The sequence below is a fragment of the Astatotilapia calliptera genome, chromosome 18 (assembly GCF_900246225.1).
Source record: "Astatotilapia calliptera chromosome 18, fAstCal1.2, whole genome shotgun sequence".
Taxonomy (NCBI): domain Eukaryota; kingdom Metazoa; phylum Chordata; class Actinopteri; order Cichliformes; family Cichlidae; genus Astatotilapia; species Astatotilapia calliptera.
In genome coordinates this window covers 2,572,809-2,643,227 of record NC_039319.1, presented here as the reverse complement: position 1 = coordinate 2,643,227, position 70,419 = coordinate 2,572,809, and the positions used below count along the sequence as shown (strand labels likewise).

The window sequence follows — 70,419 nt, the reverse complement described above, 5'->3', positions numbered from 1 at the left end:
ACAGCTGATTCAGGAGCAGTTATCGCAGACCAGGAGAGCTGGTGAATCAGTCTCCATCAGCTGTGGAGGAACTGAGTTGTGTAGCAAAAATACTGTGTACTGGTACCAGAAGAAAGAGAGAGAAAAGCTCACAGTGATTCTGACTGTTAACAGGAATAATGGTTATGTTTATTCAGATTTCAACCATCCACAGAAAAATGATTTCTCAGCTGTAAGGAAACAGAATGGCTGTGAGTTGGTAGTTGCAAGAATTAGCTCTGCTCATTCAGCCACCTATTATTGCTCCTGTTTGAAGTCGGGTACCCACAGTGAATAATGATCTCTGCAGCCTGAACAAAAACCAACAGACTAGCAGAAATCAGACACCTGAGCACTTTCCTCATTTCTTTTTCCTTTAAGGGTTTAGAAATTCACTGTAAACAAATACAAGTTTCTGCCAGCTTAATCCTTATTTTCCTTAATTATCCTTAATTTTTTTATTTAAACACATCTTTTTTTATTATGTCATTAATAAATATTGTATACATGTATATTTGCTGTATATACATTTTGCTCTTTATTGCCGTGGCCTTTCCCTTACCGCATGAAGTGCTTCTAGGTGAATGTTGTAGTGATTCAGAAGTGTACAGATATAATTTAACTGAATAATATAAATATATTTGCATTTTTGTTGATATTGCAAAATAAAACTAAACTTTATATAATTACCCCTTTCCAACAAAAAACATTTATTAGTAATCCTATCTTATTATTAAAAAATTTTGTTTAAATGTATTTAAGTGTAATTGCAAAAAGTCAGAGCACTGTTGAGCCAACCATTCCTTTCACATTAAGTAGTCTAAGGAGCTTGGAAAGAAAAGCGTCTGGACTTCTTCAAGTTACTTGAAGACGTTTCACCTCTCATCCGAGAAGCTTCTTCAGTTCTAAGGTCAAATAGTGGAGAGTCCCAGATTTAAACCCAGTGGGAGTGACCCCCCCACAGAGGGACAAAAGGACCCCCTGATGATCCTCTAATCGCCTGAGCCAAGGTGTGAAACTGGGCGTGGGTCCCAATCAGCCAGAGTTTCCGGTGAGTTCATTGTGAAACCTGGCCCCACCTTATCATGCGAATTCCTGAGGTCAGATGGCCCAGGATGTGAGTGGGCGTTAAGGCGTATGGAGAGGGAACTCAAAACTGGATTATAGATGGCAGAGAGTTGGTGTCGTAAACCCCGCCTCTGTTCAAAGATGGTCGCTCACAGTGGACATAGATGCTTCTTTCACTCCTCTTTCAAACCATCTGTCCTCTCTGTCCAAAATGTGAACATTGGCATCCTCGAAAGAGTGACCTTTGACCTTTAGATGCAGATGGACTGCTGAGTCTTGTCCTGTGGAGGTGGCTCTTCTGTGTTGTGCCATGCGCTTGTGAAGTGGCTGTTTGGTCTCTCCAATGTAGAGGTCTGAGCATTCCTCGCTGCACTGTACAGCATACACCACATTGTTAAGTCTGTGTTTTGGCGTTTTATCTTTCGAGTGAACCAGTTTTTGTCTGAGTGTGTTGCTGGGTCTGAAGTAAACTGGGATGTCATGCTTGGAGAAAACTCTCCTGAGTTTTTCTGATACACTGGCTACATAGGGGATGACAATGTTGTTGCGTCTGTCCTTCTGATCCTCTCTCGCTGGTGTCTGATCTTCTTCTCTCCTCCTCCAGTCTATCAATGTGTCTTTTAGATCCCGTTGCTAAAAGGCTGCTCAAGGTCCCACCATTACTTACTGCTTCAATCTTAAATATCGCCAGTCTATCTCTAATAATCAGCTATGTACCACAGGCCTTCAAGCTGGCTGTAGTTAAACCTTTACTCAAAAAGCATCTCTAGACCCAGCAGTCTTAGCTAATTATAGGCCAATCTCCAACCTTCCTTTCATATCAAACATCCTTGAAAGAGTAGTTGTCAAACAGCTAACAGATCATCTGCAGAGGTTTATTGGAAGAGTTTCAGTCAGGTTTCAGAGCTCATCACAGCACAGAAACAGCTTTAGTGAAGGTTACAAATGATCTTCTTATGGCCTCTGACAGTGGCCTCATCTCTGTGCTTGTCCTGCTAGACCTCAGTGCAGCATTCGATACAGTTAAACATCATGTTCTATTTGTCACAGCTGGCGGGGCGAGCCATGTATTGAAGGACCCAAGATGCAGGCACTACTGATGTGAGTGGGCTTTTATTGAGGAGGACGATGTACAACAAAAGGCAAAGGATGGCAAGAACAGAACTGACAAAACCTAACTGGACAAACTAAGAATAAAACAAACCTGAAACCTAGAGACACAAACGGAGACGGAGGGAAACATAGACAGACGCAGGGGAACCACACAGGATGACAGAGGGCGATAACGTAGACAAACCAGCAACAGGCAGGAGAACACACAGGGCTTAAATACTCACAGCAGTAATCAAGGGATGGGAGACGGAGGGGAACACACCTGGGAGAAATCAGATCTGACGAGACACGGGAAACGTAAACGAAACACACTCACATGAGACAGAGACCTTCAGAGTAAAACAGGAAACTCACAGACACGGAGAACCAGACGAGACACTGAACTTAAAAGACAGATTCACGAGCAGACAGTGTGACACCATGGACAGACAGAGGGAACTCAGAGAAGTGGTGCCAGGCAGATGACAAACAACTTGTTCACACCTGCATTTTAACAAGTTAGACAGTGTGTTTGTGTTGGTCACTCACAGCATGCTGATGACAAGGTGTTTAAAATCAGAACTGACAGGCCATTTCATCTTCTCCACTCCACCGCCTACTGGTGTTGGCCAGAGGGGCCGATGGCGCGATATGGCAGCCTCGCTTCTGTCAGTCTGCCCCAGGGCAGCTGTGGCTACAACTGTAGCTGCCTCCACCAGTGTGTGGATGTGAGAGTGAATGAATAGTGGCATTGTAAAGCGCTTTGGGTGCCTTGAAAAGCACTATATAAATGCAATCCATTATTATTATTATTATTATTATTAGTGCTTCCACTTAAAGCTGCTAAGCTATTGGTACAATCAGAATAGTGTTCCCCTCATCATCTCCACACTTTAACCTTTCAATCCAAAATCTGGACTCATCACTGAACATAACATTCGTCCAGATGTTCAGGTTCCAGTGAACATGCTGACACTCTGAATCTTTCCTGTTCTGATGCTCAAGTTCATCAAGGACATATGTAAAACCTGCAGGATACAGGCGCTCGAGACCCGGAGTTCGACACCTGTGCCCCTTAAAAATGAATGCCTAACCCTAAACCTAAACCTACCAATAACTTATTTGCAACCCTGACAATGAAACCACATTCTGAGCCTCAAAAATTCCTTCAAATTTGTGAGGACCGGTATGTGTGTCCTCACAAGTGACTGTTTGTCCTCACAAAGATCGGTAGACAGGAACACACACACACACACACACACACACACACACACACACACACACACACACACACACACACACACACACACACACACACACACACACACTTAGTGATTCTCCTATATATGAAATCCCGGAGATCATCCATATTATTATTTTTCAGGATTTGAGGAAATTGGTGATGATAAATAATAATAACCCACTAATCTGTAATTTAAAAAAAACAAAAACTTTTATGGTTCAGAAAAGGTAAATAAAAACAAAATATAAAAAGTTACTTGTAGTTTATCCAAGAGAAGCACAGTTTCAAGGCAGTTAGCAGCCAAAATAATAAACTCCATGTGACCTTTCCTGGAAGTGAAATATGATACTTTACGCTCATTCACCTCAGCTGACAAACTCAACGGCAGAAAGGTTTTTGTATCAGTGTGTTTCAGTGTGGGAGGATCCGGTGATGAGTCCAACAGCTATCTCATCTTTGGCTCTGGAACAAAGCTCTATGTAACAGGTAAGGCTTAAAATGTATTTCACCTACTTGATTTTACTGTTTTTGTTTGTTTTTTTTACTTAAAAGTTTATATTCTGTGCCCTTAAATGTTTTAAATGTTTGTAAAATAGTTTTAAAAAAGCAGTGCACTTAGTCTAACTTTAAAACGACAATCTAAAAGCTGTCAGAAATGTATTTAAGCTTTTTTATGTAGTGTGCTTTCCATCTTAAAACCCTGCAGACATTTAAAGAAGTGTAAGAAATAATTTAGTAACTTGTTCTCTGGTCTCAAACAGCTCCGCTCTAATGAGACGTAAGACTCTGCTTTCTCTGTCTTTCTCTTATCAAAAGAAAATTAGATTCACAAGGACTGTGGGAGATTTTCTTTCTCTCTTCTTTCTCTTAGTGTTGCACAATGTCTAATGTTAATTAAATCAAATTTAAGATATGATAGGAATTTTGGAAATTATGACAGATTAGAAGCATATCTGATCACAAATCTGTGTCACTGGGTGTTTCTTAATTGTTATTTGTCTCTGTGTTGTGTATCTATCTATCTATATATTATTGAGTAGTTGAATTGTTACATCTAACTTGAAGGTTATGCACCAAAATACAAATGGGCTTTTAAAAATGTTTCTATTTTTTTATCACTTTGCATTTAAAGGTTTTGCTGATGGAACGATGAGCCATATTTAAGCAGCTTGTTTAAAAAATCAAACTGTGAAGAATCCTGTGATTAGAAGGTGGTGTAGTAACATCTGTAAAATGATGTGGCGCAAAAATATTCCACACATACATATAATTACATTTTGGTTCATGGTGTTAATATATTTCTTCAATTTTATATGTTTAACATGACCAAATAAAATAACTGTATGAAGGATGCGACAATTAGGAAGAGCCTGCTGCCGGTGCCGTACCTCAGCCTTCATTAGAGAAGGTTTAAATGATTTATTACTAAATTTTAGACTTAACAGTTAAAGTGAGTTAAGTGCTAGAAAATATCTCTTGGTAGTTGTTGTGTATTGTTTCAATGATTTTTCATCAAAACAGCACAAATGTGAAATTTGCTATTTAGAATGAGAGGAAGTTATCTTTGAATATATTTGATAAGTGATTGTGCAACTATGACAAACATGAAGCAAATATATTCAAAGATAGCAGAGACAGCTGGTTTGCTGAACGGTTGTTTTAAAAAAGTAGATAAAGAAATAAAAAGAATTAATAGTGAGCCGGTGAGCAGGAAAACATACACATGAGCAGAAATTACTTTGCACTTCTAAAGGTGCAGCAGAGCAAGTCAAACATTGTCTTGTGGATTTAAAAGACGTTTCCTTTATCTTTGACGACAAGACTTCATGACCTCAGCTGCAGGGGATTCAGATAAAACCACAAACTAGTCTAATCTGGAAAAAACAGGCCAGTGATTTCCCAGGATACACATATAAACTAATATGTATCTTTATGTCATTGTAGACTAGTAATGCATTTATCATATACTTAGTATTGTGGATTCTTTAGCCATAATTCATAGTAATATTTCACTGTAGCTATTATACCAACACAATCTGTATATTTCCATTTATTCACAGGGAAGTTTGGATAATTATGATTATGAATGACATAATTTTAATTTTCTGTATGCATAGATAAAAATTAAATTCTGTTATTAAGATGCACGTATAAAACTGCAGAAGATTTGTGATAAATCATGGTACATATGTGCAGTACATAAGTGGGTGAACATACTGTGTATGTGTATATGAGTGGTTAATGATTATGGTCCATGCTGACAGTGTGAATGTGTGTCTGTGCTGCTTGTTGCTGTTAAACTTTAGATAAGCCGACAGTGAAGCCGGAGGTGACCGCTTACAAAGCAGCAAACAGTACCAGCCTCGGGGGGAGGAGCGCCCTGGTGTGTCAGGCCTCAGGAATGATTCCTCCTCTGGTCCAGTTCTCCTGGAAAAGAGAGAAGAACGGCCGGCTGGAGGATCTGCCCCCTGCTGAGGTGGAGCAGCTGGAAATCAAAGAGCCAGGACGCATCACTTCCATCACGGTGCTCGATCAGGGTGATATCTACTCATATAAATACCTCTGTGAAGTCAACCATGAGAAAGGCAAAGTGACAGGTCAAAACAAAATAGGTAACTAACACTTCATGACTGAGTGATTCAACATTCAGAGAATATTCAGAGAGCAGAGGAGAAGGTCATTGACATGACTTTGTTAATTCTTTCCTTTTCTTTTACAGAGATTAGAGGACCTTCTCCTCCCCCACCGCCTCCCCCACGCTGGTTTAAAGAGAGGCTGCTGTGTCTGATGTACACAGTGCTGATAGCGAAGAGTCTGGCGTACTTCTGTGGACTCTCTCTGCTCGGGATCACGAGAAAGAAGGGACGTTCAACCAACAGCACACCTGCTAACTGACTGTCTTTAAACAGCTTTTATGTCTCAATCACATTAAAATTAAACTTCCGCTATATTAAACATGATGAATTTATGCTACTGACAAACTTGAAATGTTCACTGTCAGCAATACTTTGCATTTGAGTGACATATTCCTTCAAAATGAATGTGATTTATTGTAGATAATTAGAGTTTTGTACACAGTTGTCCTCATGAGAAAACTTCCTGTCATCTATCGCACACATGAAACAGAAGCTGTTATTAATTTGTAAAAACAAAAAAACTTTGCTTGTGTTTGCAGTTCAACAGCTTGTTGTGTTTTATAGACAGCAACAAACTGTGCCAAGGAAAACACATTGGTACAAGAGCAGCTTTTAGTAATTTTATATAATTCCTATTTTAAATGTTGTTTTATTAATAATACTTTTTTGTTACTGTAAGAAAAAACATATTATTTTTTTATTATTTTCAGCTTTCAGCTGTTACAGAGTTACTTCTGTCCGTTTGACTTATTCTTTTATAGTGTCAAATTTTAATAAATCTATTTCTGCACGAGACTTTCTTCAAGAAAAAATTATTTGAAATATCGCTTTTCATTTTTTATGTCTTCTGTAGCAAAGTAAGCTTACAAAAATAATTATTGTGGAGTAATTCCCTGTGAAAAATATATGAAAAGCTTTATAGTTTGTTGTAAACACCAGTAAAATATTTCTTTAGAATCAGATTTTGATACTTTTGACTTAACCAAATATAATAACTGATTCATAGAGAAATAAAATGGCCAAAAATAAACAGGAAGCTCAAAAAAATTGAGTCTGTAATACTTGTTAATAAAGTTTTTCACATATGGTTTATTTTTGATTCCTATGCAGTTTCTCTGAGTTCGCTTTAATGTGGCAGAAACATTACAACATTTAAAACATCAGTAACAGTGAACAGAAAATTATTAACCCACATCTAACAAAAACAGTTCTGTAAGTACAAAAATATTTTATTTACTGTAAAACAAAAGCAAATTGAGAACTCACTTAAGTTTTTTTTAAGAAAGTTACCGAGTCTTTTCAATTAGATTAACCTTTAGACCAAGGGTGTCAAACATGAGGCCCGGGGGCCAGAATTGGACTTATTTAGACCGACCAGAAAAACATTTTTAATTTTTCCTGTAAAATTTAAATTTACAATTTTAAGTTAAGAAATAACACTGTCAAGTAGTGAAAATATTATACAGAAAATATACCGTCCAAATCTGTGATCTGGTTCAAATAATAAATAATAAATCTTGAATGATGAATTTATAAACAGATTTTACAGACTTAATCTGAAATGTTCAAATAATTCAAGTTTATTTATGCAACGCCGTTTCACAGCAGTGGTCTCGAAACAAAAGGCTGCTGGAGGGAGAAGTCATGACCGAGCACAACACATCCTGAGTCAACAAACCATAAATATGACAGATATCTTAATTTATTTCATGATAATTTAACTTCTAGGTAATTCATATTCTCAGTATTCGACTATATTCAGATTATAGTATGTACGGCGGGCTTGTTGGTTTCGTATCACTTGGTCAAAAACAACTGAAAGTGGGTCATTAATATTGTTTGTTTGAGTGTAACTCTGAGTGGGTGGAGGGGGCTCAGTGGAAGAAAGAGCTCTTGCATGTGAATCTGTTCTCAGTGCATCAGCACTTCCTTCCTCGTGCAGCAGATGGGCTGCGTGGGTTTCGGCGCTGCAGCCGCCACACCGTTAGCTGCGGTTTTTCACTTTAATGATATGTTGACAGTTACACGCACTGGTTAAAGAACGATTCCAGGAACTCGGTCTGATTTCAGCTGCGTCTGCAATGATCAGTGTTTTTAATCAGTGAGAGAAACAACTCACAGATGAGTTCAAAACAACTGTGATGAAATAAAAGAAGAGGTGAAAAACCCACTCAAGAGTTCGTTGGTGACCATTTACAATGAAAAAAAGTGACACATTAAAAAAACCTTACACAATAATAACCATTGTGCACATATACAGCTGCGTATAACAATCAACACATGTCACAATTTATGCAAGATATCACATTTGTCCAACTTTTGTTTTTTAAACTAGTGCAGTCGTTTGTGTTCTTGTTTATTTAATTTAATTAATTAATACATTTTTGTGTTATTGTCTTCATATGGGAGGGTTTAGAAAAAGGCCTCCTGTACATCTGTTCCTGTTATCAGATCAACAGAACATGAAACCCCCGATACAGAATCACAAAAGTCCCGTTGTTGCCTCATTCTTAGAAAAACAAAGACTTCTTCAAGCTGAAGAAAACATTTGTGCGCATTCACCAACAGTCTCTTTGTTTCCGTTCATAAATATTTAAAAACATCTTTTGCACCTTATTTACTGAAACATATTTACTTCTTCTAACATGAAGTGTCGTTAATATGACACATGCAGACAGATACAGGAAATCCTTTATATTATTATTATTATTATTATTATTATTATTATTATTATTATTGTTGTTGTTGTTGTTATTATTATTCGTGTTATTATTATTATTATTATTATTATTATTATTATTATTATAGTAGTAGTAGTAGTGTAATAAGGACATTGTGTTTTTGGTAGCACTAGTGTGTGTGTGTGTGTGTGTGTGTGTGTGTGTGTGTGTGTGTGTGTCATTCTGTCCCTAAACAAAAAAGCTTAACAATTAATTAACAATTAAAACTTATTTTTCAGCTTTGTAGAGTAAAGTCATGTTCAAGGTCAGCTTAATGATTTATAAAATACATAAATAAATAAATAAAAATATTTACATAAAGCCTCATAGCCTACAAGAAACACAAGTGCCGTGTCAGCTTAGTGCCAGAAAGTAAAGTATAAAGGTTTAAAATATCATATTTGACCTCTGACCTTCAAAGTCAATAGATTGATCTGAAGGTCAAAGTTATGATAATGGTATGTAAAGTTATTTAAAACTATGTCTCTTAATGCCATTTTTTGCACTGACAGCATATAGAGAATATATACATATATATATATATGGAGATCCTGAATTTCACATTACTTTATTCCTCTGAGCTCTTCTTCAAGGTCAAATAATGTCAAACTTTCATAAAATGTCTTTCAGCTCTAGAATTAATGCTTAAAATGCTGCTGCCTTTGTGTGTATTGGCAACATTTAGGAAGTAATACGAGCATTCTGCACCTCACATGTGGCCTGCATCCAAATGTCATGTCACATTTGACCTCTGACCTCATGTTTACATTTCCCATCTGCCAGTTATGTCAAGCATTTTAATATATACCAAACAAAAAACAAAAGTAAATGTTGAGTGTGAGGTGTTGTGATCATAATTATTTCATTATTGTTTTAAAATATTTTCAAAATTGTATTTTGAAAAAATTATCACTAAGTATTAATGAACAGGTCTGGTTTTCTCTGACATACAAAACAACTCCAGGTGTCGCTGTTGACCAACTTTTCATCCACAGAATGTAAAAACCTATTCAGTCACAGTTCAGATGATTTAGGTTAAAATTTGTGTTCAAATCTTTTACATGTTTTAGTACATTTGGATCATTCATTTGACTTTTGTCTTCTTCTGATGCAGGAGTTCTGTTTGGAAATGGATATAATTTAAAACTAAAGATGTAAATGTGACAAACAAGTGTTAACATGGTTTCATAAATCACAGATTCTTTGAAGTTTTTTGAATGCATGAAAAAACTCACTCTGGATAATAATGTAACTATAACAATGATAAAATATGAAGCTTTATTTTTTTGTTTTAGAATACATGACCAAATTAAAAATCAAAATAACTAGACAATAAAAATCACATTTATTTTGATCAGTGATCAGTTTATTATAGGAATTTCCATTTGATCCATAACTGTCCATATATACATTACTTTAGAATACAGTGTGCATAAAAATGCAATATAAAAGCAAAATAGAAGCGGAATGAACTACATCATAAACACAACACTGATCAAAGTGATGAATGAGATGAATTGATGAGATGTGATGGTGAGAAAAGGCGAGCAGGAAACAGTCAGTCAGCATGTGTGCAGTTGGTGGACGCTCCCTTGTTTGTGAGCATCATCAGCAGAGAGAGTCCACAGCAGTACACCAGACTCTTCACTATCAGCACTGTGTACAGCATGTAGATCGACTTCACCTCGAACATAGATGGCACATAATCTGCAATGAAAAGAACAAAAAAATAAATGTTTGGAGCTGCAGTGAGAAATGTCAGTCCTCTGCTGCTCTGCTCTCTTTGACAGCATCTCCACATGAAGCTGAATCACTGCTGAACACAGTCACCAAGCCTTCATTACCTTGTTGTGTTTGGAGCTTCCCCCTGTGCTTTATGTAGCAGTCACATTCATAGGTGCTGCTTTCATGGGTCATTAAGATGGGAGAGTAGGGCCTCGACTCTCTGAGCTCTGACTGCTCTCCGTCAGCAGTGGGCAGCTGCTTCAGTCGGCCGTTCCTTGTCTGGTTTCTACATGACAGCTGGACCAGAAAAGGAAAGATGCCTGGGGGGACACACAGCAGGGAGCTGTTCCCGTCCACGTGGACTCTGGGTCCTGTTGGGTAGAAATAGAAGTTTGACAGCAGCAACAAGCAGCACAGACACACATTCACACAGTCAGCAGCAGCTTCCAGCACTGCACTGCATTCAGTCTGATCCTGGAAACTACATGGACTCTGATCACTAAACTACTCATCAGCACAAAGTTCACTACATACACTGGATTCAGCTTCATATCAAACACAGTCATCACCTCATGTCATCATGGCTCACACGAGGAAAACAAAATACTTTTGAAATGTTAAATAACATTACATGTCAGTTTGGACCATTTTTTCCTGTTATTAAATTTGAATAAAATAACTGAAAAGATGAAGGGTGATATTTTGGTGTGGTGGTTAGCACATGAAGTAAAAAAGTTCTGGGTTCAAACCTGATGGTGGTTGCTGTGTGGTCACATGTATACTTGGTGCTTGTGTCGTCCTTTTCTGTCCACTCAGGTTTCCTTCTACATTCAAAAGACAAGTATGTTAGACTGACTTCTAAACTGGCTGTAGGTGTGGGCTCACAGCCTTTTCATAACATACACCACACTTCTCCTTGTCCATTACCAGCCTGGAGCTTCATTCTTTTAATACATGGTGGGGTGGCTGTGGCTCAGGAGGTAGAGCAGGTCACCTACTGATTGGAAGGTTGGTGGTTCGATCCTCCAGTTTGCATGCAGAGTATCCTTGGGCAAGATACTAACCCCGAGTTGCTCTCCGATGCATCCATCGGAGTGTGAATGTGTGTGATTGTAGTTAGAAAGCACTAAGTATAGATAAAGTGATTGGGTGAATGTGGCATGTTGTATAGAGAGCTTTGAGTACTCCGAGGGAGTAGAAAAGTGCTATATACGAATCAGTCCATTTACGATATACTTTATGAAGTCATGTTGTTAGGAGAACAGATGATTGTAAAGAACAAAAACAAAAAAACAAAACTCAGCAGTGTAAATAAACTTTTTTGTGTCTGGATTTTGTTTTACATATTTTATAAACTTGTAAGCAACAGTTATTCTAACAAACACCTATGCCATATATGTTTAAAATGAAAATGAGCATTAAGATTTGTGTGTTAGAATTTGTAATGTTATGTCTTAAGTTAAAAACAATTATGTAAAAGTTGTGTTTAATATAATTTTCCTTTCAGTTTTCATATTTATTAAAATTTCTTCAATAAATTCTTAAAAAATCTTTATGGTGCAGAATCACTGAGAGGATCAAATCCTAAATATTTGTAACATCACTAATATTTGCAGAAATAAAGAATAACTTTAGTTGTTCAGTGAGATTTCAACATGTTTTCAGAGATTATTGAGCTTTTCTTATGTAACAATGGCTGCAGATGAATTCTCTACTAATGATGAAAAACTAACATGTAAAGCCTGAAGCAGCACAAACTGACTTTAAACACATTTTCAGCTTCTACAATAAAACAACTGAAGGAAAATAAATGTTTGTTCTTACCTGTTACAGACAGTTTAGTTCCAGAGCCAAAGATGAAGTAGCTGTATCCTCCCACAGTGAGACAGACTGCTACAAAAACCTGTCTGCTGCTGAAAGTGTCATCTGAGGTGAATGTGTTCAAAAGATTAAACAGGATCATCTCTCAGCTCCATGATTTCAGCTGCTTAACATTCATATCAACATGAATGAAATATATATATATTTAAAAACACGACTCCTTTTTTTAAGCAACGCTAGCGGCAAAATAATAATGAAAGCAAATAACTACATAATAATTTCAGTTATACTAACATCTGCATTGCTGTTGGAGCCTTTATGCTTTAAAATCTTAGATTGAAATTGACTGTTCTAATAAAAGTCTAATATCAAACTCAACTTGTACTACAGGAGCAGGAGGACTGACCCACAGGAAGAAACAATCAACAAGGGGTGATGTACTGAACTAACATAATGTAAATGATTGAAGGAAGATTGTAACGTTGCATGACCCAGTTTGGGCCAAGCTTTAGCTGTTGGACTGATGGTCTCACATCTGTCTCTAGGATACTTTTATACTGAGGAGTTCATTGTTAACTCAGTGACAGCAAGGTGCTCAGGTCCTATACCTGCAAAACAACCTCAAATCAAACTCCACACAGAAAGTCCCCGGCCTGATGGTGGAATTGAACTCAGGACCTTCTTGCTGTGAGGAAACAGTGCTAACCACCGTGCCACCGTGCTGCCTATGACAAAATATAGTAAAGTATAATTCTAATCGATAATATCGCCAGAGAGAGTGTTCGCCCAGGGCGCCAAACGGGCTAGGACCGCCACTGGTCCGAGGATTTGGCCCTGGGAATTTGCAGTTAAAAACTATAGCAAGAACCACCAGAGGAGTAACCACCACCCGAACATCATGGACCCAGAAAAGTGGATTTAGATATTTTTCCTCAGTTTTTCCGCTGCTTTTTTTTGTTTTGGGATTACAAAAAGTGATTATGTGATTATTATTTTTTATTACTTATTATCACTTGGTGTGGATTTTGCTTTGCTCCTGCTAAATTGAATTTATGAATTAATAGCAATTAGCTAAAACCCAACAGGAGTTATTTAATGTATAACCCCAATTCCAACAAAGTTGTGAAGCCGTGTAAAACATAAATGAAAACAGGTTGCAATGATTTCAAAATCTGATAAAATGAAGATATTTTATTCACCACAGAACATAGAGTTTACATTGAGAAAATGTACCATTTCATGACAAATACTGACCTACTTGGAATTTTATGGCAGCAACATGTGTTAAAAAAAACTGGGAAAAGGCACAAAAGAGGGAAAAGAAAGTGGTTAAAAAATGTAGAGGAATATTTTGCAATTAATGAAATTAACTGGCAAAAGGTCAACAACACAACTGAATAAAACATCTTAGATATGTTTTGGATGTTCTGTTGTGAATAAAATATGCGTTTATTAGTTTTGCAAATCATTGATTTTTCATTGCCATCTGAATTGAGCATGTTAACTTTGATTTTATAGAGCAGGAAATTATCCGGTTTTGCTAAATCAGAAAGACTTATCATGAGAAAATGTTGTCACTGTTCTGACAAAATTTTGTCTGAAGCAGTTAGAACAAGTGAATGCTATTGACTGGACCTCATACCACAGGCTATACCCATACAGAACTATACACCAGATCTGTATGGTTTACCGAAGATACATACGCAGGGTGCACCTTTAAGATTGTCTGCATGATCAACTCGGTCACCTATAACATCTCTAAGTTTCTGGCTTCGATCCTCAACACGTTGGCAGCTCTGAACACCACATCCAGAACACCTTCAATTTTGTTGAGAAGGTGAGAGATGTCATTATGGAGGCAGATGAAATAATGGTCTCATATGATGTACTTTGCTATCCTACCCTGGAACACCACCAAGTCATTGGTTCAGATATGTGGATGACACCTGGGTGAAAATCAAATCCCAGGACGTACCACAATTCACGGATCACATTAACTCGGTGGATCGACACATCAAATTCACCAGGGAGGATATGAAAAGTGGCAGGTTAGCCTTCTTAGACTGTGAGATTTCCATCAGTAATAGGGGACATTTAAAAGCTGATGTGTACCGTAAACCTACGGATCAGTATTTAAGGTTTGACTCTCATCATCCACTGGAGCACAAGCTGGGTGTCATCAGGACGCTACAACACAGCGCGAACACCATCCCCACAGACACAGCGGCCAGGGAGGCAGAAGAACATCACATCAAGAAGGCCCTGAGTAAATGTGGTTATCCCAGCTGGACATTTGTCAAAGCTGGGAAGGGGCCTAAAGAAAGGAGAGAAGGACAACTGCTGCCTAAGCGAAAACCTGTAGTGATCCCGTACGTGTCAGGAGTATCGGAACAGTTGAGACGCATTTTTTCGAAACACCGTGTCTCTGTGGCTTTTAAACCCCAAAACACACTGTGCCAAAAATTGGTCCACCCCAAGGATCGGGTCCCCGACACAAACAGAGTAACATAGTGTACGCTGTTAAGTGCAGGAGGATTGCCAGGATTTATACATCGGGGAAACCAAACAATCTCTGGCAAAGAGGATGGAAGAGCCACCTCGTCAGGCCAGGACTCTGCAGTCTATTTACACCTACAGGCCAGTGGACACTCTTTCAATGATGAGGATGTAACATCCTGGACAGGGAGGAACGCTGGTTTGAGGGCGGAGTCAAGGAGGCCATTTACGTGAAAAGGGAAAGACCATCTCTGAATTGAGGAGGGGCCTAAGGGTACATCTGTCACCATCTTACAATGCTGTGATTGCAGCCATTCCCCAACTCTCTGTGAATGGTACTCATGGACATTGATCAGTGGGCTTTGTTCAGAGGTTGTTGATCAATGGTCATGACAATTTGCATATTAATGATCAAGGAACTGACCTCACAGCCCACTGTTCATTCAGTGGGCTGGTTTCAGTTATTGTGCAAATGTCCTGTTTATAAGGTTGGGGAAAGCTGAGACTGCAAGAAGTCACCTGGATGAGTGACGAAACGTTTCTCCCGCTGAAAACGAATCAAACTTTTGGGATACCAGGTTAAGGTGTTATCAATGTTGACATGTCTATATTTTATATCACTAGAAATTTATGATTTGTTGGTGACGAATATCCATCATCAACATTTTTTGGGGCAAAATGATCTTAGTCTTCTTCTTCTTTCTAAATAAAATATGCTTGTGCTACCATTCCTAAAGAGTAAAATTAGCATAGCACAATTGTATACGTATTTAAAATGTAATTGGGATGGCAGGTTGTGGTTTGTGCCTCAGCTATAGGGGAGGGATGGTACAGTGGGGCAGTGTCAGGGAAGGGTGGCTTGCAGTGATGACCAAATTAGGTCTCTCCTATATTTTTTTCAGTAAGGATTAGGGATGGGTATTGATAAGATTTTCACGATTCCGATTCCATTTTCGATTCTGTTTAACGACTCGATTCTTTATCGATTCTTTTTAAAAAAGGAGAACACTAAGGTCGATTAGCTTAGAACTTTGTATTATATCTTCTCTTTGAACAAGATAGAAATTTAGGAGTAACATGGCCTTACAAACCCAGCAGTGAGATCTTAAGAGATCCAGCCTATGGCTCTTCAATGGGGTGTCACAGGGACCCCGGGGAAAAAAATTGCAAATGTAAAATAATAAAATAAATATTCTTCTGTAGCAATAACAAAGTATAACATAAATTATTCTGTAGCAATTACACAAGAATATCCAGTAATGTCCCTGCCTACAATTAAACACATTCACTTATAGAATAGAGCCAACGAGTTGAATCTGTTTTTCAATAGATTCGACACCACAGTGTCTGCTCCCACCCCCACAACCTCACCTGCAGTCAGCCTGGAATCCAGAGCCACACCACTGTGCCAGCCTCTCTCTTCACATGTTGCCTCCTGTGAGATTCCTGACACCCCTCCCCCACCCATCACCTTCACTCAATACCAGGTTGAGATGCAAATGAGGAGACTTCACTCAGGCAAGTCTGCTGGACCAGACGGAGTGAGTCCCCTTGTCCTCAAGGCCTGTGCCCCCCAGCTGTGTGGAGTCTTTCATAAACTGTTTATGCTGAGTCTGAGTCTGCAGAGGGTCCCGGTGATGTGGAAGACATCATGCCTCGTCCCTGTACCAAAGACGCCTCGTCCCAGTGGCCCCCAGGATTACAGGCCCGTGGCACTGACCTCCCACATCATGAAGACCCTGGAAAGGCTCATCCTGGACCAGCTGCGACCCATAGTAAGACCACATCTGGATCCCCTTCAGTTCGCTTATCAGCCTCGTCTCGGAACAGAGGACGCCATCATCTACCTGCTCAATCGTGTCTACACCCATCTGGACCAGCCGGCGAGCACTGTGAGGGTCATGTTTTTTGACTTTTCCAGTGCTTTCAACACCATCAGGCCGACCCTCCTGGGTGATAAGTTAGCAGCGATGCAGGTGGATGCTTCTCTGGTGTCCTGGATTGTTGATTACCTGACAGGAAGACCACAATATGTACGTCTCCCACAGTGTGTGTCTGACAAGGTGATTAGCAACACAGGGGCACCACAGGGGACTGTCCTCTCCCCCTTCCTCTTCACCCTCTACACCACAGACTTCAGCCACTGCACAGAGACCTGCCATCTTCAGAAGTTTTCTGATGACTCTGCGGTGGTTGGATGCATCAGCAGGGATGATGAGACAGAGTACCGGGCTGTGGTCGACTCCTTTGTCACGTGGTGTGAGCAGAATCATCTGCAGCTCAACGTGGCAAAGACCAAGGAACTGATCGTGGACTTCAGGAAGACCAGGAAACACTTGACCCCTGTTTCAATCCAGGGGGTCAGTGTTGACATTGTGGAGGACTATAAATACCTTGGAGTACACATTGACAATAAACTGGACTGGGCTAAAAACACCACAGCACTTTACAGGAAGGGCCAGAGTCGTCTCTATTTTTTGAGGCAGCTGAGGTCCTTCAACATCTGCCAGAAAATGCTGAGGATTTTCTATGAGTCTGTGGTGGCCAGTGCGATCCTCTATGCTGTTGCATGCTGGGGGAGCAGGCTGAGGGTCGCAGATGCCAACAGACTTAATAAACTGATCCGTAAGGCCAGCAATGTTGTGGGGATGGAGCTGGACTCCCTCAAGGTGGTGTCGGAGAGGCGGATGCTGTCCAAGATAAAGACAATGTTGGATAACACCTCCCACCCACTCCATGACATGTTGGTCAGTCACAGGAGCTCGTTCAGTGAGAGACTGAGATTACCGAAAAGCACCACTGAACGACACAGGAAATCATTCCTGCCTGTGGCTCCCTGTACAACGCATCCACTTAACACACTGTTTACTGCAACAGCTACACATGTTTCTTTTCCAAATATTTATTTATAAGTGACTTATTTATGTATGTATGTATATATATGTATATATTGTACTATTCTTAGTTAGCGTATTGTCTGTCTTGTCTTAATGTTGGTTTAAAATGGAGCACTGTAACAAAAAATAATTTCCCCCAGGGATCAATAAAGTATTCTGATTCTGATTCTGATTCTGATTACCGAAAATCGGGGGCATCTGCTGTAGCAAATGGGTGCAAGCCTTTTACCACAAACTTAGTCTCTGCTCGGTAACATTAGTCTATCCTGGCTTGAAAGGAGACGCTACCGGTAGACTGCAGCGAGAACTGCCAGCGAGCGCCAGCCAGACTCTGTCTCTCCCATCATGGTCACCTAAACGCACAGTAATGGCAGATAAGGCAGATCGCGCTAACATAATATGCACTGTTAGCTGATTATTTACCTGCCGCATTAACGGGAGAGGACGTGCAAACGTTACCGCTGCTGCTGGGTTGAGATTCACGAGTCCGGAGCGGAATTAAAAACACGACATTCATTTAAGGTCATCGCGTGTTTTGTGTGCAAATGCTTTTGCATATTCGTAGTGTTTCCTCCCTTAAATGAAATATCTACTTTGCAAGTATTGCAAGTTGCCCTGTTGTCATCCATTCTTGTAAAGTATGACCAAACTTTTTAGCGTTTGAGCCGCCGTGTTTCCTGCCAGGTAAATGACGCTCCGCAACGTGGTGACGTCATTCAGGGCGACTGGAATCGATAAGGGAATCGTTTGCAAAAATGGCAAACGATTCCAAGGAATTGAAACAGTGGGAACCGATTCTCAACAAGAACCGGTTTTCGATACCCATCCCTAGTAAGGATTGTGTGTGAAGAGAGGAGTCTGAGTTGGTGGCAGAGTGGATGGAGCTGCTGAGAGAAGAAGCCCAAAAATAATCATCTGTCAAAGTGTGTGCAATAAAGCATCTTTTGAAGAAAGATGTGGAGATAGGTTAATTGGTTAATCCAAATTGCCACTAGGTGTGAATGTGCGAGTGAATGTGAGTGTGAATGGTTGTCTGTCCCTGTGTGTTGGCCCTGCGACAGACTGGCGACCTGTCCAGGGTGTACCCCGCCTCTCGCCCTATGACAGCTGGGATAGGCTCCAGCGCCCCCCGCGACCCTGAAAAGGATAAGCGGAAGCGAATGGATGGATGGATAGAATAGAATAGAATGCCTTCATTGTCACTATACAGATGTACAATGAGATACAGAGCACCAGGGTGGTAACTGTCTTTGATGATGTTTGTTGCTCTGTTGAGCCGACCACCATCTTCCCCGGTAGGGCACAAGCATCGAAGGCGTTTGGAAAGGGAGGGGGGGTCAGTGTGTGCATATCAGTGTATGTGTGTGTGTCCAGAGTTCAGCTGAGACAGTGTCCTTCACCCCGCCAGGCTAAGTAAACAGTCTTCCAGCCAACCCAGGTGGCCTTGCATGGAATGGGGGGAACAGTCTAAACTCAGTCGTTATCAGGGTGTTTTGTTCAGTTCCATCCTCGAGGCCGCAGCTGGCGCCAAAGGGGTCTCCGCATGAAGTGATGATAGTTTTTACTTTAGTGCGAACAACTCATATGAATTTCAAAGCTGTTCTAACAGTCCAACACTGGTCTCTCAATCTCCCGTTGGAGAGCCATGAGCTTTCTTTTTGCTCAAAGAGCAGGTTCTGAGAACTCACGACCGCAGTGAGCTGCTCCAAGATGTGATCGAATTTGCGCTCAAAGGTGTTGTTCGAGCTAGCCCCTCCAGATGTAATCCAGTTTTTCACTCAGAGGTCTTATTCTGAGTGTTCACGGCAGCCGTGCGTTCTCCAAGATCTTTTCCGTGCTGACTCAATGAGCCCATTTTGAGAAACTCACGCCTCGTCCCATCGTTCCAATCCCAGCGGGCAGCCTTGTGGGGGTTTGAACAGCCAGTTCCGCTTCCTTAATTCTTCGATAAGTCAGGGCCAAGCCAGCTCCGATCAGCAAGAACCCTGTTATCATGGTTCCGAATAGGTAGATATCTTCAGCGTCCTCGATCGACAGTCCCGCCAGGCACATGATCCTCCAGTTCTGGCAGGGAAAGTCCCTCCAGGGCACTCGGGCTCACCCGAGCCCAGACTTCTCGTTGAGAAAGGTGTGTCAATTGCATTCAGAGACCAGTTGATCCAATCCATAATTCCTCTTTTAGGTTTTAGAGAACAGACTGTGAGAGAGTGTTCAGGGAAAAGTAATACAAAAAAAACACAAGACAAGCACACAGAAATAGAGCTGTGCAGGAAGTGGAATTTTATTGTGATGGAAGCAAGACAGCAAAAGTAAGTGGGAAGTCTTTACAATGTTTTTCAAATGTGAAGCACAGTTCTATAATGTTCTGCTGCTGGTTCAGTGAATTTTGGTGGGAGAATAACGAAACCTAAAGTTTTGGGATCTGTGCGACGTCGGCTTTAGGCACCTGTCGGCATGTCTGTGTGTTTTCTGCCGGGTTAATGGGGGAATCCGCACTTTGTTTTTATATGTTTTTACGGAATCAGTTTACCTGCTCTTTAATCAGCTACAACAACAAACAGCTGTTTCAGCTGTTGTTGAAATAGTTTTGTGAGCTCTTAGCTGAGATTCTGACATTGTGTGGAACCACACGTGTCTATATTTAAATAAGAGATCTGGTATTACATCCCGGTAAACCAGATGTTCTCCCCTTTGTCTCTGGTACCAGGGGCATTGGTTAATTATTTATTGCTTTATTACTTTGTTCCCTTTCAATAAAAACATGCCATGGATTTCGATGGGATAGAAGCCAGAAAGAATCAATCCTGCATTGTCCAAAAACTTACAAACCTAAATTCATTAATTTCTAAACCTTTGTGATATCTAGAATTTTTTCTGTGATTTCTTTTAAACCTTTAAATGTAAAAAAGAAAAAAGTGACTCTGAGATGGAGGTGAAACATGTGAAGCTTGGCTGTGGTTTACTGCTCTCTTCCTGTCTCAGACACTGTTTGACATCTGTTCATCTGTTGGTTTTTGTTCAGGCTGCAGGGATCATTTCTCACTGTGGGGACCTGCTTTGTAACAGGAACAGTAGTAGGTGCCTGAATGAGCGAGTTTAACATTGTCTATCTTCAAGCGTACAAAGCCATTCTGTTTATTCACTGCTGAGAAATCATCTTTCTGAGGATGACCGAAATCTGAAGAAACTGCACCATCTCTCCTATTAATACGCAGAATTGCTTTGAATGTTTCATTTTCTTTCTTCTGGTACCAGAACACATAGCTACTACACTGTTCAGTCCCTCCACAGCTGAAGAAAACATTTTCTTCAACTCTCCTGGTCAATGTTAAACCCTCCTGAATCAGCTGTTCTGCTGCCATGGTAACCAGTGCTGTAGAGACACAGACAGATAGATGAAGGTTAGTGTGACAGTGTTTGTTACAGGTTGACTTTGTTGGCTCCTGATTGGCTGGAAACACTCACCTGAACACAGACAGCACAGAACAGCAGCTGGGAGGAAAAGCATTTTGTGCAGTGGTGTTTCCTCTGGTGAACCTGGGGAGAAGTGGCGCTATGATGCAGCTGAGGCCAAACAAGGACGAGCTGTGAGATCAGACGAGGGCCACGTGGTTTCTAACAGGTCCTCAAAGCTCCCATCAGCCCCTGCAGTGGGCACATTAGACACGTTTAAAGGAAGCTATTGCGCCTTTGTGAGTTTGCCTGCTTCTACAGTTAAACTACATGCAGTCTGCCCTAATATGGACACGTTTCGCTATTCGGTGGTTTTAAACTCAGTAAGAGAGTCACTTTTCTTTTTTTTCAACCCTTTAAAACCTGAACCATGAAATAACTGCCTGAAATCTTTAATGGAGTGTTTGTTGAACCTTTAGACAAAATATATATAAAATATATCAAATTTTAATCTGCATATATATGAGTTTCTAATTTGTATCAAATTTGCTACATTAGCCATATTTTGGCAATTTAGTCCTTAAAAATGTGTCATGCTATTTATCATTTTTTGAGGGTAAAAAAAAAAAAGCCACGCTGATGATGTGGAAGTCTCAGAAACTCACAAAGACAGATGTATGAAATATGATATGCTGGGCTTGAAAGTGTTAAAGCTTCAGATTTTTTCTGTTTTATTATTGTATTGCCTTTTTTTCTTTTGACCGGTTAATTGTATTATTATTTTGAAGTGTCTTTATTTTGCACATCTCTCACATCTCTGGGGAAGACACTAACCCTACGTTGCTCTCCAATACATCCATTGGAATGCAAATGTTAGCTAGTAAGCACTTAAAACACAGATGAAAGTGCTTATGTGAATGTATCATGTTGTATGAGCACTTCGAGTGCTCTGGGAGAGTAGAACTGTACTAAATAAGAATCAGTCTACTTTCGTTGTTTTTTTCAGCTTGGAAATGTCTCAAAGATATTTGATTGTTCATAGTTTACTAGTGTTTGAACTTATTGGCCACAGTTTGAAAGAATCAAACTTGTGCACAGACTCTTCTGACATGTCTGAGAACTTTTTGACTGAACTACTAAAATAATGATGTGCTGGTGTTTGTTCTGTTTGTGTTTCTGTCGCTGTGTGTTTTGTGCCGTTTTTTGCCAGACATTCAGTGACTTTGTGTTGCTCTCTTGGTGTCACAACTTACTTGTGTTAGGGTTAGTTTTAGTAAAAAGTTTTTCAATAAGATTTCTTTCAAAGGAAATTTTATTCATGAGTATATCTAACAGTCTTATGTTTTTCTAATAGGGTGGCTGTAGCTCAGGTGGCAGAGCAGGTCAGCCACTAATCAGAAGGTGGTTCGATCCCAGGCTGCCTCCTGGCTGCATGGCAAGATACTAACTCCATGTTTGCCTGCTGGTGGTGGTCAGAAGGCCCGGTGGCACCAGTGTCCGGCAGCCTCGCCTGTGTCAGTGCGCCCCAGGGCAGCTGTGGCTACAATGTAGCTGCCATCACCAGTGTGTGAACGTGTGTAATGCGCTTTGGAGTCCTTAGGGACTAAGTAAAGTGCTATACAAATACAGGTCATTTACCATGCAGGCCATTTAATAATATTTTAATATTTTCTCTCACCTGAAAAAAATAACAATCCAAATGCATTCCACTAACTATAAGTAATGAAAATCTAAAATAACAAAATGTGTGTATTGTAGTATTGTCATTGACATTATAAAAATCATTTACCACTCAGTTAATGGTTAATTGCAACTAAATGCCAGTGTTAAGAAGAATAAACACACTACATTGTTCTTTTATTGGCTCTAATATATACAACAATCATAACCTATTACAATTATTTATACAGTAGGTAGCAGTTATATACATTTTGGTTTGGTATTATTCATCATGAACGTCTTTTTCTCTAAATATGTGATTGTTAAAAATGATAAGAATGGTGTTCACCAGGTTCAAGACATTTTAAATATTAAATAAACTAATAAAAATTAAATGCTCCATATTCTCTATGATGTCATATTTCTTCTTCATCTTGTGTTTCATTTCCAACTGTAATAAAATGGGAGCTGAGCAGACTGCAGGGGCTTCATGGTCTCTCCTTTGATTCCATTAAAGTTCATTTGTCAGCTGTGAGTTGAGGATTTGAGCTGTTTCTCTCACAGGTGAAGAACACAGATCCTTCCTGGAATCATTCTTGAAGCAGAGTTCCTGCTTGTAACTGTCATTGTGTTATTAAAGTGAAAGCCACAGCTAACGGTGTGGAGGCTGCAGAGCAGAAACCCACACAGCCCGTCTGCTGCAGGAGAGCAAGTTTGGATACAGTCAGTTTGTGCTTCACTCACACGGGTTGTTGTTGATCACACAATGAAAGTAGAATCAAACTCTTCATCTTCAAATCTTTATTGTTCACACAAACACAACTACACTGTTTGACATTTGAAAATCAAACAAAAACTTGTGATAAAAATATTCCTGATGGTTTTTGTTACTACAATAAAAGTCACAATAAGCACAAAAAGAATTCTAACTCAGAGCAACAATACATGTAAAGATGTATTTATTTCAGACGATCTTCTAACTGTTGAAGAAAAAGGCAAAATAAGCTCAACACATCATAACTAACATTTGTGATCAAAGTGATGAATGAGATGAATTGATGAGATGTGATGGTGAGAAAAGGCGAGCAGGAAACAGTCAGTCAGCATGTGTGCAGTTGGTGGACGCTCCCTTGTTTGTGAGCATCATCAGCAGAGAGAGTCCACAGCAGTACACCAGACTCTTCACTATCAGCACTGTGTACAGCAGGCAGAGCAGCTTCACCCTGCACTGAGACTGGAAGGACACTGAAGGACAGACAGACACAAAGAGACAGACAGACAGTCGGGTTATTCCTCTCAGATCAAGGAGAAAAAGTCCAAATAGAAACAGTCACAGCTTCTTCTTCAAGTGGATGAATTGATGTAGTGTTTGTGTCCACTTGGGGGCAGAAGAACTCCACAAGCAGCTAACAAACTGATCTCTGACATATTATGGTCTGTCTGCTGTTTGGTGCTGAGCAGCTAGTGTACAGTGGCTTTATCAGAGCTTGTTGGATGAAGATTTGATCAATTAGTGCAACTTTAAGAGCCTAAACTTGTTCCAGCTGCCTCATTGGACATTGGAGCTGTCCATGCAGAGAGGCAGCAGGTGATCTTACAGTCAGCTGGCTGCAGAGCTGGCAGGTCTGCTGGCTCTCTCTCTGGAGGACAGGAGGCTGCTGGAGCTGGAAGCTCTGAAACAGAAAAGGAGTCAAATGTTTGGAGCTGCAGTGAGAAATGTCAGTCCTCTGCTGCTCTGCTCTCTTTGACAGCATCTCCACATGAAGCTGAATCACTGCTGAACACAGTCACCAAGCCTTCATTACCTTGTTGTGTTCGGGCCTCCACTGTGTTGTTGCTGACATTTTTGATGTAGCATTTGCATGTATATGTGCTGCTCTCTTCTTCATGGATCAGCTCCAGCTGCTTTCCAACGTCTGTGGGCAGCTCCTCCGGATCATCTTTCTTCTGTGTATTACAAGTCAGCTGAACCAAAGATGGAAACATGAACGGGGGCACACAGAGCAGGGAGCTGTCCCCATCGACGTGGAGTCTATGTGGCGCTGAAATATTGTTGAAGCAACAAGCAGCACAGACACACATTCACACAGTCAGCAGCAGCTTCCAGCACTGCACTGCATTCAGTCTGATCCTGGAAACTACATGGACTCTGATCACTAAACTACTCATCAGCACAAAGTTCACTACATACACTGGATTCAGCTTCATATCAAACACAGTCATCACCTCATGTCATCATGGCTCACATGAGGAACACTCAGCATGATTTTAAAGTCAAATTAAATTCATTTCAGTTTAATTCGTCATGTGTTTGCTTTTTATTGTTTTATAGAAATTTAGTTCAGTCCAATTTTAAAATATTTACATTTGTCTTTATACAAGTGAAAATGTATTTTTCTTATTAGTCCTTAGACACGAGTTCTAACAGAGATCCTCTTCTGTCCAAAAATAAATTCATCTTTTTTCATATTGTTTTGTACTATTAATAAAATTAAATATCATTTCACAAAATTCAATTCAGCAGATAAAATTTCCATTCTTCTTGTCTTTGATATATTTTACCATAAAGACCATATTTGTCTTTCAGACTAATTTATTCTTAAATATTTTTGTGTAAAAATTGGAAAAGTAACGCAGTGATTATTTTAATTTATGTTTTTATTCAAATAAAAAACTGTAGCAACTATTTTAAAACACTAAAACTGAAATGTTGAATAAAACGTTTTCAATAATATGAGATATACTTCATGATATTTTTAGTCATAAAATACAAATTATTTGACAAAATATATTTAATAAAAATTTGTCTTGAAAAGTATTTTAGAAAATTTAAGTATTATTAACTTTTTATTGTCACGTACAAATCCACACACACGACTTAATCTCAGAAATAAATATCGGGGCAGGGATTGCTCAGTAGGTAGAGTTGTTGCCCCATGATCGGAAGGTCGGGGGTTCGACTCCACTGAATGGTTACCCCTAGCAAAGTACCCTCCCTACACACTGCTCCCTGGGTGCTGCCCACTGCTTCACTTGGTGAATGGGTTAAATGCAGAGGAGCAACTTCCCTATGGGTACTAACAGACACACATTATTAAAAAAAAAAAAAAAAAAAAATTGGAGTTTAACAATGTCATATTCATCCTAAATGTATCTGTAATATCATTGTTTTCTAATCAGTATCTGTTTTTATAATTCTATTTACCTTTTTGAAGCAGCTACATGAATGTTTGACTATTAAAAAATATTTGTTCCTCAACATAAAGCAAATATTTCCTGAAACCATATTTGTTGTTAATCTATATTAATTTAATTTTAACATCAAATATGATCTTGTGTTAAAAACCAGCAGAATCACTGAGAGGATCAAATCCTAAATATTTGTAACATCACTAATATTTGCAGAAATAAAGAATAACTTTAGTTGTTCAGTGAGATTTCAACATGTTTTCAGAGATTATTGAGCTTTTCTTATGTAACAATGGCTGCAGATGAATTCTCTACTAATGATGAAAAACTAACATGTAAAGCCTGAAGCAGCACAAACTGACTTTAAACACATTTTCAGCTTCTACAATAAAACAACTGAAGGAAAATAAATGTTTGTTCTTACCTGTTACAGACAGTTTAGTTCCAGAGCCAAAGATGTAGTAGTATCTTCCTCCCACAGTGAGACAGACTGCTACAAAAACCTGTCTGCTGTTGAACGTGTCAGCTGAGGTGAATGAGTCCAAATGAGGAAGCAGGATCATATTTCAGCTCCATGATGTGTTTCTCTAATGTTCATATCAACATGACTGTCTCTTCTTCTCTTTTCTTTTAGCCACACTAGCAGCACGGCTCTGATGTTAATGTCAGTCTGTTGGTCAGTCCACTACTTTAGTCCACATGGACTGGATCTGGACTAAAGACATTAAACTTTGTACAGATATTCTTAGTCTCTAGAGGATCGACTTCATTAAATGACTTTGTCGATTCTGACTTTTTAATCAGACAGTTTGGATTTTGGATTTTCATGGTTCCCTGGGTTTCCTGGTCCAACTTCCCTAGCTCAGCATGGTTTGTGGTTCTCCAGCAGTTCTTCCTGCTCAGTGTCAAATGTTCACTTACTCCTGGGCATCATTTAGTGTTAATGGTACTTGTAATAAATGTAACCTCTGAAAATAATCCTATAGCTAGCCAGGCTCCTTTAACCACTGCAGCCCAAAGTAACACAGCTCCTGTCAGCTGAGCCGGAGCAGCAGGGGTGACTGTACCACTGTGAGGACGAGGTGTTGTGTGAAACAGAAGCCCCAGGTTTACCACGAAACCATTCGTGTTTTAAGTCTATTTTTCACACAGCTACAACACAGCTGTTGTTGGCTCTATTCTTAGAAACATGAAGCTGCAGCATCTGGGGAACAGAGTCAAAGTCATTCCAGGGAACAGAGCGAGCTGCACTGAGGAGCAGCAGTGGCAGGAATCTTTACTTCTGATCTATTAATAACCCACAGACAAAGTTATCATTTATTTGAAAGTCTTATTCTTAGCCCTGCACACCCTAACCGAAAAAAACCCTGTTTTATTTGTTGTTTATTGTCAGTCTGGCTCTTACTCTGAGTTTGATTTGTCCGATTTAGTGATCAGTTCAGATAAAATAATTAGTACCTGACTTTAACATTCATGTGGAAAAATGAAAACAAAAACATGAACTCTGTTTTCATTCTTTATTAAACTAAATTGGCTTCAGCTGGGTTCTTTATCAGTTGAGATTGCAGCAGTTATTCTGTCTGCTCTCAGTTTTCAAACACTCATCTCCTCAATAATTTGCTTGGAGGTAAGCGCTCTCAAACTCACCGAGTCTGTTGCAGGCTCTCATCGTGTGGATACAGTCTTTTTATATTCAGCAGTGGGGAGCTCAGTTTCTACAGTCATGTAGGCACCAGCCTGATAATGAAATTGTTAATTGCCCCTTGAGGATAAATAAAGTCTTTCTGATTCTGAATGAAGACACACATAGTGTGTCATGAAATTGAACACAGCTTACAGTTGTTTTCTCATCTTCACACTCAGTCTTTGTACAAGAAAGTTACAATTACATGTCCAAATGTCCAACCTCCAAAAAAGCAGCACCTTCAGAAAGCCTGTAGAACTCTTGTTCAAGACCACTCTGAGTCTTGTGAAATGCACTTCACACACGTACACACAGGCACAGTTGTTTGTCGCCAGACGTTTATTTCTAGTTTTCATTTGTTATGACCGTGCACAGTCTGACAGCTCCGGTCTCAGCTGATTTCCAGCTCCCCCTCCGCTCCTCTCCCGTCTCACTATAAAAGGGGAAGGAAACCATCATCAGTCCGAACGCCATCAGCTGTTCTCACCGGCGTCTGCAGCACCGCCCCGTTGAGCTCACTGCACCACTCCTCCCCTGCAGCCACGCCCGGGACCACACCTCCGCCACAGTCTTTCTCCTGGAGAAGAAAAACAATCAGGTGGGTGCTCAAGACTTTTGGACAGTACTGTGTATTTTACAGCAAACAGCATAGATAGAGACTGGATACAAGAGAAACAGGGGGAAGGGACACAGGGAAACAGTTACATGGTATTAATTTCTCATAGTTTATTAGATAAAAGACCATACATACATAAGACAGATGTGTGACAGAAAGGCAAACAGAGACAACTGCAGATTGAAACATAGTGTTTGTGCTGCCTCTCTTTTATTGTTTTAAATATGCTGTAAGCCTCCTGCAGCGTCTTTAAGTTTCTGCCTTCCTTCCCGACTCAAGAATTATTAAAAAATTGTAAGAATATAAATATAATATATGAATATATTATTTAAACACCTCAGTACACGTAAAACTGTATTACTGCAAAGTAAAAAAAAATTGTGCAGAAAAATGTTCCCCATCAGCATCAAATGAATTAAAATTACTGCTGAATATGTTTAGGGTAGAGCTCATTTTAAATACTTTATATTCTGTTTAATGTCCAACATCATATTCTATAAATCACGTTTGTAGTGGCTGCCCTGTGAGGACCACATGTATGACCTGAGCTCAGAAACACAGGCCTACATCTGGATTAAAAGTCTGCAGCAGTATGTGACCTGGTTAACTGTCAGTGTCTACAGGGAGGATTCAAATATGAATGATCAATGAAGGTCAGTCTTGACAAAGCAGCGAGTTAAAGTTATTGCAATCAGACATTGTAACAGTTGCAGTTGTGTGGTGTTTCGTTAATATAGCACCAAAGGTCTCTTTGAGCTTCCTGCTCAAAAAGCATTTTTATCAGCCGCATTTGGAGCAGCCTTGGAACTGGGAAAGCCTTCGTCGCCTGGCTGTGACGGAATCGGCCGTCAAATGCGGCCTCTGGAGGATGCGGCCTAGGAATTGGGACACAGCTGTGGTGTCTGTCTACGTGTCTTTAGCTGGGTCCAAAATGGTGGTTGTTGACAAAAGTGGCTCAGATGCTTCTAGTTAGCTCTCCATTATCAGTAGCTATGCTGGCTATCGGCTAACAGTGAAAACTGCGGAAGGGACGGAAAGCCAATTTGTGTTTTAGCGCATTTGCCCTGCTGTGCGTTTTTGTGGTCTTCCTTTGTGGCTGGTTCACTGACTTTTGGTTGAAGCATGATGAAACTTAGTGTTTTGGAGTCTGTGAGGTCTCTGTGAGCTAACGAGCCATTGTTTACCTGGTTACATGAAGTCTGGCAAATTCTGGGCTCAGTTGTCTGTGTTTAGCGGACTTATGTGCATTTACGCAACTGCTCTTTTAATCATTGCTTGTTTTTGCTGTGTTTGGTGGCTGTAGAAATGGTTTAAATGAGCATTTAGCTGAGATTCTAAGGTTTTGTGGATACTACACATGCTGACATTTGCAAGAAAGGCTTGATGCCATGGAGGGTTGCATGACTCTTGACCTTTAACTGGTTAAGACAGCCTAAGTTAATGTTTGTGATGTCACAAGTATGTGCCACTGCCCTCTGTAGAGTGCGGGGGAATTGTGCTTGCACTTGGACGCATGGACTGAGATGGACTTTATATTTTTACCTCCTTAACTCAAAGTAACATTACGGGTTGTATGAACACTGCTCACTTCATGTATGATAAGACAGCAACTGTTCAACCAGGCCTTGTGAGGTTGGTGAAGATCACGTTTCTTGTTCTTGTTGTGAAGTTGTATTGTCATGTCTGCCTCTCATGTTTCCTGTTTTATTTTGAAGATCTGTGTCCTATGTCAGTGTAGTCGGCTTTGCTTGTTATTTCAGATTAGTGTCATGTGTTTCCATTTCCCCTAATCACCCCTGTGTGTTTCTGTTCGGTCCTTGTCAGGTTATCTGTTGTTCTCGGCATGTTCTCCACGTCATGTTTCTAAGTTTCATGTCAGGGTTTTTCATGTTGTTTGTTTAGTTCACCCACTTTAGGTTAATGTTAGTTTTGCTTCAGTTTGCCTTGCCCTTTGTTTGTACCTTTTTTTTTTTTAATCAGCCTCATTAAACAGCTCGCTTTTTGTTAATACAAAGTTTTGGTTCCACGTTCCTTTTGTGTCTGCATTTCAGATCCTCTCCTCACATTCATACAGTCGGCCTCAGCCAGACTGTGACAACTGTTTTATTAGACCGGACATGTTCAGAGCTGTTGTCCCTTCTCCATTATCATCAGATTTTTCCTTTGCTTATGCACTAAAGGAGTTATTATGATGCTGTATCACTTAAGCTTGTTAACTTGTTAATATTAGTTGTGTTTTCAAAAAAGTGCAGATTATTATTTTTTTCATGCACGACAATTAGAGGTCACTTAAGCCAATAGAATCACGGTAACATCACCACATTTACACCAGTTCCACCAAATCAGAAGTTGCATGCTGCAAATCCACTTATCCTTATCAGGGTCATGGGGGGCGCTGGAGCGTACCCCAGCTGTCATAGGGCGAGAGGCATGGTACTCCCTGGACCAGTCGCCAGTCTGTCACAGGGCTAACACACAGAGACAACCATTCGCACCTATGGGCAATTTAGATTGATCAATTAAGCTATCCCCACTAACAGCATGTGTTTGTATTGTGGTAGGAAGTCGGAGTACATGAACATGCAAACTCCACACAGAAAGACCCCGGCCTGATGGTGGAATTGAACTCAGGACCTTTAGCAACAGTGCTAACCACCCTGCCACCATGCTGGAAATACAAATGACCCTAAATTGAAGGCACATGCCGTCGTCCAGTCACGTGTCTGTAACTGGGTAGAAAATGGCAATTGTTGGCTCTGAAGTATTGTTTATCAAAACATGAAGTTTATTAAGCATGAAGATTATGTTTAGCCTTCTTTTGCAGCTGGTTCAGTGCATTTTGGTCAGAGCACGACACAACTTGCAGTTTTAGAATCAGTTAGATCTCTGCTATTAGAAAATGTGTTGTTTGCTTGGTTACATGAAATCGAGAGTATACGGGGTTCGGTTGTTTGTGTGTACGTACATTTTGTGAAGTGACATAATTGTTCTTTTAATTGTTTTTTTGTTTTTGATGTGTTTGGTGGCTGTAGGAAAGCTTTATATTTTCTTTGAGCTGAGATTTAGAGGTTTATATGGATACCACACATGATATTATTTATATTTACATAACATACCGGACCTCACGGTGAAATAAATGATTCAGTTTGGTTTTCAGACTCTTCTAATTGTGTCTGTTCAATTCAGTTCAATTTTACTTATACAGCGAAACAACAGTCGCCTCAAGGTGCTTTACATTCTAAGGTTGACCCTACAATAATACATACAGAGGAAAACCCAACAATCATATGACCCCCTATGAGCAAGTACTTTGGTGACAGTGGGAAGGAAAAACTCCCTTTTAACAGGAAGAAACCTCCGGCAGAACCAGGCTCAGGGAGGGGCGGGGCCATCTGCTGCGACCGGTTGGGGTGAGAGAAGGAAGACAGGATAAAGACATGCTGTGGAAGAGAGACAGAGGTTAATAACAGATATGATTCAATGCAGAGAGGTCTGTTAACACATAGTGAGTGAGAAAGGTGACTGGAAAGGAAAAACTCAATGCATCATGGGAATCCCCCGGCAGCCTACATCTATTGCAGCATAACTAAGGGAGGATTCAGGGTCACCTGATCCAGCCCTAACTATATGCTTTAGCAAAAAGGAAAGTTTTAAGCCTGATCTTGAAAGTAGAGATAGTGTCTGTCTCCTGAATCCAAACTGGAAGCTGGTTCCACAGAAGAGGGGCCTGAAAACTGAAGGCTCTGCCTCCCATTCTACTTTTAAATACTCTAGGAACAACAAGTAGGCCTGCAGAGCGAGAGCGAAGTGCTCTAATAGGGTGATATGGTACTACAAGGTCATTAAGATAAGATGGGGCCTGATTATTTAAGACCTTGTATGTGAGGAGCAGGATTTTGAATTCAATTCTGGATTTAACAGGAAGCCAATGAAGGGAAGCCAAAACAGGAGAAATCTGCTCTCTCTTTCTAGTCCCTGTCAGGACTCTTGCTGCAGCATTTTGGATCAGCTGAAGGCTTTTCAGCGAGTTTTTTGGACATCCTGATAATAATGAATTACAGTCGTCCAGCCTGGAAGTAATAAATGCATGAACTAGTTTTTCAGCGTCACTCTAAGACAGGATATTTCTAACTTTAGAGATGTTGCACAAATGGAAGAAAGCAGTCTTACATATTTGTTTAATATGTGCGTTGAAGGACATGTCCTGGTCAAAAATGACTCCAAGGTTCCTCACAGTGTTACTGGAGGCCAAGGTAATGCCATCCAGGGTAAGAATCTGGTTAGATGCTGTGGTCGCAAATTTTGAAGACATCCAGATAACCTTCTCCCACCAACGATGTGGAGATCCAACCCTTTTAGATCCAATTAAATTCAAGACACTCAAAAAGATTCTCTGGAAAAGAGCAGAATTCTTGGAACAGAGTTTAATACACTGAATCATATGAACAGCAGGAAAAATACATACAGACATTTAGCAAGAAAATTACAAAGCAGAAAGCAAGCAAAGCAAAATCCCGGGGTGTACAGCCTTAAGCCCAGACAGTAGAGCAACACAGAGACGGACAGAGAGAAACAGCAGAGGGGAAAAAAGTGCTGGGGTGTCCTCTGGTCCCCTAATATATAGGGACCAGTATCCCCGCCCCCTGCTGCTGGGTAACTTTCCCTCCCGTCCTCCAGCCAAACACAGCTGCAGGGGTCAGGTAGCGGCCAAGGACTCCGGCTACCCTTTGGCTTATCACAACAGGTCATGACACGGTGTCTGTGAAGGTTCTCAGTCATCCAGGTCATCGTAGTCTAAGGAGCTTGGAAAGAAAAGCGTCTGGACTTCTTTAAGTTTCTTGAAGACGTTTCACCTCTCATCCGAGAAGCTTAGCACCTCGGAAGAGGTGAAAGGTCACATTGACTGCCCTGTTACTGTACCACCTTAATAAAACATGGTGAAGCAAAATGTCTTGTGCTTAAGACTCTACATGAAAGTTAAAATATATATGTTCAGTGCACACAGATATATATAGTGTATATAGTTACATAGTTATACATATCATACAAAAATCTACCACATCACCATATTTCTAAGATTTTCAGGGCCAAGTACAATAACCTCAGTTTTATCTGAATTTAGAAGTAGAAAGTTAGAGTTAATAATGAAGTTAGTCAACTGTTTTCAGAGCCTCCCTTTCAGCTGCTCGTCAGTGGCTTGACTGAACCTCATTCCCTCCTTTCCTTTTTTTTTTTCCTTTTTGTTTTTTGGTGATTCTTCATCCCAGTTAAAAAATTCAGACAAATCTTGACATTTGATCGGCTCTAGTTTTCTACAGTCTTCAATGCAAGACAGACACTTTTCTCAGGCCTGTGAAGAAAGCAGTGAAGTTTGTGGCTCAAAAGCTGAGGAGCTGATCTGTGGATGTACTTAAAGACAAAGATGATGAAAGTTGATGAAATAAAAGTTTACAGTTTTAGAATAAGAAACAAAATAAGAAACGAGATGGACTTCATTCATCGTGAAAAACTGTCACCCTCAGCTGTGGTTTCTTTTCAGAATTAAATTACAACAGTTGAGGTGGAAAAGTTTTCCATTATTCATTTGGACATGCTGATCTAATGAAGATGAAGCTGAGGGAAATTGAATTTCTGACAGCAGTAAATAAAAATGGTCCCTGAGCTCAGTATGTTTGTGACTCTGAGATGGAGGTGAAACATGTGAAGCTGGGCTGTGGTTTACTGCTCTCTTCCTGTCACAGACACTGTTTGACATCTGTTCATCTGTTGGTTTTTGTTCAGGCTGCAGGGATCATTTCTCACTGTGGGGATCAGAAACCCAACAGGAGCAGTAGTAGGTGGCTGAATGATCACGTCTGATGTTGTTTAGTGTCAGAACACCTGTATACTGCAGATATTTGAATGTTTCTCTTTCTTTCTTCTGGTACCAGTATACAGAGCCACTACATCGTGGATTCCCACACCTGAAGGAGACACTTTCTCCAATTTTCTTGGTCAGTGTAGAACCACCCTGATTTGACTCTGCTGCCATGGTAACCAGTGCTGTAGAGACACAGACAGATAGATGAAGGTTAGTGTGACAGTGTTTGTTACAGGTTGACTTTGTTGGCTCCTGATTGGCTGGAAACACTCACCTGAACACAGACAGCACAGAGCAGCAGCTGGGAGGAAAAGCATTTTGTGCAGTGGTGTTTCCTCTGGTGAACCTGGGGAGAAGTGGCGCTCTGATGCAGCTGAGGCCAAACAAGGACGAGCTGTGAGATCAGACGAGGGCCACGTGGTTTCTAACAGGTCCTCAAAGCTCCCATCAGCCCCTGCGGCCCACAGATAAGACTGCTGCTGCTGATTGACAGCTCAGCTGAAGCTGCTGTGGTTTCATCGTCTTCATTTCAATCTGACAGCAGATCCAAAAATCTGGGTCACATGATGCACAAACACTCAGAAACATTCATGTTGCTGTGAATTTACTAACACACACTGTTATCTGTGGTTTAACAGCTGTGATGAAAACTCTGAACGTACAAACTAAATATAACGAAACTATAAAGAAAAATACAAACATAAAAAATAATATTCTGTAAAAATCATTTAAAAGTTCATAAATTATAAACAAAGGACTTTAAAAGAATAAAATCTCATGAAACATAATTTATAGTCAAATTCTTTTTTGTTTTTTTTTGTTTTTAAGGTTTTAGCTTCTGTGAAGCACTTTGAGATTTTTATCTTGAAAGGTGCTCTATAAATAAAGTTTTACTTACTTACTTACATGTGGTTCGGTTGTGTGTTTAAAATATGTTTATCTTTGTGAATCAAAATGAATAAATAATATTCACAGCATCTCATTTTTAATTGTTCTGTTTTGTTGACGACAGTTTTAAGAATCATTAAAATGATGATCATCAATTCTAATATCTATAAACAGTAATAAAAACAGGGCTGTGTTTCACGTCAGCTTCATTTATTTGTAGCCATGGTTAGATTTCATCTGCAGCAGGCAGTCATCCACCTTTACACACACATTTACACAACAGTACAAAAGTACTTTTTGATTCCTGAAAGAGAAATAAGACAAATGTTGCCTTTGTATCATCTCTGATATGGAAGGGATCATTTGAAGATGTGAGTGAAGGACACAAATATTTGGATCTGGTGTTGTTCTACATTTTAGGACTAAAAGACAGAAGGAAGAAAGTGAAAGTGACTGTGCGAGGCGTTGAAGTCATGAAGTCAAGTGGAGGCCGCTGACTGCTGTTACTTTCTGCTGTACAGGTTCAACAGGGACTCACAGTCAGCCTGCTAGAACATTTGGATGAAGAGAAAAAGGAGGAAAAAGACTTTGAGGGACAAATCCAATAAGATCAGCATGTTTTGAATGTGGGAATACAACAGTTTCCTCCACCATGACACACACTGGAGCCTCTTTTTGCTCACAGCTTCACTGTTTGTCTCAAAGTTCAGTTTGGAGGCCAAAATTGTTGCAACACATTTGTAAGTTTGCACTAATTTCACTGTGTGACCCTTAATGGATGTAATGAAAGAATCAGTCAGTGAAATATGAAGCTGTGCTGTAAGTTTGGAGGAGAAAAGTGTCTGAGTGAACACATGAATACAGAGCACTGACTGACACGTACACACTCCTTTAATGAGTCGCACACATTTTTGTGACTTCATGAAATGTCAAAAATGACACAACACACAACAAGCTGCGAGCACATTATTGTGTGTTTGCTGTTTGTGTGCTTTGTTTGCTGTTATGATAGCAGGCATACAGCCATGTTCTCAATGTCTCAGCTATCATTGATTATTGCTGCTCTTCCTCTTCTATTAGGCACTTCAACTCAATGAATGACACACAGAAAGATTTCATGACTGTGTTCTTCACAATAAGGAGAATATGTTATCTGCATCTGAATGACTCATGTTGCCTTGTTTCTACTTTGTTTGCATATTTCTGCTTGTTGGAAAGGATTTTCTGAATCATTCAGTAGTTTTTGTAATAATAACGACATTTAGCAAGACTTCAAAATGATTCTCCAACATTTGCTGTTCAGACTTGATCTGTTCTTACGTGTGTGATATCCAGAATGAAAAACTCAGCTCAGGTAATAAAATGGGAGCTGAGCAGACTGCAGGGGCTTCATGGTCTCTCCTTTGATTCCATTAAAGTTCATTTGTCAGCTGTGAGTTGAGGATTTGAGCTGTTTCTCTCACAGGTGAAGAACACAGATCCTTCCTGGAATCATTCTTGAAGCAGAGTTCCTGCTTGTAACTGTCATTGTGTTATTAAAGTGAAAGCCACAGCTAACGGTGTGGAGGCTGCAGAGCAGAAACCCACACAGCCCGTCTGCTGCAGGAGAGCAAGTTTGGATACAGTCAGTTTGTGCTTCACTCACACGGGTTGTTGTTGATCACACAATGAAAGTAGAATCAAACTCTTCATCTTCAAATCTTTATTGTTCACACAAACACAACTACACTGTTTGACATTTGAAAATCAAACAAAAACATGTGATAAAAATATTCCTGATGGTTTTTGTTACTACAATAAAAGTCACAATAAGCACAAAAAGAATTCTAACTCAGAGCAACAATACATGTAAAGATGTATTTATTTCAGACGATCTTCTAACTGTTGAAGAAAAAGGCAAAATAAGCTCAACACATCATAACTAACATTTGTGATCAAAGTGATGAATGAGATGAATTGATGAGATGTGATGGTGAGAAAAGGCGAGCAGGAAACAGTCAGTCAGCATGTGTGCAGTTGGTGGACGCTCCCTTGTTTGTGAGCATCATCAGCAGAGAGAGTCCACAGCAGTACACCAGACTCTTCACTATCAGCACTGTGTACAGCAGGCAGAGCAGCTTCACCCTGCACTGAGACTGGAAGGACACTGAAGGACAGACAGACACAAAGAGACAGACAGACAGTCGGGTTATTCCTCTCAGATCAAGGAGAAAAAGTCCAAATAGAAACAGTCACAGCTTCTTCTTCAAGTGGATGAATTGATGTAGTGTTTGTGTCCACTTGGGGGCAGAAGAACTCCACAAGCAGCTAACAAACTGATCTCTGACATATTATGGTCTGTCTGCTGTTTGGTGCTGAGCAGCTAGTGTACAGTGGCTTTATCAGAGCTTGTTGGATGAAGATTTGATCAATTAGTGCAACTTTAAGAGCCTAAACTTGTTCCAGCTGCCTCATTGGACATTGGAGCTGTCCATGCAGAGAGGCAGCAGGTGATCTTACAGTCAGCTGGCTGCAGAGCTGGCAGGTCTGCTGGCTCTCTCTCTGGAGGACAGGAGGCTGCTGGAGCTGGAAGCTCTGAAACAGAAAAGGAGTCAAATGTTTGGAGCTGCAGTGAGAAATGTCAGTCCTCTGCTGCTCTGCTCTCTTTGACAGCATCTCCACATGAAGCTGAATCACTGCTGAACACAGTCACCAAGCCTTCATTACCTTGTTGTGTTCGGGCCTCCACTGTGCCCCCCTCGTGCTTCACCCAGCAGGTACATTTATATGTGCTTTTCTCCTGCTGGTGGATCAGTAAGATGGAGGTGTTGCGTCCTGACTCTCTGAGCTCCAGCTGCTCTCCATCAGCAGGGGGCAGCTCCTCCAGCCGGCCGTTCTTCTTCTGTCTTTTACACGACAGCTGGACCAGGTGAGGAAACATGGCTGGGGGCACACACAGCAGGGAGCTGTTCCCCTCCACGTGGACTCTGGGTCCTGCTGTTTGAAAAACACAGAGATTATGTTCTGTTGTTTCCTCTTCTTAGCTTCATAAGAAATATTTGAAAACATAATGGTGACATGGTGATGTGGTGGTTTGCGCTGTAGCCTCAAAGGGAGAAGGTTGTGGGGTCAGACCTGCTGGTCGGGTGGGGCTCTGCTGTGTGTTTGCAGGAACTCTCGGTGCCTGTGTCGTTCTTTTCTGGGTGCTCTGATTTCCATCTACAATCCAAATACAAGTTTTTTCAGTTAACTGGTGATTCTGAATTGTGTGAACCACTGGTCCTGTTTGTGTTTGGACTCACAGTGTGTCAGTGATGTTCCCTCTATTATCCACTGCCAGCTTGAACAAGCTCTCTCCTTTTAGGACTTTTATGGGTAATTTCATAATAATGACAAAGACATTTAACATATATTTTTTTATTATTTAAAACTTTAATAAAAAAATTTCAGAGCTCACAGCGTTGAGATAACATCTTAAATATTTAATATTACACACTTTAATTTAATAAAATTAACACCGAAATAGAATGTCAGTGTTTTCTTTTCACAAGTATTTTCATAGTTTTTATGTATGAAATGAAATATTTTTATAATTATGGTTTTTTTTCAAATGTGTAAAGTGTGAAGCAAATATGACTTGATGTAACAGATTTGAAAATATTGATTCAAGTATACGGAAATGTTCGCCGTCTGATGCTGTTCTTGAGAACGAACATTTACCTCATGATATTTTTCCTAAATGTATTTAATTTTGTCAAATATGATTTAAATAAATTTAAACAGTCCATCAGGATTGAAACACTTAAGTTTGCACCGTTATATGTAAAGTTAGAATGTTTTTTATTTTCTATAAAATTTTAATTTTATTTATTTTTTAATTTTATTTAAAATATATTCTTAAATAATACATTAATTTAACCGTTAAAAGTATTTATTATTTTGCTCTTGAACACACATAAATATGTTTATTAAATCATTACTTGCTAAATAAACATGATTCTTTTTATTGTTATTTTTTAACAGAATCAGTTTTAACTCACATATTCATATATTCTTTAGAAAAAAGACTTTCTGAACAAACACATTTCTCAATGTTTTTATTTACATTTAACCAAAGCTGACATTTCTATGTACATTTTAATACCAAACATATTATTTTTAACATCAAATATGATCTTGTGTTAAAAACCAGCAGAATCACTGAGAGGATCAAATCCTAAATATTTGTAACATCACTAATATTTGCAGAAATAAAGAATAACTTTAGTTGTTCAGTGAGATTTCAACATGTTTTCAGAGATGATTGAGCTTTTCTTATGTAACAATGGCTGCAGATGAATTCTCTACTAATGATGAAAAACTAACATGTAAAGCCTGAAGCAGCACAAACTGACTTTAAACACATTTTCAGCTTCTACAATAAAACAACTGAAGGAAAATAAATGTTTGTTCTTACCTGTTACAGACAGTTTAGTTCCAGAGCCAAAGATGAGGTAGTATCTTCCTCTCACAGTGAGACAGACTGCTACAAAAACCTGTCTGCTGCTGAACGTGTCAGCTGAGGTGAATGAGTCCAAATGAGGAAGCAGGATCATATTTCAGCTCCATGATGTGTTTCTCTAATGTTCATATCAACATGACTGTCTCTTCTTCTCTTTTCTTTTAGCCACACTAGCAGCACGGCTCTGATGTTAATGTCAGTCTGTTGGTCAGTCCACTACTTTAGTCCACATGGACTGGATCTGGACTAAACACATTAAACTTTGTACAGATATTCTTAGTCTCTAGAGGATCGACTTCATTAAATGACTTTGTCGATTCTGACTTTTTAATCAGACAGTTTGGATTTTGGATTTTCATGGTTCCCTGGGTTTCCTGGTCCAACTTCCCTAGCTCAGCATGGTTTGTGGTTCTCCAGCAGTTCTTCCTGCTCAGTGTCAAATGCTCACTTACTCCTGGGTATCATTTAGTGTTAATGGTACTTGTAATAAATGTAACCTCTGAAAATAATCCTATAGCTAGCCAGGCTCCTTTAACCACTGCAGCCCAAAGTAACACAGCTCCTGTCAGCTGAGCCGGAGCAGCAGGGGTGACTGTACCACTGTGAGGACGAGGTGTTGTGTGAAACAGAAGCCCCAGGTTTACCACTAAACCATTCGTGTTTTAAGTCTATTTTTCACACAGCTACAACACAGCTGTTGTTGGCTCTATTCTTAGAAACATGAAGCTGCAGCATCTGGGGAACAGAGTCAAAGTCATTCCAGGGAACAGAGCGAGCTGCACTGAGGAGCAGCAGTGGCAGGAATCTTTACTTCTGATCTATTAATAACCCACAGACAAAGTTATCATTTATTTGAAAGTCTTATTCTTAGTCCTGCACACCCTAACCGAAAAAAAAAACTGTTTTATTTGTTGTTTATTGTCAGTCTGGTTCTTACTCTGAGTTTGATTTGTCCGATTTAGTGATCAGTTCAGATAAAATAATTAGTACCTGACTTTAACATCCATGTGGAAAAATGAAAACAAAAACATGAACTCTGTTTTCATTCTTTATTAAACTAAATTGGCTTCAGCTGGGTTCTTTATCAGTTGAGATTGCAGCAGTTATTCTGTCTGCTCTCAGTTTTCAAACACTCATCTCCTCAATAATTTGCTTGGAGGTAAGCGCTCTCAAACTCAGTGAGTCTGTTGCAGGCTCTCATCGTGTGGATACAGTCTTTTTATATTCAGCAGTGGGGAGCTCAGTTTCTACAGTCATGTAGGCACCAGCCTGTCCACATGTATGACCTGAGCTCAGAAACACAGGCCTACATCTGGATTTAAAAAAAACATTTAAAACATTTGAATAACAGAAAAATCATCTGAATTAAAAGTCTGCAGCAGTATGTGACCTGGTTAACTGTCAGTGTCTACAGGGAGGATTCAAATATGAATGATCAATGAAGTTCAGTCTTGACAAAGCAGCGAGTTAAAGTTGTTTCAATCAGACATTGTAACAGTTGCAGTTGTGTGGTGTTTCGTTAATATAGCACCAAAGGTCTCTTTGGGCTTCCTGCTCAAAAAGCATTTTTATCAGCCACAAATGTATGGAGTGCCAGGACTGCCATAATGAATTAATTAAATACACCATTAAATAATTAATTAAATGTGGCAATAATTAATTAAAATTGGAATTAATTAATTAAATAAATAGTTATGACACATGTAATTAATTAATTATTGACACATTTAATTAATTATTTATGTATTTCACATTTTAATTAATTATTGACACATTTAATTAATTATTTATGTATTTCACATTTTAATTAATTATTGACACATTTAATTAATTATTGACACATGTAATTAATTATTTATGTATTTCACATTTTAATTAATTATTGACACATTTAATTAATTATTGACACATGTAATTAATTATTTTTTTTTTTAATTCATATTTTTATTAAGGTTTCAAAAGCAGGCATTCACAGTATGTACATCATGTAAGCATTCTTCATACTTAGGTTATCTGCCTTAAATACTGAAATAGTATTTTAATTTACATCCAAGTCATAAGGGAAGAATACTTACAACGATAGAAGTAATTGAAACCATCACATAATCCGAAAATCAAAAAACAAAAAACAAAACTAACAAACCTAAGAAAAGAGAAAAAACAAACAAAAAAAAAAACAAAACAAAAAAAAGAAACAAAAAACAAAAAAACAAAAACAAAAACAAAAACAAAAAAAAACACAGATGTGTTGGTATGGGGTGATCCTATAAATATATATACATACATCATAATTATTGGTTTGTAATAGTAAAATCTGGCCTATGAGGCGTGATATATTTAACCCAGTTTTCCCAATATGATGTAAATTTCTCCAGCTTGTGGTTAACAGAAGCTGTTATCTTTTCCATGTTATAAATTTCCATTGTGATTTCCATCCATGTACTTATGTTTGGGCTCTCTGGGGATAACCATTTTCTGGTGATATTCTTTTTACAGGCCACCAATAAAATATTTATTAAATGTTGATCATATTTAGGCCATTCCTGAGGTATATATCCAAAGAACATAGTCTTACTCTCGAGAGATATTTCACGTTTAAAGATATCCTGTAAGGCATTATGTATTTCTCTCCAATAATCCCTCAAGATTGAGCAGTCCCAGAAAATATGGTAATGATTTGCACTTTGATTTCCACAGTTCCTCCAACAAGCAGGGGGGTTATCATCATAATGAGACTTCTGAGAAGGTGTTATAAAGTATCTGATTAGGCACTTCCAGCCAAATTCCCTCCACTTTTGTGAGCTAGTACACATCCACTGATATCTCCATATTGCCGTCCATTCTTCCTCTAATATTTTTATCCCTCCTTCCTTCTCCCATTTTGTTCTAATATATGAAGTCGAATGTGGTTTCAAATCCATTAGACCCTTATAGAGACATGATACAATTCTATCAATAGTTTCTGAGTTATAGCTTTTTATAAACAGTTCCATCAAGCGTGTGTTTATCATTGTTACGTTTCTCATCTTCGTGTCGGCATAGTGCCTTAACTGCAGATATCGATAGAAGTCTTCTTTTTCTAATGAAAATGTTTTTCTAAGCATGTCAAAGCTGAACAATTTTCCATCCTTCATTATACTGCACAGGGCTGTTATGCCCTTACCTGTCCAGTCCTTGAATCTAGAATCCAGTTCATTAGGTTTGAACTCTGAGTCGTAAGCACACCATTTAAGAACTGGGCCCTGTTTCAGGAAGCCGGTTTAGTGGAAAAACTGAGTAAGTATACCCTGAGTTAACGAAAACTCTGGGTTTTCGGTTTCACAAAGCGAGTTCAGCTGCAGCCTGAGTGAGTCACTATGACGACACACGCCGTGAAGCTAACCTGCCCCCTAGCAGGTTTACCACAACTAACCCTGACTGTCTCCGCCCCTTTGTCGGAAACCTGACAGTAGGAAGTCTCAGACATGGCGTGTCCCTTCCTTGAAGAGCCGGTAGATATCGAAGCCCAAATTCTCCGCAGAGCTCTCCGCCGGGAGAGAGTGATTCGAGCGCGTCTGGACATCTTACCTGATGATTTCCTGTGCGAACGTTACCGTTTCTCAGCACAATCTATAATTTATTTGGATAACATCCTCAGGCCATATATTACGCATGTGACACATCGCGGACATGCTCTCAGTTCTGTACATATTATTTGTATTGCACTTCGGTTTCTTGCAAACGGGAGCTTTCTGTATAATATTGGTGACGCTGAGCACGTTTCCAAGGCTACCGTCTGTCGGGCAGTCAGGAATGTTACAGTTGCACTGAAACGTCTCCTGTACTCATTTGTGGTGTTCCCCGGTCATAGACCCACAAGATTTATCAAAGAGGGATGCCACAAAATTGCAGGTATCAGGATGAACAAAACTTAATTTATGATGTGGTGATACTTGAACTACTACTTAAATTTTACATTTATTTTCAGGGTTCCCAGGCGTGATTGGCTGTATAGATGGTACTCACATTCCAATTATTGCTCCTTCAGTAAATGAAGGAGACTATGTGAACAGGAAGTCTTTCCACAGCATTAATGTACAGGTACATAGTTCCCTGTAGCATTTCAAACTAACAAATTATTTCATTATAGTAATGGATGCTAATTTGTGTTCTCTGCACTGTGAAGATCATATGTGATGCTGCCAACATTATCACAAATGTGGAAGCCAAGTGGCCAGGCTCTGTCCATGACTCACAAATATTCCGTGAATGTACACTGAGCACAAAATTTGGACATGGTGAGTTGAAAATACTTTAAAATATATAAAGACCAATTGCTTCAGGGACATTTGAACTGAAGTGTATCCTTCTGTCTTAGGAGAGTTCACTGGCTACTTGCTTGGTGATAGGGGGTATCCATGTTTACCCTATTTGCTTACCCCTTACCCTGACCCTGAACCGGGCCCACAGCAGCGATATAATCTGGCTAATTGCAGGACAAGAGCCAGAGTTGAAATGACTATCGGAATGCTTAAGGCCCGGTTCCAGTGCCTGCAAAGACTCAGGGTCACCCCAGAAAGGGCATGTGACATTATTGTGGCATGTGTGATTCTTCACAACATTGCCACAATTAGAGGAGAACACTGTCCTTCTGAACCAAACATCAGCAGTGATCCAAACCATGAACATCCTGACCCTCCCACGGACATACAAGATGGAAGAGCAGTCAGAGACACCATATGTCACAATCATTTCTTTTGACCCATCACCTCAACATGTTGAAAGAAGAATAAACAGATTTTTTGTTCAACTGGCTTTATTGGTCGCCTGTGTTTCCTGTACACAAAGTATTAAAAGATGTAAACCTCATAAAGTGTCTCTGTTGCTTCCTCCTCTGTAACAGCTGTCAATGTTTCTTCATTATTTTCCTGTAGTAAAGAAATAAACAACATTGCTGTTCTACTGTAAACTCATATAATCTGTGGAGTATTACTCACAACTGCATGTTGGTCTGGCTCAACAGGAGGCTGCACCAGATGCAGTACACCATCACCATCAACTGATAGAATATGAGGTTTATACAGGTCACTTATAACTTACAAGGGACCAAATGGCAATTAACAAACATACCAAGCACCTTACACTTCATTGTCATTATGCTCTCAAAGACAACCAAGACTGAGGCAAGGCAAAATCAGTAGGAAAATAACTTCACTAAAAAATAATTCATTATGGTAAAGAGTTTATCAAATGAATGAGTAGCACTGCGAAGGTGACTGTGAAGAAAGGATGTATGCACATCATGTATTATTTTGAATTTACCCCCTATGTAGGCACTTGTGTCTTGCGGGGTTATTGACTCAGAGGATGTCCCCGCAGAGATGCCTTCGGCCACAGGGCGCCCACTGTTTTGGCTGAGGGCCAACTGCTCAGCCTCTGTGAGTGGTGGTGGTGGAGGACCCCCATCTGTTTTTCGGGCCTCCGCTTCTTTTCTGTTGGCTATAACGGGTCACATTTGAGCATACAGAGTAAGCAAATATGTACTTGTAATGTGCTCAGATAATTTCAATAAGTGCTTACAGACAGAAAATTAATGTAGCCTCTAACTGCAATTGATTTACATGGGACAAACAGACCAAGCACTATGGCTCATAATACAATTACACCTTACCTGTTTGGACTATATTTTTATATTTCATTTTTACTTGCTGCCAGGAACGTTTGGGGCCTGTTGGGTTGCACCTGCGCTCACATCACGTCACAAAATAAAATGTATAAAATAACAAATAAAATAACATATGATAAAATAACGTGTTAAATGGGTGGAAATCCCTCGATCAATGTTTAAATTAACACTCACGCATTGACTCTGTCGGCTATGTTTTGCCATGCATGCTCACTTTCTTTTGCAGCTGTCGCTGTGTTACTTTTTTCCGCGGAATTTGCATGTTATCGGCATATGCTGCCATCAGAATTTCGGCCTCAAGCGCTGTAAAATACATTGACCGCGCCTTCTTTCCCTCCGTCTCCATGGTGACTCGCTTAATCTGTGCTCCGCTTATCAGGGCTTTATGTATCCTCGTCCGCGCGCTTCACTTGGGGTTAAAGCAACTCCGCCTTGATTGAACTAATTGTTATCAGCCTTTCTGAAACCGAATATTCCGAGTTGGACAGTTCGGGGTTACTCAACCGTGAGTGTCGTTTTTCACTCTGAGTTTTCCAAACCGGCTTCCTGAAACAGGGCCCTGTAATATTGGTCTCGAGTTTATATTCCTTTATAATAGTTCTCCATGTTTTAAGGGTCCTTTTCACCCACATGTTATCAGTATTTTTTATATAGGTTTGTAAGTTATTGTCAGCTAGAGTTGCCTGAATAGGTATAGACAGCATTTGTTCCTCAATGGTTTTCCATTGGGCAGTGTATGATTGGTTACACCAGCATATTATTGCTCTCATCTGCGCTGCAAAATAATAATATCTGAGGTCAGGGAGGCCCCATCCTCCCTTTTGCTTAGCCAGCTGTAGTGTTTTAAGGCGAACCCTTGGTCTTTTACCTTGCCATATATATCTAGATAACATTTTATCCCACTCATTAAATTGACTTTGGTTAATCTCTATTGGTAGGGTTTGAAATAGATACAAAAATCTTGGCAATACATTCATTTTAATAGAATCAATTCTTGAATTAAAACTAAAGAAAGGAATTAAATTCCATCTTACTATATCTTCCTTTATTTTTTTGTATAAGGGTAGGTAGTTCTGTTCGAATAGTTTTGTAAGGTCTTTCGGTAAATTTATGCCTAAATATTTAAAACACTCCGTTTGCCATACCAGAGAGTAGCTACATTTTATTTCTTCTGGTGGGCTGTAGTTATATGAGAGTAGCTGGGTTTTACCTATATTAATTTTATAGCCTGATAGTTGGCCGTATTGTTCAAATGACTGCATCAGCTTGGGTAAAAAATATGTTGGGTGTCCAAGGTAAATCAAAATGTCATCCGCGTAGCAAGCCAGTTTATATTGTGTCCCTTTGATAAAAATTCCCTTAATGTCCTTATTTTGCCTGATGGATTGAGCTAGTGGTTCCAAGTATAGTGCAAAAAGTAACGGTGACCATGCACAGCCCTGTCTAGTGCCCCTTTTTAGGGTAAAACTGTTGGATAGGCATCCATTAATTTTGATCCTGGCTGTAGGATTATCATATAATGCTTGTATCGTTTTAATAATCATATCATGAAAGCCAAATTTATATTGTACCCTGTAGAGGAACTTCCAATTGACAGAGTCAAAGGCTTTTTCAGCGTCTACACTCATCACAATTGCTTTGATTTTGTGTTTTTGTATATGGTCCATAATGTGTAGTGTCTTTCGTATATTGTCCTGTGTTTGGCGTTGATGTATGAAACCTGTTTGATCATTACATATCAGTGTTGGTAGGAACTCTTCTAGCCGTTTGGCCATGATAGATGTGAAAAGTTTATAGTCCACGTTAAGAACAGAGATTGGCCTGAAAGATCCACATTCCATTTTATCTTTGCCTTCTTTTGGTATAACTGAAATAATTGCCTCCTTCCAACTGGGGGGCATTTGTGCCTTTTTCAAAACCCAATTCAATGTAGGCAGTAAGACAGGTATCAGTTCCTTTTTAAATTCTTTATACCACTCTGCCGTGTAACCATCTGGTCCTGGTGATTTACTTAATTTAAGCCTATTAATTGCAGCTTTTAATTCTTCCTCAGTTATATTCATTGTCATTGCTTGATTTTGTTCTTCATCTAGAGTGGGTAAGTCTAGAGAGTTCAGAAAGCTATCCATCTGAGCTTCAGTCCCGCCCGGGGCTTCAGAGTATAGGGTTTTATAAAATCTTTCAAAGGCTTCCTGTATTTCATTTAATTTATTTTTTATCACTTTTGTACTTGGGTCCCTAATTTTATAAATTGTATTTTCCGCTATCTTTTTTTTCAATTTCCACGCCAATATTTTGGTAGATTTAATGCCACTTTCATATTGTCTCTGTTTCAAAAACATTAAATCTTTCTTGATTTCTTGTGTGGCTATATTGTTAATTTCGTTCCTAATGTTTTTGATGTCCCTTAATATATCCTGTGTTAAGTCCCTTTTATGTCTTCTTTCTAATTCCTTTAGTTTCTTACTCAACTCTTCTAATTTTCTATTCTTATCTTTTTTCCTAAATGAAGCTATTGCTATAATTTTCCCTCTTAGTACCGCCTTCAGAGTATCCCATAGTATGGGAGGTGGTACTTCTCCGGTATCATTGAACTCTAAAAAGAGACTAATTTCTGATTTAATTTGTGCCTTGAAAGGTGAATCATTCAATAGACTTGAGTTCAATTTCCATGTATTATTTTTTAATCCTACCTCCTCAAAAAGTGCATTCACTTTGATATATGGAGATTTCATATCGTATGTTTTCTTGCTAGACGAGTCTAATTTTGGCTGCAGGTGTATATTTAAATCCCCTCCACAGATCAAAAGGCCTTCTGTTTCTGTTACCATAATATTAATAATCCTTTGGAAGAAGCTAATATCACTCTTTGGTGGGGCATAAACATTTAAGAGGGTGATCAAATTCCCATCTATTTTCCCTTTTACTAGAATAAATCTGCCCTCTTTATCACCCATTTCAGATACTTTTTCAAAGTTTAATTTGCTTGAAATAAGGATTGCAACTCCTCTCCTATGTCCTGATTTGTATGAAGAAAAAAACAGATTAGTAAAACCCATTCTCTTTAATTTTACGTGCTCCTTATCTGTCATGTGGGTCTCCTGTAAGTAGACTATATGGGCTTGTTCTGCTTTCACTTTAGTTAGGATTTTAGTACGTTTAATTGGATTTAACAGCCCATTAACATTGAAAGATATAAATTTTACTTTATCACTAGCCATATGTAATCAGCGTATGTCCATAAAGCAAGTAAAATTAAACTTATCAGATCTACTCCCTAAACAGACAAACATATCAAACATAAACATCAAATACAGAGAAAAAAAACAAACAAAAAACTGTGATTCCAAGGCTGGGGTCTCTAAGAAATGACCCTGTGTAGAGCTAGAGAAAACGTCTAGCTGTGGAGGAAAGCCTCTCCCATATATGGGCTGAGGGCCCCCATCATGGCACTTGAGGCGGCAGAAAACAAAGTCGTTGTTCATTTCACAAAAAGTGTGTCCTTATGTGTCTCTCGCTTATATCTGTGTAGTCTCATCCAATTGGGGTAAAGATATTCTCACAAAACATCTTGAAATATATTTAACACCACGTATTTTTACCTCATTTTAACGTCCGACAGTACTTATAGCTCCTCTGGCGAGGGCATGATCTGTCTTCTGAAGGTTCGCAGTCTCGCCCTGATATCTTTCTCTCGCTCGTCGTCTGTCCCTCGCTGAGTTGGACCTCTCGTGGTTTCCCAGGCGGTACGGGACAGCTGCTCGACCAGACTCTCCTTCGGTGTAGTCACATTAACTGGAAGTCCTCTGTCCTTCATGTCTGTAGTCGCCTCCTCCGCCGTCTGATACAGAACTATTCCATCCTCATAAAACACTCGTAGTTTTGCCGGGAACGGAGTATGGAAGCGGATGTTCCGGTGACGTCACCATCCCGAATGGCAGGCTAAAGCAATAGCTCCCTCGCGAAAATAGTTATTTCGTCCCTTCAGAACATCAAATACTAGACCTACAAATAATACTCGAATAGATGAGAGGGGCAAGAATGGGGAAGACGCGTGCAAACAAAGAAACCACCGCAGCAGAAACTGCAGATGCAGAAAATTTGAGGAGCAGCTCTCTTACGAAGGGACAAGAAGGCGAAGCTAATGCTAACCCAGCTCTCTCAAGTGCCGACGTAAGTTTGACAAAAATCCTGGAGGAGATTCAGGACTTCCGAAAAGACATAAAAGAACAATTAACTGATATTAAATCAGAGATTACCAGCGTTAATCAAAAAATAACAGAGGCAGAGGTACGAATTGAAAAAGTGGAAGACCGTGTTCAAAACTTGGAACAGACTCTGAATAAGATGATAAAAGTCATGCATCAACAAGAAAATAAGCTACTTGACTATGAAGGAAGATCCCGACGAAAAAATTTAAGGATCTATAATGTCCCGGAAGGAGCCGAGGGCTCGTCTATGGTGGACTTTGTGGAAAAACTACTGCGGGACACTCTGGAGATAAACCCTAACGAGGAGTTTGGCATCGAGAGAGCACATCGGGCGCTGGCTTTAAGACCCGCCGGAGACAGGCAAGATAAAACGCGATCAATAATAGTCAAATTTCTCCGCTATAGGGTTAAAGAAGAGATCCTACGTAGAGCTTGGGAAAAGAAGAAAGTTTTTCTGAATGGGAAATTGATATTCTTTGACCATGACTACCCTCCAGTAGTACTGCAGAAGAGAAAGGAGTACGTAGAGGCGAAGCGGGTGTTAAAGTAATTAATTATTTAATGATATATTTATTTATTTCATTTTGGCAGTCCTGACGCCTGGCTCTCTTCATGAAATAATTTTATCTGTCAGCCTCACCCATCAAACTCAGGGGGCGGGGTTAACGCTGCCCATGCAGCTTCTCTAACATTTGATTGGTTGCCGTGCAAAGTAAGTCAAAACAGGTCGATCCTAGATAATCGATTGCTTGTGTAGACTTGGAGCAGCCAGGTATCCCAGAATGCATTCCAAATCACAGGCAGCAATGGTGGTGGTGTAGTTTTAAAATACCCCGTTTTTCTGTCACCAGCTACACTTTTAACAGTGTTTTAGCTGCGAATGTCGCGACGTATGTCTGGTCAGGTTGTCAACATAGAACATGTTTGCAAAAGTGCTCAGATGTTTTCAGAGATTTCACTAGCTCTGCTAACAGTCAGCATGCAGAGTGCACCGAGGGGGTTACGTTAACCGGTTTGTTTACATATTCCACTCTCCGTGTTCCACATGTTGCATTCGCAGATTCTCATTTTCACCGAACGATCGTCTCTTTCCGCCTGGTCTTGTGTCTCTGTGCTTCTGTAACATAAAGAACGAGCTGACATTTTTCTCACGAAACCAGCGATCAGCTCAACAGACCCTCAGTTTACCTGCATGCATCCTCCTCCTCATCTGTCAGCTGTTTAACCCCTGCTGCTAATTCAAGAAACACGCCTAGTTACCTGGTGATAGTCACAGTTTAACTGGGCAGCCGGTGCTCGATATAACGCAATGTCAGCGCATTTTTCTGCACAAGATAAGTAAATATAGTGTTTTCCCCGAGCGCAGAGCTGCTGGAGCTTGTTTCCTTACAGAGCACTTTATAGGCGAAGCAGCTTCATCAGCGGCTGATGTCCAATCACCGGCACACAGCTTTGAAACCTCAGCTGAGTTTTAGCTCTCAGTGGTTAAACGCTGGACTTCATTCACTCAGGTTCTGTCTGTCGGGTCACGTTTACTTCGCTGTTTTATTTACAACTGAGCAAATCGGTTTGGCTGAGGTTAAAGTTACGTTTCATAACTGCATAGTTTCACAGACGTTTAATGGTTCACTGGCACATGTGTTAGACTGAACTATCATCTAAATATCATCTGTTTTTTAATAGTTATTCAACTGTATTCTAAGCACCAGCTGTCTGTTAGAATGTGATTTTTTTTTTTTTTTTTCTCTCTCTGTTGGCAGAGGTATAAAAATGCGCAGGAAAATCTGACGTGCATGGCGAACTTCACCGACGATATTTAGGGAGGAATAAACACACATCAAACATAAATGAACCATTTGCCTGCCTCCATAATTGAGAGTATTTTCTCTTCTTATGTCAACACTCTCTCTTTTTTTTTTTTTTTCTTTCTTTTTTTTTTTTTTTTGCTTTTTCGGTCATGTTATGTTTACCTGTCAAAGGCTTGTTACAAACTATGAAACACATTGTGCAGACTTCTGGATGTTAGAAGAAAACTAATACCGCTCATGAAGGAGACTAAAGGCAGGAAGGTGTCCATTAAAACTAAACATGTTAATAGGACCTCCCTATTTATATCATAGTTTATGATATAGCACGTGTATTTCAGTAATAGCCTGCTGATTTCAGGTGAACAGTCGCTCACGTAGGCGTTATCTGTGATACTCCTTAACTATAATTTATCCAAGTTAACTTCAGTTAACCATTCAGACGGTTCTTTTGCAATGAAAAACATAAACACCCATGCTGGTGTAGGTTTCCTCAGTGCCAGCTGTTAACATTATAGCTGCTTATGCAGTAACCATGGCAACCACGGACTCTGAGCGGCTGGATCGATGGAGGTCAGACAACAATTTTACATGTATGATCTTAAAACAGGACACAGCCACTATACGTGCTGGCCTCATATCAAATGTGAAGGCAGACTGAGTCTATGTTTGACGTTTTTTATATGTAATCTTCCTTTTCAAACATTTAAACAGCAGCGAGTCTGCAGCTGAGGGAATACAAACTCAGGTTTGCTCGTTTCTTGGATTCATTTGGTGATTTATTAAATGTATAACTGTTATTCTAATCTGCTGCTGAGTCTCTTACACTTTTCTTTATGCTGTATATTTTCACATCTCTGGAATAGTTGGCAGTTAGATAGTCAGCTGGGAAACTTTGTGTTAACTCATGGAGCTGAGGATATCGTGGATATGCTGACCTCGCTGCGTGGTGCACAGGGCCGTTTACCCTCATGATTAATATTCGCAATAAAAATATTAGCCGAACATCATGAAGTCTGTATGTGTTTCATAGTGTCGAACAACCTTTGTACAGTTAAAGCCAGCAGTTACTACATGACAGAAACACCAACGTTATCTCTTTTATGTGTTTATACACAGGTCACGCTGATTACTGAACAAAAACCCAAAGATCAGATGTTAAACAGATTTATTTGCTCTCTCTCCTCCTTAAACATGTTTTTAATGTTAGTTATAATTCAGAATTGGCGACTGAAACACGTAGGACACATAAGAACATCAGGAAATAAAACACCGATAAATATAACCTCAGTAAAAGAAGTCAGCGGGGGTTACTACAGCTGTGTACCGGGGCCTGCGCTTTGTCGGTGGGATTGCTTGCGAGGCGAGCGGTCTATCCCACGCTTTGCCGTGAGACTGGGACGACATCTCCGACATCATCGAAGCACTTTTGCAAAGAGGCTGTATCTTGACAAACCGACCAGACACATGAAGATTAAACCACTACATTCTCGGCTAAAAAATATTAAAACGGTATTTGGTGACACACAAACAGGGTTTTTCAAAGCTCAGTTCTGTTAGTTTCCACATGCCGGTTGTTGTGTGCTAGAAACAATGGCCACCAGGCCTAAGCAATGGTTTTGACTCGATCAGCGTTAACCCCGCCCCCTGAGTTTGATGGGTGAGGCTGACAGATAAAATTATTTCATGATGAGAGCCAGGCGCCAGGACTGCCAAAATGAAATAAATAAATATATCATTAAATAATTAATTAAATGTGTCAATAATTAATTAAAATGTGAAATACATAAATAATTAATTAAATGTGTCAATAATTAATTAATTACATGTGTCATAATTATTTATTTAATTAATTAATTCCAATTTTAATTAATTATTGCCACATTTAATTAATTATTTAATGGTGTATTTAATTAATGCATTATGGCAGTCCTGGCACTCCATACATTTGGAGCAGCCTTCGAACTGGGAAAGCCTTCGTCGCCTGGCTGTGACGGAATCGGCCTTCAAATGCGGCCTCTGGAGGATGCGGCCTAGGAATTGGGACACAGCTGTGGTGTCTGTCTACGTGTCTTTAGCTGGGTCCAAAATGGTGGTTGTTGACAAAAGTGGCTCAGATGCTTCTAGTTAGCTCTCCATTATCAGTAGCTATGCTGGCTATCGGCTAACAGTGAAAACTGCGGAAGGGACGGTAAGCCAGTTTCTGTTTTAGCGCATTTGCCCTGCTGTGCGTTTTTGTGGTCTTCCTTTGTGGCTGGTTCACTGACTTGGTTGAAGCATGATGGAACTTGGTGTTTTGGAATCTGTGAGGTCTCTGTGAGCTAACGAGCCATTGTTTACCTGGTTACATGAAGTCTGGCAAATTCTGGGCTCGGTTGTCTGTGTTTATCGGACTTATGTGCATTTACGCAACTGCTCTTTTAATCATTGCTTGTTTTTGCTGTGTTTGGTGGCTGTAGAAATGGTTTAAATGAGCATTTAGCTGAGATTCTAAGGTTTTGTGGATACTACACATGCTGACATTTGCAAGAAAGGCTTGATGCCATGGAGGGTTGCATGACTCTTGACCTTTAACTGGTTAAGACAGCCTAAGTTAATGTTTGTGATGTCACAAGTATGTGCCACTGCCCTCTGTAGAGTGTGGGAGAATTGTGCTTGCACTTGGACGCATGGACTGAGATGGACTTTATATTTTTACCTCCTTAACTCAAAGTAACATTACGGGTTGTATGAACACTGCTCACTTCATGTATGATAAGACAGCAACTGTTCAACCAGGCCTTGTGAGGTTGGTGAAGATCATGTTTCTTGTCGTCTTGTTCTTGTTGTGAAGTTGTATTGTAATGTCTGCCTCTCATGTTTCCTGTTTTACTTTGAAGATCTGTGTCCTATGTCAGTGTAGTCGGCTTTGCTTGTTATTTCAGATTAGTGTCAGCTGTTTCCCCATGTGTTTCCATTTCCCCTAATCACCCCTGTGTGTTTCTGTTCGGTCCTTGTCAGGTCATCTGTTGTTCTCGGCATGTTCTCCACGTCATGTTCTCCACGTCATCTTTCTAAGTTTCATGTCAGGGTTTTTCATGTTGTTTGTTTAGTTCACCCAGTTTAGGTTAATGTTAGTTTTGCTTCAGTTTGCCTTGCCCTTTGTTTGTACCTTTTTTTTAATCAGCCTCATTAAACAGCTCGCTTTTTGTTAATACAAAGTTTTGCTTCCACGTTCCTTTTGTGTCTGCATTTCAGATCCTCTCCTCACATTCATACAGTCTGCCTCAGCCAGACTGTGACAACTGTTTTATTAGACCGGACATGTTCAGAGCTGTTGTCCCTTCTCCATTATGATCAGATTTTTCCTTTGCTTATGTAATAAAGGAGTTATTATGATGCTTGTTGTGTGCCCACCTTATTACTAAATTGGGCAGAGCACTCTGAATTGAATCAGGACATAAAGCACGGTCTTTATCTTGCTTTATTGAATACTGTCCATCTGACAACTAGCCACTTAGCGGGGCCTCCCTCGGACAACAACATCCGGTTCAAAAGTCATCACATTAAGACATAGCCATATATCAATACATGACAATGCTGTATCACTTAAGCTTGTTAACTTGTTAATATTAGTTGTGTTTTCAACAAAGTGCAGATTATTATTTTTTCATGCACGACAATTAGAGGTCACTTAAGCCAATAGAATCACGGTAACATCACCACATTTACACCAGTTCCACCAAATCAGAAGTTGCATGCTGCAAATCCACTTATCCTTATCAGGGTCATGGGGGGCGCTGGAGCGTACCCCAGCTGTCATAGGGCGAGAGGCATGGTACTCCCTGGACCAGTCGCCAGTCTGTCACAGGGCTAACACACAGAGACAACCATTCGCACCTATGGGCAATTTAGATTGATCAATTAAGCTATCCCCACTAACTGCATGTGTTTGTATTGTGGTAGGAAGTCGGAGTACATGAACATGCAAACTCCACACAGAAAGACCCCGGCCTGATGGTGGAATTGAACTCAGGACCTTTAGCAACAGTGCTAACCACCCTGCCACCATGCTGGAAATACAAATGACCCTAAATTGAAGGCACATGCCGTTATCCAGTCACGTGTCTGTAACTGGGTAGAAAATGGCAATTGTTGGCTCTGAAGTATTGTTTATCAAAACATGAAGTTTATTAAGCATGAAGATTATGTTTAGCTGTCTTTTGCAGCTGGTTCAGTGCATTTTGGTCAGAGCACAACAAAACCTGCAGTTTTAGAATCAGTTGGATCTCTGCTCTTAGAAAATGTGTTGTTTGCTTGGTTACATGAAATCGAGAGTATACGGGGTTCGGTTGTTTGTGTGTACGTACATTTTGTGAAGTGACATAATTGTTATTTTAATTGTTTTTTTGTTTTTGATGTGTTTGGTGGCTGTAGGAAAGCTTTATATTTTCTTTGAGCTGAGATTTAGAGGTTTATATGGATACCACACATGATATTATGCATATTTACATAACATACCGGACCTCACGGTGAAACAAATGCACCCCCACCCCCACCCTTTTCCCCCTGTAACTGAGGCGTTGGGGCTCAAGAGGTTCCTCCAATATTAAGCCCTCCACCATGCCATACTCTCTATTAAATCAGATTAGTCTAAATTAATAACCTCAGACCTTTACAGGATCTTCTGTGCTGTGAGATTTGGTCTGGACAAAAGCACAATCATAGCTTATGATTCAGTTTGGTTTTCAGATTCTTCTAATTGTGTCTGTTCAATTCAGTTCATTTCATTTATACAGCGAAACAACAGTCGCCTCAAGGTGCTTTACATTCTAAGGTAGACCCTACAATAATACATACAGAGGAAAACCCAACAGTCATATGACCCCCTATCATCATCATCAACTTTATTTATAAAGCACTTTAAAACAACCACAGCTGACACAAAGTGCTGTACATTGGAACTGTAAAATAAAATTACATGAGATATAAATAAAAACCAAATAAAAGAGTGAAATCATTAATTAAATAACTACTTCAATTAAAAGAGAAACTAAGTCTCACTGAGGTTAAAAGCCAAGGAATAAAAGTGGGTTTTAAGACGCGATTTAAAAGTGGACAGTGAAGGCGCCTCTCTAACATGCATGGGCAAATTATTCCATAATTTAGGAGCCACCATAGAGAAGGCCCTGTCCCCTCTGAGCTTCCTCCTGGATCTCGGTACCTCCAGGAGCAGCTGGTCAGCTGACCTGAGAGACCGACAGGGTGTGTGGGGATGAAGAAGCTCAGAGAGGTAAGGCGGGGCAAGACTGTGAAGGCATTTAAAAACAAACATGAGGATTTTAAAATGAACTCTAAAAGACACAGGCAGCCAGTGCAGAGAGGCTAGCACAGGGGTTATATGCTCTCTTTTTCGAGTTCCTGTTAGGAGTCGTGCAGCCGCATTTTGAACCAGCTACAGACGTGAGAGCAACGACTGACTGACCCCCACATAAAGTGAGTTACAGTCCAGGCGGGAAGAAATAAAAGCATGGATCACTGCTTCAAGGTGCTGCCTCGAAAGAAAAGATTTTACTCTTGCCAGCCGCCTTAAATGATAAAAACTGGACTTCACCACTGCTCTGATTTGGTTGTCCAATTTAAAATCACTGTCCAACTTAAAACCAAGGTCAGTAACAACAGGTTTAAAATTAACTTCCAGGGATCCCAAATCTACAGAGGACGACTCAGAGGTACCACTGGGTCCAAACACCAACACTTCTGTTTTCTTTTCATTAAAATTTAAAAAGTTTAGAGCCAACCAAGCTTTAATGTCATCTAGACATGTCAAGAGAGGTTTTATGGAGATGCCATCCTTGTGCTTTAGTGAAAAATAAATTTGGCAGTCATCGGCATAACAATGAAATGAGATCCCATGCCTTCTAAAGATACAGTAAAAAGAGTAGTGGCCCTAAAATTGAGCCCTGTGGGACGCCGCATGACAGAGGAGCTGAAGACGATTCGTAACCGAGAAGGCTGACAGAGAAAGTTCTGTCTGACAAATAAGACCTAAACCAATTAAGTGCAGTGCCACCAATACCCACGACATCACTTAATCGAGAAGTTAGAATATTGTGGTCTACGGTGTCAAAGTTAGCAGTTAGGTCAAGCAAGACAAGAACAACATGGCTACCAGAATCACATGCCAGAAGGATGTCATTAAAAACCCTTAATAATGAGCAAGCACTTTGGCGAATGTGGGAAGGAAAAACTCCCTTTTTTTTTTTTTTTTTTTTGCCTGTCCCATTTGGTTCTTTAGCCGTCAGAATTGTTGTCTGAAGACCAACAAGGATACCCAATGGATTTATTTTGCCAAATGGATCATCGTGGCATTGCCGTATTGGTCCATTTGATCGACCTTTGTTTTTATTATTTATTATATTTTATTTTCAGATGTTACAGACGGGACAGACATGAGTGAGGGATAGGAAAGGGAGAAAGAAAGAGGAAGGAAAAGAAAAACAGAAGGGGAGAGGGACAGTGAGAAAGGGGGGGGGGGGGGGGAAATCTCCTGGATCACCTGTTGAGAGAGAGAGAGAGAGAAGAGAAAACAAGCAAAAAAAACCCAAAGCAACATACTAAACACAACACCATCGCATTAATCTAGCTGAGTGTAAACAGCAGTAAATACTAAATATTCAATGTTGTTGTGCAGCACGCAGGACAGACAGCGCACAATGTGCTTTGAAGTAGCAGCCAAGAAAGGTGTAATTTAAGTCTATGAGCAGTGAACATCCGTGTGCACACCTGTGTGGATCAGCGCGCTTGTATTCAAATGGTTTCCACATGTAATGGTCTGCAAGAGGATGTAGCGAGCCATAGCCCCGTCCCCCAGGCCATGAAGCAGGCATGGAGGAGATCCAGGCCCCAGACATCCAGAGGCCTCAGAGTGCGAGAGCCCAAGGAGGACCACCGGAGGGGCATCCGTGCCACCCTCATGGGAAGGGCTGAGGATCCCCAGATGAGGCGTCACCCAGTAGCCACCGAGCAGAAGCTAGAGGGGGCTGCACCGGCGTGCCCGCCGGCCCTGCCGGCAGCCAGCTGTGCCAGAGTGAACTGAGCCGCAGGCCCAGAGGCCGGAGGCCCGAGGGCCCCCCGTGCCCTGGAAGAGGACTGACCAAGCAACAGGTGCCAGGCCCCGCCAGGTAGCCACCGGGAGTGAGCTGGTACATACCTGAGCGCCCAGCCCCGGACACCAAGAACCACCAATGCACCGACCCCTGAGGGCATCAGTCACCGGCAGGGAGTGTGGTGAGGGGAGATAGGCCTCCACACTTTGGAGGGCCTGGGAGTTCCCAGACAGGTGGAGTCTAAGACCTGACCTGACATATAGACACAGACAAACAGGCACACACAGACACAAACATGCATTCCCACCCTCATGCACACATATACAAACACTCAGCACTCACCCAACTCCCTTTTCTCATCCGAGAAGCTTAGCTTCCGAAAAGCTTAGTACCTCGGAAGAGCTGAAACGTCTTCAAGCAACTTAAAGAAGCCCAGACGCTTTTCTTTTCAAGCTGCTTCGTCATGACACGGTCAAACATCACACATTAAACCTAATTACTAAATCTTACACAGCAAGTGGCGCAATCTTATAATATATAATCTTATAACTACATAGGTTACATGCTTTCTCATATATAAAAGCACTTCAGTGTAGGTTCAAAGTATGTGTGTGTGACTCTACATGAAAGTTAAAATATATATGTTCAGTGCACACAGATATATAGTGTATATAGTTACATAGTTGTACATATGATACAAAAATCTACCACATTACCATATTTCTAAGATTTTCAGGGCCAAGTACAATAACCTCAGTTTTATCTGAATTTAGAAGTAGAAAGTTAGAGTTAATAATGAAGTTATCAACTGTTTTCAGAGCCTCCCTTTCAGCTGCTCGTCAGTGGCTTGACTGAACCTCATTCCCTCCTTTACTCTTTTTTTTGGTGATTCTTCATCCCAGTTAAAAAATTCAGACAAATCTTGACATTTGATCGGCTCTAGTGTTCTACAGTCTTCAATGCAAGACAGACACTTTTCTCAGGCCTGTGAAGAAAGCAGTGAAGTTTGTGGCTCAAAAGCTGAGGAGCTGATCTGTGGATGTACTTAAAGACAAAGATGATGAAAGTTGATGAAATAAAAGTTTACAGTTTTAGAATAAGAAACAAAATAAGAAACAAGAGATGGACTTCATTCATCGTGAAAAACTGTCACCCTCAGCTGTGGTTTCTCTTCAGAATTAAATTACAACAGTTGAGGTGGAAAAGTTTTCCATTATTCATTTGGACATGCTGATCTAATGAAGATGAAGCTGAGGGAAACTGAATTTCTGACAGCAGTAAATAAAAATGGTCCCTGAGCTCAGTATGTTTGTGACTCTGAGATGGAGGTGAAACATGTGAAGCTGGGCTGTGGTTTACTGCTCTCTTCCTGTCACAGACACTGTTTGACATCTGTTCATCTGTTGGTTTTTGTTCAGGCTGCAGGGATCATTTCTCACTGTGGGGAGCAGACTTATAACAGGAGCAGTAGTAGGTGGCTGAATGATCGCGTTTAACTTTCTGTGCCTTCAACTCGCAGCGATTACGATTAATCTCAACTGAGAAATCGCTTTTCTGAGGATGATTGTAATAATCTGAGCTGATATCATTATTTCTTTTATCAATAGCAAGAATAATTTTAAAAGTTTTAGCATGATTCCTCTGGATCCAAAATATCCAGCTATAACACTTATTAATCCCTCCACAGTTGAAGAAAGCACTTTCTGCAACTTTCTTGGTATGTGCTAAACCATCTTGAATCAGCTGTTCTGCTGCCATGGTAACCAGTGCTGTAGAGACACAGACAGATAGATGAAGGTTAGTGTGACAGTGTTTGTTACAGGTTGACTTTGTTGGCTCCTGATTGGCTGGAAACACTCACCTGAACACAGACAGCACAGAGCAGCAGCTGGGAGGAAAAGCATTTTGTGCAGTGGTGTTTCCTCTGGTGAACCTGGGGAGAAGTGGCGCTCTGATGCAGCTGAGGCCAAACAAGGACGAGCTGTGAGATCAGACGAGGGCCACGTGGTTTCTAACAGGTCCTCAAAGCTCCCATCAGCCCCTGCGGCCCACAGATAAGACTGCTGCTGCTGATTGACAGCTCAGCTGAAGCTGCTGTGGTTTCATCGTCTTCATTTCAATCTGACAGCAGATCCAAAAATCTGGGTCACATGATGCACAAACACTCAGAAACATTCATGTTGCTGTGAATTTACTAACACACACTGTTATCTGTGGTTTAACAGCTGTGATGAAAACACTAAATATACAAACTAAATATAACGAAACTATAAATAAATAGAAAAATCTAAAAATAAATAACATGGTTAAATATTTTAAAAGTTCATAAATTGCACTCAAAGTAGTTAAAAAAAGAAAATCATATGTAACAACATTTACAGTGAAAATCTTATTTGAAACAAACACATGTGGTTCTGTTGTGTGTTTAAATATGTGCACACTGTGGTTCTGTTGTGTGTTTAAATATGTGCACACTGTGGTTCTGTTGTGTGTTTAAATATGTGCACACTGTGGTTCTGTTGTGTGTTTAAATATGTGCACACTGTGGTTCTTTCCCACATCTTCTAATGTGTTTTGTTCCAAGTTGGTTTCAGACTGAAGGATTCATTAAAGCCTTTTTAAGAATCATTCAAATGATGATCATCAATTCTAATATCTATAAACAGTAATAAAAACAGGGCTGTGTTTCACGTTAGCTTCATTTATTTGTAGCCATGGTTAGATTTCATCTGCAGCAGGCAGTCATCCACCTTTACACACACATTTACACAACAGTACAAAAGTACTTTTTGATTCCTGAAAGAGAAATAAGACAAATGTTGCCTTTGTATCATCTCTGATATGGAAGGGATCATTTGAAGATGTGAGTGAAGGACACAAATATTTGGATCTGGTGTTGTTCTACATTTTAGGACTAAAAGACAGAAGGAAGAAAGTGAAAGTGACTGTGCGAGGCGTTGAAGTCATGAAGTCAAGTGGAGGCCGCTGACTGCTGTTACTTTCTGCTGTACAGGTTCAACAGGGACTCACAGTCAGCCTGCTAGAACATTTGGATGAAGAGAAAAAGGAGGAAAAAGACTTTGAGGGACAAATCCAATAAGATCAGCATGTTTTGAATGTGGGAATACAACAGTTTCCTCCACCATGACACACACTGGAGCCTCTTTTTGCTCACAGCTTCACTGTTTGTCTCAAAGTTCAGTTTGGAGGCCAAAATTGTTGCAACACATTTGTAAGTTTGCACTAATTTCACTGTGTGACCCTTAATGGATGTAATGAAAGAATCAGTCAGTGAAATATGAAGCTGTGCTGTAAGTTTGGAGGAGAAAAGTGTCTGAGTGACTTTAATGAGGTGAACACATGAATACAGAGCACTGACTGACACGTACACACTCCTTTAATGAGTCGCACACATTTTTGTGACTTCATGAAATGTCAAAAATGACACAACACACAACAAGCTGCGAGCACATTATTGTGTGTTTGCTGTTTGTGTGCTTTGTTTGCTGTTATGATAGCAGGCATACAGCCATGTTCTCAATGTCTCAGCTATCATTGATTATTGCTGCTCTTCCTCTTCTATTAGGCACTTCAACTCAATGAATGACACACAGAAAGATTTCATGACTGTGTTCTTCACAATAAGGAGAATATGTTATCTGCATCTGAATGACTCATGTTGCCTTGTTTCTACTTTGTTTGCATATTTCTGCTTGTTGGAAAGGATTTTCTGAATCATTCAGTAGTTTTTGTAATAATAACGACATTTAGCAAGACTTCAAAATGATTCTCCAACATTTGCTGTTCAGACTTGATCTGTTCTTACGTGTGTGATATCCAGAATGAAAAACTCAGCTCAGGTAATAAAATGGGAGCTGAGCAGACTGCAGGGGCTTCATGGTCTCTCCTTTGATTCCATTAAAGTTCATTTGTCAGCTGTGAGTTGAGGATTTGAGCTGTTTCTCTCACAGGTGAAGAACACAGATCCTTCCTGGAATCATTCTTGAAGCAGAGTTCCTGCTTGTAACTGTCATTGTGTTATTAAAGTGAAAGCCACAGCTAACGGTGTGGAGGCTGCAGAGCAGAAACCCACACAGCCCGTCTGCTGCAGGAGAGCAAGTTTGGATACAGTCAGTTTGTGCTTCACTCACACGGGTTGTTGTTGATCACACAATGAAAGTAGAATCAAACTCTTCATCTTCAAATCTTTATTGTTCACACAAACACAACTACACTGTTTGACATTTGAAAATCAAACAAAAACATGTGATAAAAATATTCCTGATGGTTTTTGTTACTACAATAAAAGTCACAATAAGCACAAAAAGAATTCTAACTCAGAGCAACAATACATGTAAAGATGTATTTATTTCAGACGATCTTCTAACTGTTGAAGAAAAAGGCAAAATAAGCTCAACACATCATAACTAACATTTGTGATCAAAGTGATGAATGAGATGAATTGATGAGATGTGATGGTGAGAAAAGGCGAGCAGGAAACAGTCAGTCAGCATGTGTGCAGTTGGTGGACGCTCCCTTGTTTGTGAGCATCATCAGCAGAGAGAGTCCACAGCAGTACACCAGACTCTTCACTATCAGCACTGTGTACAGCAGGCAGAGCAGCTTCACCCTGCACTGAGACTGGAAGGACACTGAAGGACAGACAGACACAAAGAGACAGACAGACAGTCGGGTTATTCCTCTCAGATCAAGGAGAAAAAGTCCAAATAGAAACAGTCACAGCTTCTTCTTCAAGTGGATGAATTGATGTAGTGTTTGTGTCCACTTGGGGGCAGAAGAACTCCACAAGCAGCTAACAAACTGATCTCTGACATATTATGGTCTGTCTGCTGTTTGGTGCTGAGCAGCTAGTGTACAGTGGCTTTATCAGAGCTTGTTGGATGAAGATTTGATCAATTAGTGCAACTTTAAGAGCCTAAACTTGTTCCAGCTGCCTCATTGGACATTGGAGCTGTCCATGCAGAGAGGCAGCAGGTGATCTTACAGTCAGCTGGCTGCAGAGCTGGCAGGTCTGCTGGCTCTCTCTCTGGAGGACAGGAGGCTGCTGGAGCTGGAAGCTCTGAAACAGAAAAGGAGTCAAATGTTTGGAGCTGCAGTGAGAAATGTCAGTCCTCTGCTGCTCTGCTCTCTTTGACAGCATCTCCACATGAAGCTGAATCACTGCTGAACACAGTCACCAAGCCTTCATTACCTTGTTGTGTTCGGGCCTCCACTGTGCCCCCCTCGTGCTTCACCCAGCAGGTACATTTATATGTGCTTTTCTCCTGCTGATGGATCAGTAAGATGGAGGTGTTGCGTCCCGACTCTCTGAGCTCCAGCTGCTCTCCATCAGCAGGGGGCAGCTCCTCCAGCCGGCCGTTCTTCTTCTGTCTTTTACACGACAGCTGGACCAGGTGAGGAAACATGGCTGGGGGCACACACAGCAGGGAGCTGTTCCCCTCCACGTGGACTCTGGGTCCTGCTGGTTGAAAAACACAGAGATTATGTTCTGTTGTTTCCTCTTCTTAGCTTCATAAGAAATATTTGAAAACATAATGGTGACATGGTGATGTGGTGGTTTGCGCTGTAGCCTCAAAGGGAGAAGGTTGTGGGGTCAGACCTGCTGGTCGGGTGGGGCTCTGCTGTGTGTTTGCAGGAACTCTCGGTGCCTGTGTCGTTCTTTTCTGGGTGCTCTGATTTCCATCTACAATCCAAAGACATGTTTGTTCATTTAACAGGTGATTCTGAATTGTGTGAACCACTGGTCCTGTTTGTGTTTGGACTCACAGTGTGTCAGTGATGTTCCCTCTTTTGTCCTTTACCTTCATGAATAAACTCTAACCCTTTGTGACCTTTATGGTTAGTGTAACAATAACAATGACATTTAACAGCATATAACTTTAATTAAGATTTTAGTACTCACAGTGTGGGAATCACATGTTAAATATTTAATATTATAAACTTTAATCTAATAAAATGAACACACAAATAGAATCTCAATATTAATCTACTCATCAGGATAGAAACACTTCAGTTGGCATTATTATATCTAAAATTAAAAGGTTTTTCATTGCATTTTTTGTTAATTGTAATTTTATGTATGTTTTGTTTTATTTAAAAATATTATGAAATAATACACTAATTTAATTATTAAAATATGTATTACTTTCTTCTTGAACAAATGTAAATATTGCTATTAAATCATTACTTGCTAACTAAAGATTATGTATGTTAATTATTTTTATTATAAGTCTTTAACAGTGTCAGTTTTAACAAAGATATTTATATATTCTTAAAAAAGCGGCTTTCTGAACGAACACATTTGGTCAAGGTCAAGCGTATTTAGAAAGCACATTTCCAAACAGTCCATGCTGCACAAAGGGTTTAACAATGTAATGTCTCATTTCTCAATTTTGTTATGTAAATTTAACCAAAGCTCAGATTTCTTTGTACATTTTAATACCACAATTATCAATTTTAACATCGTTACCCTTTTAATTCAATGTACATTTTAGGGTCATATGATAAATGTGAAAAATACATATCTGAGTTTAACAAAGTCATTTTTTCCTACATTTTTTTTTACATCAAATTGCTTCTGAATTTTCTAATCAGTATCTCATTTAGAAATTTTATTTACTAAAAGATACTTTTTGAAGTAGACACATAAATATTTGACAATTAAAAATAAGTTTTCTACATCAACGTAAAGTTAAAATCTCCTAACAATACATTTATAAATCAATATTACTTTATTTTAACATCAGATATGATCTTGTGTTGAAAACCAGCAGAATCACTGAAAGGATCAAATCCTAAATATTTGTAACATCACTAATATTTGCAGAAATAAAGAATAACTTTAGTTGTTCAGTGAGATTTCAACATGTTTTCAGAGATTATTGAGCTTTTCTTATGTAACAATGGCTGCAGATGAATTCTCTACTAATGATGAAAAACTAACATGTAAAGCCTGAAGCAGCACAAACTGACTTTAAACACATTTTCAGCTTCTACAATAAAACAACTGAAGGAAAATAAATGTTTGTTCTTACCTGTTACAGACAGTTTAGTTCCAGAGCCAAAGATGTGGTAGTCGTAGTTGTACCACCATCCTCCCACAGTGAGACAGACTAATACAAAAACCTGTCTGCTGTTGAACGTGTCAGCTGAGGTGAATGAGTCCAAATGAGGAAGCAGGATCATATTTCAGCTCCATGATGTGTTTCTCTAATGTTCATATCAACATGACTGTCTCTTCTTCTCTTTTCTTTTAGCCACACTAGCAGCACGGCTCTGATGTTAATGTCAGTCTGTTGGTCAGTCCACTACTTTAGTCCACATGGACTGGATCTGGACTAAAGACATTAAACTTTGTACAGATATTCTTAGTTTCTAGAGGATCGACTTCATTAAATGACTTTGTCGATTCTGACTTTTTAATCAGACAGTTTGGATTTTGGATTTTCATGGTTCCCTGGGTTTCCTGGTCCAACTTCCCTAGCTCAGCATGGTTTGTGGTTCTCCAGCAGTTCTTCCTGCTCAGTGTCAAATGCTCACTTACTCCTGGGCATCATTTAGTGTTAATGGTACTTGTAATAAATGTAACCTCTGAAAATAATCCTATAGCTAGCCAGGCTCCTTTAACCACTGCAGCCCAAAGTAACACAGCTCCTGTCAGCTGAGCCGGAGCAGCAGGGGTGACTGTACCACTGTGAGGACGAGGTGTTGTGTGAAACAGAAGCCCCAGGTTTACCACGAAACCATTCGTGTTTTAAGTCTATTTTTCACACAGCTACAACACAGCTGTTGTTGGCTCTATTCTTAGAAACATGAAGCTGCAGCATCTGGGGAACAGAGTCAAATTCATTCCAGGGAACAGAGCGAGCTGCACTGAGGAGCAGCAGTGGCAGGAATCTTTACTTCTGATCTATTAATAACCCACAGACAAAGTTATCATTTATTTGAAAGTCTTATTCTTAGCCCTGCACACCATAACTGAAAAAAACAAAACTGTTTTATTTGTTGTTTATTGTCAGTCTGGCTCTTACTCTGAGTTTGATTTGTCCAATTTAGTGATCAGTTCAGATAAAATAATTAGTACCTGACTTTAACATTCATGTGGAAAAATGAAAACAAAAACATGAACTCTGTTTTCAAGTCTTTATTAAACTAAATTGGCTTCAGCTGGGTTCTTTATCAGTTGAGATTGCAGCAGTTATTCTGTCTGCTCTCACTTTTCAAACACTCATCTCCTCAATAATTTGCTTGGAGGTAAGCGCTCTCAAACTCACCGAGTCTGTTGCAGGCTCTCATCGTGTGGATACAGTCTTTTTATATTCAGCAGTGGGGAGCTCAGTTTCTACAGTCATGTAGGCACCAGCCTGATAATGAAATTGTTAATTGCCCCTTGAGGATAAATAAAGTCTCTGATTCTGAATGAAGACACACATAGTGTGTCATGAAATTGAACACAGCTCACAGTTGTTTTCTCATCTTCACACTCAGTCTTTGTACAAGAAAGTTACAATTACATGTCCAAATGTCCAACCTCCAAAAAAGCAGCACCTTCAGAAAGCCTGTAGAACTCTTGTTCAAGACCACTCTGAGTCTTGTGAAATGCACTTCACACATGTACACACAGGCACAGTTGTTTGTCGCCAGACGTTTATTTCTAGTTTTCATTTGTTATGACCGTGCACAGTCTGACAGCTCCGGTCTCAGCTGATTTCCAGCTCCCCCTCCGCTCCTCTCCCTTCTCACTATAAAAGGGGAAGGAAACCATCATCAGTCCGAACGCCATCAGCTGTTCTCACCGGCGTCTGCAGCACCGCCCCGTTGAGCTCACTGCACCACTCCTCCCCTGCAGCCGCGCCCGGGACCACACCTCTGCCACAGTCTTTCTCCTGGAAAAGAAAAACAATCAGGTGGGTGCTCAAGACTTTTGGACAGTACTGTGTATTTTACAGCAAACAGCATAGATAGAGACTGGATACAAGAGAAACAGGGGGAAGGGACACAGGGAAACAGTTACATGGTATTAATTTCTCATAGTTTATTAGATAAAAGACCATACATACATAAGACAGATGTGTGACAGAAAGGCAAACAGAGACAACTGCAGATTGAAACATAGTGTTTGTGCTGCCTCTCTTTTATTGTTTTAAATATGCTGTAAGCCTCCTGCAGCGTCTTTAAGTTTCTGCCTTCCTTCCCGACTGAAGAATTATTAAAGAATTGTAAGAATATAAATATAATATATTATTTAAACACCTCAGTACACATAAAACTGTATTACTGCAAAGTAAAAAACAATTGTGCAGAAAAATGTTCCCCATCAGCATCAAATGAATTAAAATTACTGCTGAATATGTTTAGGGTAGAGCTCATTTTAAATACTTTATATTCTGTTTAATGTCCAACATCATATTCTATAAATCACGTTTGTAGTGGCTGCCCTGTGAGGACCACATGTATGACCTGAGCTCAGAAACACAGGCCTACATCTGGATTAAAAGTCTGCAGCAGTATGTGACCTGGTTAACTGTCAGTGTCTACAGGGAGGATTCAAATATGAATGATCAATGAAGGTCAGTCTTGACAAAGCAGCGAGTTAAAGTTATTGCAATCAGACATTGTAACAGTTGCAGTTGTGTGGTGTTTCGTTAATATAGCACCAAAGGCCTCTTTGAGCTTCCTGCTCAAAAAGCATTTTTATCAGCCGCATTTGGAGCAGCCTTGGAACTGGGAAAGCCTTCGTCGGCTGGCTGTGACGGAATCGGCCTTCAAATGCGGCCTCTGGAGGATGCGGCCTAGGAATTGGGACACAGCTGTGGTGTCTGTCTACGTGTCTTTAGCTGGGTCCAAAATGGTGGTTGTTGACAAAAGTGGCTCAGATGCTTCTAGTTAGCTCTCCATTATCAGTAGCTATGCTGGCTATCGGCTAACAGTGAAAACTGCGGAAGGGACGGAAAGCCAGTTTCTGTTTTAGCGCATTTGCCCTGCTGTGCGTTTTTGTGGTCTTCCTTTGTGGCTGGTTCACTGACTTTTGGTTGAAGCATGATGGAACTTGGTGTTTTGGAATCTGTGAGGTCTCTGTGAGCTAACGAGCCATTGTTTACCTGGTTACATGAAGTCTGGCAAATTCTGGGCTCGGTTGTCTGTGTTTAGCGGACTTATGTGCATTTACGCAGCTGCTCTTTTAATCATTGCTTGTTTTTGCTGTGTTTGGTGGCTGTAGAAATGGTTTAAATGAGCTTTTAGCTGAGATTCTAAGGTTTTGTGGATACTACACATGCTGACATTTGCAAGAAAGGCTTGATGCCATGGAGGGTTGCATGACTCTTGACCTTTAACTGGTTAAGACAGCCTAAGTTAATGTTTGTGATGTCACAAGTATGTGCCACTGCCCTCTGTAGAGTGCGGGGGAATTGTGCTTGCACTTGGACGCATGGACTGAGATGGACTTTATATTTTTACCTCCTTAACTCAAAGTAACATTACGGGTTGTATGAACACTGCTCACTTCATGTATGATAAGACAGCAACTGTTCAACCAGGCCTTGTGAGGTTGATGAAGATCATGTTTCTTGTTCTTGTTGTGAAGTTGTATTGTCATGTCTGCCTCTCATGTTTCCTGTTTTACTTTGAAGATCTGTGTCCTATGTCAGTGTAGTCGGCTTTGCTTGTTATTTCAGATTAGTGTCAGCTGTTTCCCCATGTGTTTCCATTTCCCCTAATCACCCCTGTGTGTTTCTGTTCGGTCCTTGTCAGGTCATCTGTTGTTCTCATCATGTTCTCCACGTCATGTTTCTAAGTTTCATGTCAGGGTTTTTCATGTTGTTTGTTTAGTTCACCCAGTTTAGGTTAATGTTAGTTTTGCTTCAGTTTGCCTTGCCCTTTGTTTGTACCTTTTTTTTTTTTAACCAGCCTCATTTAACAGCTCGCTTTTTGTTAATACGAAGTTTTGGTTCCACGTTCCTTTTGTGTCTGCATTTCAGATCCTCTCCTCACATTCATACAGTCGGCCTCAGCCAGACTGTGACAACTGTTTTATTAGACCGGACATGTTCAGAGCTGTTGTCCCTTTTCCATTATCATCAGATTTTTCCTTTGCTTATGCACTAAAGGAGTTATTATGATGCTGTATCACTTAAGCTTGTTAACTTGTTAATATTAGTTGTGTTTTCAAAAAAGTGCAGATTATTATTTTTTTCATGCACGACAATTAGAGGTCACTTAAGCCAATAGAATCACGGTAACATCACCACCTTTACACCAGTTCCACCAAATCAGAAGTTGCATGCTGCAAATCCACTTATCCTTGTAAGGGTCATGGGGGGCGCTGGAGCGTACCCCAGCTGTCATAGGGCGAGAGGCATGGTACTCCCTGGACCAGTCGCCAGTCTGTCACAGGGCTAACACACAGAGACAACCATTCGCACCTATGGGCAATTTAGATTGATCAATTAAGCTATCCCCACTAACTGCATGTGTTTGTATTGTGGTAGGAAGTCGGAGTACATGAACATGCAAACTCCACACAGAAAGACCCCGGCCTGATGGTGGAATTGAACTCAGGACCTTTAGCAACAGTGCTAACCACCCTGCCACCATGCTGGAAATACAAATGACCCTAAATTGAAGGCACATGCCGTCGTCCAGTCACGTGTCTGTAACTGGGTAGAAAATGGCAATTGTTGGCTCTGAAGTATTGTTTATCAAAACATGAAGTTTATTAAGCATGAAGATTATGTTTAGCCTTCTATTGCAGCTGATTCAGTGCATATTGGTCAGAGCAGGACAAAACTTTCAGTTTTAGAATCAGTTAGATCTCTGCTGTTAAAAAATGTGTTGTTTGCTTGGTTACATGAAATCGAGAGTATACGGGGTTCGGTTGTTTGTGTGTACGTACATTTTGTGAAGTGACATAACTGTTCTTTTAATTGTTTTTTGTTTTTGATGTGTTTGGTGGCTGTAGGAAAGCTTTATATTTTCTTTGAGCTGAGATTTAGAGGTTTATATGGATACCACACGTGATATTATTTATATTTACAGGACCTACCGGACCTCACGGTGAAACAAATGATTCAGTTTGGTTTTCAGATTCTTCTAATTGTGTCTGTTCAATTCAGTTTAATTTTATTTATACAGCGAAACAACAGC

General features: G+C 40.0%; 4 protein-coding genes and 1 long non-coding RNA gene across 7 annotated transcripts; 2 read left to right on the top strand and 3 right to left on the bottom strand.

Annotated features, from left to right (window-relative positions):
- The first annotated feature begins 2,438 nt into the window (after nt 1-2,438).
- Nucleotides 2,439-6,715, top strand: LOC113010741 (immunoglobulin lambda-1 light chain-like). Its single transcript, XM_026149942.1, has 4 exons — nt 2,439-2,496; nt 3,791-3,907; nt 5,728-6,033; nt 6,141-6,715. Exons 1-4 carry the CDS (start codon nt 2,439-2,441, stop codon nt 6,314-6,316), a joined length of 657 nt encoding a protein of 218 aa, XP_026005727.1. The 3' UTR covers nt 6,317-6,715.
- Nucleotides 6,716-10,252: 3,537 nt separating this feature from the next.
- On the bottom strand, nt 10,253-12,465 carry LOC113010740 (uncharacterized). Its single transcript, XM_026149941.1, has 4 exons — nt 12,327-12,465; nt 11,252-11,326; nt 10,622-10,873; nt 10,253-10,484 (listed from the first exon to the last, which is right to left on the bottom strand). Exons 1-4 carry the CDS (start codon nt 12,463-12,465, stop codon nt 10,336-10,338), a joined length of 615 nt encoding a protein of 204 aa, XP_026005726.1. The 3' UTR covers nt 10,253-10,335.
- Nucleotides 12,466-28,206: 15,741 nt separating this feature from the next.
- LOC113010394 (uncharacterized) lies at nt 28,207-34,250 on the top strand. Its single transcript, XR_003270334.1, has 3 exons — nt 28,207-28,239; nt 34,039-34,090; nt 34,188-34,250. It is a non-coding gene; the product is annotated as an uncharacterized LOC113010394 (long non-coding RNA).
- A 2,593-nt stretch (nt 34,251-36,843) lies between these two features.
- On the bottom strand, nt 36,844-39,708 carry LOC113010325 (uncharacterized). Of its 2 annotated transcripts, none has more exons than XM_026149363.1 (5): nt 39,441-39,708; nt 38,120-38,203; nt 37,712-37,981; nt 37,505-37,579; nt 36,844-37,151 (listed from the first exon to the last, which is right to left on the bottom strand). In XM_026149363.1, the coding sequence occupies exons 1-5, from the start codon at nt 39,577-39,579 to the stop codon at nt 37,003-37,005; spliced, it is 717 nt and encodes a 238-aa protein (XP_026005148.1). In that variant the 5' UTR covers nt 39,580-39,708; the 3' UTR covers nt 36,844-37,002. The 2 variants fall into 2 exon arrangements, with proteins under 2 accessions (XP_026005148.1, XP_026005149.1); XM_026149364.1 differs by having other exon boundaries at nt 37,712-37,978; nt 39,441-39,707.
- Nucleotides 39,709-62,598: 22,890 nt separating this feature from the next.
- Nucleotides 62,599-65,584, bottom strand: LOC113010324 (uncharacterized). Of its 2 annotated transcripts, none has more exons than XM_026149361.1 (5): nt 65,310-65,584; nt 63,875-63,958; nt 63,467-63,736; nt 63,260-63,334; nt 62,599-62,906 (listed from the first exon to the last, which is right to left on the bottom strand). In XM_026149361.1, exons 1-5 carry the CDS (start codon nt 65,458-65,460, stop codon nt 62,758-62,760), a joined length of 729 nt encoding a protein of 242 aa, XP_026005146.1. In that variant the 5' UTR covers nt 65,461-65,584; the 3' UTR covers nt 62,599-62,757. The 2 variants fall into 2 exon arrangements, with proteins under 2 accessions (XP_026005146.1, XP_026005147.1); XM_026149362.1 differs by having other exon boundaries at nt 63,467-63,733.
- Between the last annotated feature and the right edge of the window lie 4,835 nt (nt 65,585-70,419).

What these genes read in the sequence shown, in the direction of transcription:
- LOC113010741 (XM_026149942.1), top strand. Translation starts at nt 2,439, where the DNA reads ATGGGAGACGGAGGGGAACACACCTGGGAGAAATCAGATCTGACGAGA. An exon ending in TCTGACGAGACACGGGAAAC is followed by an intron (nt 2,497 to 3,790) that starts GTAAACGAAACA and finishes CATTCACCTCAG; the next exon opens with CTGACAAACTCAACGGCAGA. An exon ending in AACAAAGCTCTATGTAACAG is followed by an intron (nt 3,908 to 5,727) that starts GTAAGGCTTAAA and finishes GTTAAACTTTAG; the next exon opens with ATAAGCCGACAGTGAAGCCG.
- LOC113010740 (XM_026149941.1), bottom strand. Translation starts at nt 12,465, where the DNA reads ATGATCCTGTTTAATCTTTTGAACACATTCACCTCAGATGACACTTTC. An exon ending in AACTAAACTGTCTGTAACAG is followed by an intron (nt 11,327 to 12,326) that starts GTAAGAACAAAC and finishes TTTTGAATGTAG; the next exon opens with AAGGAAACCTGAGTGGACAG. An exon ending in CACACAGCAACCACCATCAG is followed by an intron (nt 10,874 to 11,251) that starts GTTTGAACCCAG and finishes TCTACCCAACAG; the next exon opens with GACCCAGAGTCCACGTGGAC.
- LOC113010325 (XM_026149363.1), bottom strand. Translation starts at nt 39,579, where the DNA reads ATGATCCTGCTTCCTCATTTGGACTCATTCACCTCAGCTGACACGTTC. An exon ending in AACTAAACTGTCTGTAACAG is followed by an intron (nt 38,204 to 39,440) that starts GTAAGAACAAAC and finishes TTTGGATTGTAG; the next exon opens with ATGGAAATCAGAGCACCCAG. An exon ending in GAGCCCCACCCGACCAGCAG is followed by an intron (nt 37,982 to 38,119) that starts GTCTGACCCCAC and finishes TTTTTCAAACAG; the next exon opens with CAGGACCCAGAGTCCACGTG.
- LOC113010324 (XM_026149361.1), bottom strand. Translation starts at nt 65,460, where the DNA reads ATGATCCTGCTTCCTCATTTGGACTCATTCACCTCAGCTGACACGTTC. An exon ending in AACTAAACTGTCTGTAACAG is followed by an intron (nt 63,959 to 65,309) that starts GTAAGAACAAAC and finishes TTTGGATTGTAG; the next exon opens with ATGGAAATCAGAGCACCCAG. An exon ending in AGCTCTGCAGCCAGCTGACT is followed by an intron (nt 62,907 to 63,259) that starts GTAAGATCACCT and finishes TCTGTCCTTCAG; the next exon opens with TGTCCTTCCAGTCTCAGTGC.